The following is a 72,089-nucleotide window of genomic DNA, read 5'->3' on the forward strand; positions in this document are numbered from 1 at the left end:
TTCCATAAATAATTATTACTATTGCCATTGATGACAGTTCAAAAGTAGTCATTTTTCATGGTAGCAGATAGGAAGCCATATGGTAGACTAAGGAACTGATCAGAGGGCACTGCTGGTCACCACAGAATTTTCTGGAAAGATAGCTTTTTATTTAGGGCTTGAAAAGCTTTATAGAAGTGATATGGACCAGAGATAGCAGGGCATTTGGGCCTCAGGATCCCAATGGAACCATGGAGTTGAAATGATTTCTCACCATGGCTTGCCTCTGATTTTCTCTGCTGTCTTCTTTTTTTTTCTCTCTTGTAATGACTGGTGCTGTGTCCTACCTATTCTACACAGAGGAACACGGCCACCAACTGGACCGAAGTTTTACATGGGGCAGATTCAGCATCCTGGAAAGAGACCCATCCCTTTTCCAAAGCCCAGAGATAAGATGGATTAGCCTCAATCGGGCTGGGTGCCTATCCCTGCATCGCTCACTCGTAGCTAGAGGAGTAAGGTAATGTTGCACAAATTGACTGCTTCCTCGGAAACCGCGTGACTTGATTCTTAGAAAATGGGAAAGCAAGAGCCAAGAAGTAGGGACATTGCAGGACAAAGTAATAGATGTCCAGGGTGGCGGGTCCTCTCTGCCATCCCTTGTGGTCACTGAGAAAGAAGACAGAGGAGGCATCCCTGGACACTCAACCAGGGAAATGGGAATTGAGTACTAGCTTGACCGGAACGTTGCTTAGCTTGGAGACATGACTTCCTCTTAGCTCTCTCTGTTCCTCTTTACTTGTCCCCACTCTCCAGCATGTAGGCAAAGGAAACTTAGCCGAGAGCTCCCAGTAAAAGATGCCATCACATTTTACAAAGCCCGTAGGACCATCACTCGGAACACTTTGGTTCTTTGCCATCCTGAGAGCAAGCCCACTGGTGCTGGATGGAGGTGTCTGAAGAGGGATTGTCAAGCACCAGCTCACAGAGATGACGAGGTATATTTTAAAACCCAAACTGCTGTCAGGGAACATATGGATTTTGTTATTTCAATATTAGCAGCTTACTCCCCGTGGGTTTTGTCACATGAGTTTCAGAAGAACGGAGTGTTTTCCTGATTGACACTTGAGAAGTGCTCTTTGTGCCACAGTCACAAATATTTCCAGATCTTGCTGGGCGCGAAGATGGCTGAGCCGTTGGAGACAGTCTATCCATGTCACTTGACACAGCGTGTGAGGTCAGGCAAGGGTGAGCGCCCTTGTCTGGACACAAAGCGGGAGCATTCTCTGCTCTGTGGGGAAGCCTATCACACTCGGCCGGCTCAGGAGGGAGACTGACACATGTGGGTCATTCCACAGAGATCTTTCTCCTTCACAGAGCAAAGTGGGCCTGACACTTCCGGAAGAAAATGACACAGAAAGCACTCAGACAAAGGAGGGACACACATCACCAATGCTTTCTGGAAAGCCCTTTCTTCATGGACTCATACCTATCATTTTTTTAACCCACCTCAGCTAATCCATTTCTATTTTTTGTTCCTTAATAAAAGAAAGCAAGTCAGCTGTCATTAACTGAATTCCTCCTGTGTGCCAGGTCCAGTAGTGTGTGCTGGGGGTGGCTTGGACAGGTTTTTGAGAACCAAGTGTCCAATTCCCAGGCATTTTGCAAGACAGTTGTTAAACACAGCCATTATTAAACATTAAGTTATATTGACCGATACTTAAATAAATTATATTAAAAAGGGAAATAAATGCTCCAAACTTATCACTTTCTATTTTACTACATTTTTCTGTTATTTATGCCCCTGAGGTTGTGTCTGTTGCATCTGGGTGTTGGAAATGCTGTGCATCTATTTGCCACCCTGGTGGCTTGAAATTGGCCATGGCAGCCACAGAAATCGGCAAATGCTGCAAACCAGGACTTGATGCATTGTCTTGTTGATTGCGTAGACTTAAGAAAATGAGGGATACCTGTTAATAACACAGATTAAATTTAAAAATGTGCCACATCTATAGCTATTATATTATGAATACTATAAAAACTTAGGAAAATGTTCTTCCAATATTTGAAACCATTATCTGATTCAGCAAAGTTGCAAATGTTACCAACCACTGAGTGAAGTCCTGACAGCATTCTTATGTCACTTTTATCTTACTCATTAACACAAACAGAATATCAACCAGTATTCAAATCAGTTGCAACCATAGATTAGTTATGGATACAATAGTTCAGCAAAAATCAACGGGAACATTTTATGAGAATTAATTGACTAATGGAATTTGCAATAATGATATTGTGTACTTTGTTATTATTTGTAAATCGTGTGCTATCCATCTTTCCTATGAACAGATTTAAAGTATATTTATATGTATACACACATATTTTCGGGGGGAGCCGGTTGTAATTATTAGCTATTATTTCCGTTGCTATGAATATACTTTTCTCTCTTTATCTCACAGTCCATGACTTAGTACAGAGGCTAACCTAACCCTTCTTTGGGGTACTTAGCTGCAGCCCTTGTTCACCGTGCATCAGGGTTCTGCACAAGCTCCTCTACTTTCTGCGGCAAATACAACCGAAAGGCAGGGATTTTGAATTCTTTAGCTCTGAACCCGTAAGGCTGAGCTTAGTCCTTGGTACATCGGAGGTACCCTAAAGGTGTTGGTTGAAAGAACAGTGACAGCCTTGGGGCTGAGCTAAGGAAAAAGAAAAAAGGAGACCACATATACAGAAAGGGGACAATGGGAGATGCCTGGGTGGCTCGTTCAGTTGGGCGTCTGCCTTCGGCTCAGGTCATGATCCCAGGGTCCTGGAATCAAGTCCCACATCGGGCTCCCTGCTCAGCGGGGAGCCTGCTTCTCCCTCTCCCTCTGCCTGCTGCTCTCCCTGCTTATGTGCTCCCTCTCTCTCTCTCTCATTCTCTCTCTCTGCCAAATAAATAAATGAAATATTTGAAAAATGAGAGAGAGAGAGAGAAAAAAGGGACAATGGAAGATACAATAGACCACCTTTTAAAATTCAAGTTTCTTTAGGGTTCCTAAACTTCTGTATAAACTGCAGCAAGTTTTGATTGACCAAACCACAACTGAAAAGAACCCTGGATGAAGTGGGTTTGTTTGGGGACGATCATGTGTTGAGAGGAATAAGAGAGTCACAAGGTAATCAGCTCACTCCAAGTATTTGATGTGTGTCTTGGATAAATTCAGCTCTGGGGCTAAACCCGTCCAGACAGTTTCCTTTGTACCATTCATTGTGCACTCCCTTGAACGCGGCAGGCATGGGATTCTCCGCGAATCACATGTAAAGGGAAGTGACAATATGATTTCAAAAGCCCAGGAGAACTGAAGTCCGCCCAGCCCACGTGTCCTGCTGCGTATTTGGCTGCAAGTTTCTCCTCTAACTTTGGAAGGAATCTGGATGCCAGTGCTCCTAGTTGAGAGGTATTTTCAGTCTTTAAAACTCAGCCATTATCGACTGGCTGGCTGAATTTCCCGTTCAGAGTGCACAAGCACTCAGTTCCCCAAAATATACATCAAGCCAGGGTCAGATTTCTCTGGATCGGCCAGCCACTCCTCTAAGATGAGCAGTTGCCAACAAACTTGGAAGGAAAGAGTCTCCCTTTCTCCCTCACTACTTCCATTACATTTGTCATAACCCCCAGAAAAGATCAGCCGGGACCTGTTCAGCCTCCAGCCATAGTCCAGTGCAGAGTTGGCGGTCAACGAGAACAAGAAAAACCATTTACATTCCTCCCCTTCTTTCCCCCATGTACTCAACAGAGCCCCACAATAGGCAAATGAAAAAGTCAGGGCATGGATCCTCATCTATCTCTTACATTATTGCAGTAAACTCTCTCTTTCCTCACTCCTTGCAAGTCTATACTCAATTCAGAGGCTAGGGGAGCTCTGTTGAAAAGACACATTAGAATATGTCATTCCTTTGCTAGGAACTATCTGATGGCTCCAACTTCAATCAGAGGTACAATGGCTAAAGGCTCTATGTGATTGATGCTTATTCCACAAACTACTAGTCTCTCCCCACCCTCTCTCTTCACCAGGCACAATAATCTTCTTATTCCTTGAATCACCAGGTATATGCCCACCTCAAGACCTTTGCCCTCATTGTTCCTTCCCTCTGCCTGGAATGCTCTTCCCCTAGGTACCCACATGGTCTTCCCTCTCCTCCAAGTTTTTTTTTTTTTTTTAAAGATTTTATTTATTTATTCGACAGAGATAGAGACAGCCAGCGAGAGAGGGAACACAAGCAGGGAGAGTGGGAGAGGAAGAAGCAGGCTCATAGCGGAGGAGCCTGATGTGGGGCTTGATCCCATAACGCCGGGATCACGCCCTGAGCCGAAGGCAGACGCTTAACCGCTGTGCCACCCAGGCGCCCCCTCTCCTCCAAGTTTTTATGCAAAAGAACTACCCCGGTGGGTGTGGTATTATCCAGTACTAAAACCTGCTCCCCTCCCCCTGTAATGCTGTAATGCTGTTCCTCTTCACCATGTTCTATTTTTCCAATGGAATTTATCACTTTCTATTATACTATATAATTTACAGGTTTATTGTATTTTTTGTCTGTCACTCCTCAGTTGAAGGTAAGCTCCGAGAGGACAGGTATTTTTGTCTTCTTTGTCAATTTTGTATGCCAGTGTATTCCAATGCCTAGAACAGTGCCTTGCACATAGTAGGAGCTCAATAAATACCTGTCGAATGAATGATGCTCCATTTGAGAAATCTGAGGCCTACTCAAAGTCACAAATATTATTGAGGCAACTGGGAATAGAAGTCAGTTTCTCCCCTGCCAGAGCTCACACCACCATCTGATCCTGGCTTTTTTTTTTTTTTTTTTTCCACTGATAACTGGATTTCAGGGGAAAAGTTCCAGGGAGTTCTCTGCAGAGCTGAGTGGACAGACGCCCTTGGGATCTGCTGCATTTATTTGTTCATCAAGGTCAAGAAAGCTTTGTAAAAATTCTAAAGAATTTTTTGGGCTTAATTCATTTTATTGAAAATGTTTTTTATTTGGGTGATTTTATGTACATATGTCATACTTGCAGAATGAGCCTCAAGCAAGGATTTTTGTTGTTGTCACTAGTGGTGGTGGAGGTGGGGAGAAGGAGGTGTGGTTGAGGAGGAGGAATATAGAAACATTAGCTTAATCATATGAGCCGCTCTAATAATAAAGCCAGTGTCTCCTTTATGACAGAGAGCCCTGGAAAACCAAATAGAAAATGACTTTCCTTTAAAGAGACAGACTTCCTGAGTCATTGTCTCTGAATTCTCTCTCCACTGCTCCTCACTCAGACTGCTGACAGTTTCATTCTACTGCATCTAAAAGGGTAAGAGTCATCATCAAGACGGTGGTTTCTGTTAAGCCCACCATCACTGAACACTGTAGTAACCTGTTGTAGTTTTCTCCTTCTGCACAATAAACTACCCTAAAGCTTAGCTGGTTAAAACAGCAACCATTTACTTTGTTCACAATTCTGTGGGTTCGGAATTCAGGCAGGGATGAGCTGGCTGGTCCTTCTGCTGCACGTGATGTCAGCTGGGATCATTCATCAGGCTGCGCCCAGCATCGAGTTTGGTTTTGTGCACAACCCTAGTGCCTTTGTGCTGTTCTAAATGGCCTCTCTTTCTCTAGATGCTTGGTTCCCTTACAGTGTGGTGATCTGAAAGTTTAATCTTGGAAGTTGCACAGCAGTGACATGTCTACCGTATTTCTATGGGTCAAAACAGGTCACAGAGCTTGCCTCTATTCAAAGGGAGGGGACTCTATCTTGGGAGGAGTGGCAAAGAATTTGTGACTGTATTTAATCTGTCGCATAACCAAATACAGGCGATCTCCAACTTCAGCTGTGCTTCGTATCTCTTCTGTGCTTAATAAAAGAGGTACTTAAGGAACCTTAAATATAGGAGCACCTAGAATTGTACCTCCATTGTTTACGAATGCGCTCATTTCGGTCAACCACTCACTTTAGGAATTTCTCTGCCTCCAACTCTGTCCCTGAACAGGTATTACTGTTGGGAACTAGTCTGTGTTGCCACAGAAATTGCTCCCCAAATCCCTGATTCCCACCATCATGGATCCCTACCTCACAACCAAATCAACTCCGGCCCCATTTTTTCAGCTTCTTCTGGAAACTTGAGGTCCTGGGAAATCTTTCTAAATGCTATATTTATTGTAAATCCAAAGAAGGAGAAAATCTAGCTACTGCGGACTCTGCTTTTTGACATTGACATTGAAGTTTCTCATACAAAACTGTTGGATCTTCTCAGTCATAAATTGGGTGAGCTGCACAGCAATCCGCTGTAAGATGGAAATGGTACATCTGGAACTGTACCTAAGCAAGAATAGAGGGCATGAGTAACCTGCATTGGCAAGTAGGTGGTTCAGAACCCCCTATCACCAACCATGCTTGCACTTGTACCCCTCCATCAGCTTACCTTTATAGCCAATGAGGGATCCCATAAGACCAGTTGATGGAAGAGGAAAAACCTTAACTTGGTTTACATTTGTGTTGGTTCGGTATGTGGATAAAAGCTGAAAATGAAACTACTGTATCACAAGCACACTCAGAGTTCGCACTGAAAGGAAGGGGAAAGGGAGAAGCTTGCTGATGGGTGGAGCCGCAGGCAGTACCCCTGCTATCCGCCTTCTGTGGAAATAGCAGTAGCCCAAGATAAGAATATTTATGTACTCATGGGCCATGGTCAAAGAGTTGATGTACTGTCTAGAGGTCTAGAAAGACAAGGACTGGAAGATTTGGAACAAAAAATCCTGGGTAGAGGCAAGCAGACAAACCTCTGGGAGTGAGCATCAAATGTGAAGAGGTTTTTATGATATGTTCGTGTCCGCCATAAAGCATCCACCACAGAACGGGAATTGAACATCCAAGCAGCCAAAGTGCCCAACCAAACCAAAGCTGACGTCAACCAGACTTCATCATTAGCTCTCCCCAGAACTGGCATCATAAATTATTGAATGGACTCCTGAGTGGAGTGGCCATGGTACAGAGATAGAGGTTGCACATGGCCCTAGCTGCATGGACTCCCACTTAAAAAAAACTGAGCTATTGCCCCTCGGAATGTCCAACTTACCAGCAGCAGAGACCAATGCTGCACCCCTAATATGGCCCTTCTCCTCCAGGAGACCAGCTGATCACTGGGTAGCTATTTGTTCTCACAGCAATGGACGCCTCTTCTGGGTGTGGGTCTGCCTTTCGTGCCTGCACACCCTTATGCAGCACCATTACCAATGGCATCGTTTTCTTGACTCAGAGTCATTGATGTGCTTTCTGCACAGTCTTGTCCTCTATGCCATCAAGAGCTTTGGTGGTATAGCGTTTCTTAAAACGAATCCATACAAAACCTGAAAGCCTTTGATGCTGGGTGCTCTCTAAGCTAAATTTTCAATTAGGTAGAGTCAGCCTGCTGCGGTAAAAGCTGTGATGTGCTACCCAGATTCTCCTTCAGCCAGGAAGTTCTTATTCCGGGCTGCTGGGAATTTGGCTGGCAGATGGCCCTTCCTCGTCAGTTCTTTTTGCGGATTGCCTTATTTGAAGAGGGCCACCTCACCCAAGGTGTGCCTCCTGAAAGTTGGCCAACACAGGGATATAAAGGTCTGGCCTCTTGCCCCAAATTGGAACTACTGTAAAGGGTCGGCCAGCTTCAGAGCTCCCCATGGGTTGGGCTGCAGCCTTCATTGTGACCGTGTCATAGCTCAATTTCTTTCTCTGCCCAATTGCTTCTTCCATAGTTTTTGACCCCAGGGGCATTCCCTAATAAAACTTTTGCATGGTCATCTTCATATCAGCGTCTACTTCCTGGGGGGACTCAGCCTGCGACTCCTACTTTTGGGTTCTGTTTTGGGAGTGTTTTATTGACTGCTTCTCTCCATACAACCCTCCATACAACCATTTTATTCCTAAGGGTAATGAATGCTTCCCTATTACTTTGGGATTTTCTTCCAAGTTGCTGATACTCATTTACTCTGCAAGTTTTGAAGCTGGTACTTTTGATCTTCACAAGAAACAGACAATCGCAACTATGTCACGACTACCAACTGGCCAACTGGGAGCAAATAAAAGGGGCCATTGACTGTAACTCACATCCCCATCCTAGAGATACTAAAATATGAAGACAGTTTGCTTCTCTCAAAGTTGCCTTTCCCATTCCCCTGGCTTTCTTTTGAGTTTAAGAGGCTCAGACCTTATGACCTTACGGTTTGGAGGATGTGTAAGACAAGGCCGGCCTCTACTGCACACTCTTATCCCACTTGGTCTTTTGTGGTAGCCTCCTTTCTTGCTAGCCAAAGGACATACCTAGTCTGTTTTCTTGGCCAGACCTGTGCCCAGGGGTCCTGGGAGATTTGGGCCTTACCTCAGCTCTGGCAGATCCCCTGAGGTCTGTCTGTGACTTTGGAGCCTAAGCCTTTGGCCCTCTAATGCAGGTCCCTGCACCCCTTGCCCTGGTGAACTCTCCCACCAGCCCTCTCATCAGTGACCCACTGGGGTTCTCTCTTTGTTTCGGCCAGCTTTGTCACCATTTTCTACTCCATGGCGGTCACATATAGGACACTTGGAGAGGGTCCCTTTTTCTAGGGCTTTCTTCAGACCCTCAAACCCAAATCCTCCTTTTCCTCTTTCAGGGTTTCAACATTGGGAGGAGGCAGGACCACAACCCCACTCAGAAACACTCACCCGTATCTAACTTTCTTATCCCCTCTCCAATTGTTCTCCTTTATGCACTTATCCCTTCAAGAATAGAAATTAGGCTTCTATTATTTCTTGTGCCTTTTCAAGTCTAGGGTTGACAGTACAAATCTCTATAGTTAGCTAGTCCTCCAAAATTGGTTCTTAATATTTAAACCCTAGACGCTAGAATTCTGAGCAAAGTAACTTTCTTCCTTTCTTTCTTCTCTCCTCCTCCTGCTCTTCCTCCTCATTTTCCTCCTTGTCCTTCTTCTAAAATGTCAACAAAGCCTGGCTCTTACAATAAAAAAAAAAAAGAAGCACTTTGTCTTCTGTGAGTTAAAAACTCCATTCAGTGATTCGCTGACTGACTTGAATCAGGTTGTATTGAAATATTTTCCCAACTACAAATATATGTCACACTTTGTTCCCTGCAGAGAATCTATCCTCTGTTTGAAGCCCATGGAATATTTGTGAAGTGTGATCAGTGATCAGGCCACAAGAAAAAAATTTAACATATTCCAGGGAGAAGAAATCATTCAGGCCACAATCTTGGACTACAATGCAGAGAAACTGAATGCTAATACCGAAACTTAAAAAAGAAAGAAAGAAAAAAAAAGAACCCACATACTCCTACATAACTTTCGCATCAAAGAGAAATCAAAAGTGCAATTAAAGATTATTTAGAAAACAATGATAACAAGAACATTACATAAGCGAGAAGGCCAAGGCTCTGCAAGTAGACCCACTAGGAGCTTTAACAGCTTTTATAATTAAACAAGAAAAAAGAATAAAAATAAACCGTTCAACCAGAAGTTAAAAGAGAGCCAAGAAAATATGACTAAGAAAAGTAAGATGGAATCGATACATTAAAGCAGAGATTAGTGGTTAGAAAAGAGAAAATCATTAAGTTTGCTAGGTACAGTTGACCCTTGAATAACACAGGAGTTGGGGCACCGACCCCCGCACAGTGAAAATCCATGCACAACTTTTGACTCCCCCACAACTTAACCACTAATAGTCTACTGTTGATCAGAAGACTTTCCGATAGCATAGTCGATGAACATGTCTTTTGTGTGTTATCTTTATTTAATACTGTAGTCGTACGATAAACTGAGCCACAACAAAGAAGCTCATAAGGAAGAGAAAACGCATGTAGGGCACCAGACTGGAAGCAACCTGCGTAGGAGAACCTCCTGCAGTTCAAACCCTTGCGGTTCAAGGGTCAATTGTTAATCAAAGACATGTTTCTTTACAACACAAGAAGAAAAGAGAAACGTTTTGTGAAGCTAATCAAGAAAGAGAACAGGGAAAAATAAGCACCATAGAATGAGGAGAGGAACATAACCACAGATAAAGGAGAGATTTACAAGTTTTATTATATAGATTATGTTGGACCCTGTACTAAAAGTTGTGAAACGCGGGTAAAATGAATGATTTTCTAATAAAACACAAATGATCAAAACTTATTCAGGATGAAGAAAATACACACATGACTGTAACAGAAAAATCTTAGACATTGTTGGTGGGTGAACTAATTAGTACAGCCCTTCGGAAGGGTAACTTAGTAGAATCTACTAAATTTAGGAAAGCATCCACTCTGTGATTCAGCAATATCCCTTATAGCTGTGTCCTAAAAAATATTCTCATACAGACACGAGAATGTCTACAAGAATGTTTACTGTAGTGGGTTTTTTTTTTTTTATTACAAAAAAAGAGAAACAACCTAAATATTCATCAGTAAGGGAATGACTAAATCACAGTTACTTCCATACTAAAGAATACGAAGCAGCTACTAAAACAGAATGTGTTACTCTATATGTACTGAGACAGAAAAATCTTTGACACGTTGGGTAAAAATATACAACAAAACAAAACTTGTGGGTTCAATTATATTATAGAATGATCCCATTAATATTTAAAGATAGAGCTATGCATTTATGTATCTATACACGCGTTTATAAATTAATATAAAGAAGCTCTTTCTAGAGAAGATGACTAGAGAAAGGAGAATGGGGTCAATGGAGATAGTAATGGGGGCCAAAGAATAGAATTTTTATCTTATCTTTTTTTATTTTAAAATTGTTAAAATTTTTCTTTGTTTTTTTTAAGGGGGAGGGGCAGAGAGAGAATCTTAAGCAAGCTCCATGCCCAGCACGTAGTCTGATGCAGGGCTTGATCTCATGACCCTGAGATCATGACCTGAGCCAAAATCAGAAGTCGGAGTCTTAACGGACTGAGTCACCCAGGCACCTCAACTTTTTTGTTTCTGTATAGCTCTGTATTGTTTAACATTTTTACAGGGAGAATATGACAAAATATTGCTTGAGTAACTAAAGTAATGAAAGAATCACATACAAATAATTTATAATAATTAATCTCATTAATAGCCAAAAAAGAAAAACTACCTTCTACTTATTCCTTTAAAAAATAGTGAATAAGGAAAATTTTTAAGCAAATAGGAGGAATAATATCTTTCTTAAACAGATTGTCATCATCATACTTAACAATGAAAGGCTAAAGCATTACTTAACGAAATCAAGGAAAATAACGTGATTATTATTTAACATTTTCAAAATTGTGGTCAATCCAATTCAATAGGGAAAAAAAAAAAGAACCCAGTAATCTTAGTTAAAAAGAGAGAAAAAAAAAAGAATGTCAATGTTGCTAAGAAGTAATATGAAAGTATTACTGTATATAAGTGTGATAATATACATGACAAATCCAAGAGGCTCAAGAATATAAAATAATTTTTAAAAGATTTTATGTATTTATTTATTTATTTACAGAGCACGAGGCGGGGAGGGGCAGAGGGAGAGAGGAAAGAACCTCAAGCTGACTCCCTGCTGAGCAAGGAGCCCACTGTGGAGCTCGCTCTCAGGACCTTGAGATCATGACCTGAGCCGAAATCAAGAGTCAGATATTCAACCGACTGAACCACCCAGGTGTCCCAAGAATATAAAATAATTTTTATTGTCCAAGTGCTTCCTGCCTGCCAGGCTCTCTGTAAAGTGCCTTATATATATTATCTCATTTAATCCTTACAAGAACACTCTGAGACACATTTACTGTTGCTTCCACTTTATGGAAAAGGAAATGAAGTTCCAGAAGGTAAAGTAGGTGGTGAGTGGTGGAGCTGGGATTCTGACCTGAACCAGCTGATTCTGGAGCCTGCTTGAGATTCTGAGTATTGATTCTGGAGCCCTGCTATACCCTGTTTAAAAGCTAAAGATATTTTCTAATAAGAACTCTGCTTATATAATAAATAAATAAAAAGCAATAGCTTTTATATATAAAATCAGTGGTTTTTACATATATCAATAACCAACTTGGAAATATCAGGGAAAAATCCATTCTATTTACCATGGCAACTAGAATTATGTACTACCAAGGAGCACACTTTTTAAAAAGGCCCAACAGTAGGAAAACTTCAAAACTTTATTGAGAGACAAAGAGAAGACCTGAATCAATGGAGAGACATGCTCATTTATAGCTTTGATGTCAATATGGAAAAGATGCTGATTATTCCCAAAGCAACCCCTAAATTCAGATGATTAACATTTAACATTAATGTAAAACACATTATTAACATTTTTGTCAGAACGTCACCAAAATTTTTCTTTTAAAAAATACTGAATTCCAAAGGCTCATTATATTAAAAAATCAGAAGTCTGTCCTATGCAATGTTTCCTTCAGAAGTAAAGACTACAGTTGAAACATACACAAACACGCACACATATACATACAGCCGGGACTCTACTTTTTTAGCATAACGCGGTCAGAGTGGTGTGTGCGACAGTTTTATAATGGGTCATGAGAGCATATTATTAAATTTTCAGGGGTTTCTATAAATCTGAGAGAGAGCATAATTGGTTGATAAGCATAGCCATTATTAAAAATAAAGCATATAAACTTATAATTAAATTATTTTAAAAACAAAAATAATGCATATTTAAATATGCTCATCACTTCCTAATTATTTTAGTACATGTTGCTATCGTACGGGCTCTTGAGGTCATTCACATTTCTTGCATCTGGACGATGGACGTGTTCTATCATGGTCTGCTGTGGCCCGTCTCTTCTCAACTGTGCCATCAGGGACAGTGTGTCGTAGCTTGAAACTGACCATGGTGAGAATATTTAACCATGCAAGTCGGCAAATACCACAAATCAGGGTCTTTTCTTCCTTTCAGATTCCTGGTTGTTAAGCATTTAACTGTATACCACTGGATTAAAATTATGTTAGGCAGGAGTGTTATGTATTTCATCTGTAGGCCCAGTGAGGGCTTTTTGTTTTATATATGTGTGTATATACGATTTTTTTTTTTAAGATTTTATTTATTTATGTGACATAGAGACAGCCAGCGAGAGAGGGAACACAGCAGGGGAGAGGGAGAGGAAGAAGCAGGCTCCCAGCCGAGGAGCCCGATGTGGGACTCGATCCCGAAACGCCAGGATCACGCCCTGAGCCGAAGGCAGACGCTTAACGACTGCGCTACCCAGGCGCCCCTATACGAATTTTTTTAATTAAAAAAAAAAAAAAAAGCTCCGTACCCAGAAGTAGAAAAAATGGGGTGAGAGATACAGCTTGTCTCACAATCAATATGAGGTGAGGTAAAAAGAGTTTCCCTGTGGCAAAGTACTTAAAAGAGTTATCAAATGTAAACCTGTTATGAATCTTTCTTTTATAAATAGACAATATTTTAATCTGCTGACCTTTTCCATGACAAAAGTGGTGTCAGTAAAATGTACTTACAAGATATTTAGAAAAAAATAAATACACTTGTCTTTTGGAGGCAAAGGTTATGTTGTAACAAAGTGTGAGTGAGTAATAGCTTTCAAAATAAACTCATGCTAGAGAGCATGGGTTTACACTGAAAATGGATAGTGGAAATTTCTCCAGAGTTATGTGATTTTTGAGGCTGAAAATTATGTAAGTGGGACGCCTATAAAAGCTCATTTATCTACTTACTTTAAAAACTTGGAAACAGGATATTCTAATGTTATATACACAAATCTTTTAAAATAAACTTATCTGTTAACAGTTTGAAAAGGTAAAATCGTCCAATTATTTTGCAAGGACAACTGATTGACTTCAGGAAAAATGGAAACTGTCAGCTAAATTTCAACAAATCCATTTGCATAATTGGTGGGGGAGACAGGAAGATGACTACCACTATTTATTAGGCATGACCCAGAAAGCACTTCTTGCCTTTGGTCTCTCTGCATGTTGGTGAAGCTCCCTTTCAGTTATTTCCAAACCAAGTACTGGAATAATCTGAATTTGGAACAAGAACTTTGAATGGCTACATTACAGAGTATTAAACTGAGATTATAAAAAAAAAAACCAAGCAAGTTTTATCTTTGCCAAACCATATTTTTCTTACAGAGAGCAAAAATAGCTTGTATCCTAATAATTAAAATGAAAAAAAAATTTTTTTAAGTAGGGTCCATGCCCAACATGGAGCCCAAAGCAGGACTTGAACTCATGATCCTGAGATCAAGACCTGAGCCAAGAACAAGAGTTGGATGTTTAACTGACTAAGCCACCCAGGTGCCCCTAAAATGAAAATGTTTTTAAAAGGTGGTTTATTAGATATTTAAATTTTCCATTTATTTATTTATTTATTTATTTATTTATTTATTTATTTAGAGAGTGGGTGGGAGGGAGGGACAGAGGGAGAGAGAGAATCTTAAGCAGACCCCACACCCAGCACGGAGCCAAGGCACAACTCGATCTCACCCTGAGATCATGACCTGAGCTGAAATCAAGAGTCGGACGCCTAACCGAGGAACCACCCAGGTGTCCCTGTAGTTTGCTTTTAAAATTCCAAAGGGTGGTGCTCAGACCAGTAGCACCATGCCCTGGGTCTCTCCAGCCTGGTCTCCATTAGCTCTTTGAGTTAATGGAGTTTGGACATAAGTAGGTTTGGACATGAGTTTGGACATAAGTAGGATCCAGGGGTGACAAAGCTGTTTCGTCTTAGGTGTGTGGGGGGGTGTGGGTGGAGGGTTGGGATGGTCTGCTCTTCATGTTGCAGATTTTAAAGACTAGAATAATTCTTGACATTTTGAAGTAAGTTTATGTTAAAACAGACCTTCCAGGAGTAAACGGGGTCCTTAGTTGTTGTGAACCCCGACTCTACTTTTATAATACCAAATCGCAAACGCATATAATGCTAATAGCTAATACAACGTGTACTATGTGTCAGACATTGTCTTAAGTTTTCCCCTTGAATTAATTCATTTAATCCTCCCCACAATCCTACAGGTTAGGTCTGCTATTTCCCTCAGTTTGCAGATGAGGACACTGAGTGAGGTACAGGGAGGTTATTGGTTCAAGATCACACTGAGAATAAGCAGCAAGGTCAGGATTTGAACCCAGTCAGTTTGGTTCTAGACCTCATGCTCTTAAGCATTACACTACGCTGCTTGGGTATAAAATGTTTAAATAAATACCCATATGTTGGGAATGTGCACGCAAATATTTTTATTGATGGGGAAAATGATCAAAAAAAGTTTGGAGACCACTAGCCCAGGGGTTTTGAGCTCAAATGCTGACATGACATAAAAAGGTTTTACTAATTTGGCCCCAGTCAATCCGGCGGACCCACCTTTTGCCTTGGTCCCTTGCAACCGGAGGTCTGGATTCCACCATCTTGAACTAGATCCTGGCAGCTTCCTGAATCCCTAACACCTCCTCTCCTGTGCTGCTCCTGTTTGGCCTTGGGAGCTCAGCTCCAGCCCTGCCTTCCCTTTCTTAGCTATCTACTCTTCCCCTGACGAGGCCAGCCCAGGGATCGTTGGTGGACTCCCAGCATTTTCTGCATACGTCCCCAGGACACTTGCCCCACTATTTTGTAGTCATCTTTTCACTTGTCTACCATATGAAGGCAACGCCCTAGCTTGTTTATTTTTGCATGTCCAGCACCTAGTGCAGAGGCTGGCACATAGTAGGTGCTGTTGGCACGAGCGACCGACGACAGAGAAAGCAACCACGGCCCTGGAGCGGCTCCATGACCTGTTATTTGTGGAACGGCCACCAGAGGGGGGCAGACGAACAGGAGCCAGAGAACAGCACCCATATAGAACTCAGGCTGAGAATTTCAAGAATGCTTCCGGGGTTGGAAGGCAAGCTCAGCAGTCATACAGGCGTGCCTCTGTTTTCGGCAAGAGTAAACAAACCTTTCCAGATAAGCACAGTGACAAAGTTTGTGTTTTATGTTAACATTTTGGAAACTAGACCGTCTTTAAACTAGAAAACTTGCATTTTGGTTCCAATTCTAACATTTATTGAGCTTGTTGGGTCTCAGATAAGACCCCTGGATTTGGGGGCCTTGGTTTCTGGAAAATGGGAAACATACTCATTTTGCCTGCCTCCCAGGGCTGTTCAGAGATCCATAGATTATAAGGCACATGAACACCCTCAGAATGACAAGGCAGCGTGGAAGGTATAATTGGAATCCAGGGGCTAAATAAACCTAAGTCCAACTACCCTTTTTCAAAATTGGTTTTTGGAAATGTGGATTGAAAGCCGAGGTATCCTTCTGAGTCAATCAGCGTGGACTTGTCTAGAGAGTGTAGACACGTGAAGATTTCAAGCTGTGGATAGTTTAGCCCGTCTCATTAACTTGGCTCCCACTTGCCTATCTTGGCCATATAGCCAGCTAGCCCATCTGCATCTAGCATCTTCTATCCCTGGATAATTCACATATCTCACCCCACCCGTACATCTTTTTAAAAAGTTCTTGCAAATGTGCATAGATGTTGTTGCAATACATAAAACACAAATTCATAGAAAAACGTTTCTGAGTTTCTAGTCACATTTATCACAATGTATTTTTCTAAATCAACAAATGTTTTTAAATACATTTGGGATAGAGTTGCACCGAGTGTACGCTGAACCCGTGCAAATTTGATGAGATGGGCTCAACAAACAAACTCACAAACAGCAAAACAAAAATTAAAACCAGAACAACTTCATAACATTGGTGATGTGGCCACCGTTCCTCTCGATGAGGGGATGCCTGGGCTGGGCTTGATTGGTAGATGTGACTGCTTCCCCTCAGTGGGTCTCTGATCTTAACAAATACCTATCAAAATGAGTGTTTCTCTGAGTTTGCATGTAATTTAAAGGATTTTGAAGGAGCATTTTTACAGGGCAATAGTTTCACCCTCTATCTTATCTTTAGAACTGAACTCACCATGGAAGATATGTCATGTGGAGGTCTGTGAACTTTTTGGGCACAAAATGGGTAGCCTTTATGGAAACCACTGCTGTAGCCCAGAAAAATCTAAGACCCACCGTGGCTCCCTAGAGATTGGGGTGGACTCAGGCCTCTCACTTGAAGACCGATGTTCTTTCCACCCATGACTGTGCATGTCAGTGTCAGCTGCATTCTGAAGGACACCGGGCACCTGGGCCACGGCGAGTGGGGGCTCCTAAGCGGTGCATTTATTCAGGGACACTCTCCCAATATAGGCAGTGCACCCCCGTACACCTTTTACCCACACATGTTTGTTTTTTAGGGTTCCACTTTCCTGTGTGAATAGTATCCTCTGGAATTGTATGGCACGGCAACCCTTCCTGCTCATGACCTACGTTCTCTTTCTTGTGTAGCCCTTACGTTGGAGTCAGGATATGAGCTGGAAGAGAGTCTCAAATCAGGTTTAAGCCTTAGTCTGGGCAGTCAGAGGCACGTGGGAAAAATCTCAGAGGCTGAGCAGCCTGAAGAAGGCCACCAGGATCTGATTTCTTTCCTCCCTTCCTTCCTCGGAAATGTTAAGGCCAGATGCATCCTACGACCCAGCAGTACCTCACCCTCTGACCCACATTTTGAGCTTCCTTTCCCTCTTGGGAGAGGCCATGCTTCCTTGACTCTTCTGGCCCTTATTCCTTGAAGAGCCGATGATAGTCCCCTGACTTGGAGCACAGGTTGCTGGGAGGGCAGTTGACAGAAGCCGGCAGGCCTAGGAGTATGAGCAGACAGGCCTGTGTGGGCACAGGGACCTCTTGCTCCCTCACCCACTCACCCTCTAAAGTAAGCTCTGATCACAGGGCTACTTGGAGCTGCTTTCCTTCCCTGCAGTGGGCGAAAAGACCTCTTCGGTGAGGGGGGATATTCAATACTGAGCTTCTAGAAAACAGATTCTCCAAATTCGAAGGAGGCTATGGAAATTAGGATTATCAGGTCTCCAAAGGCTCACTGACCTTCTGGAAGGCCTGAGGAAGATGATATCAAAGATGGCAGAAGTTTCCTCTGATTCCCATGGTTGGGTGGCCAGAGCTGCTTCTTCGGGCAGAATTTAGTTAGCACCCCCGACGACTTGCCAGCGCTGAGAGCTGGTAGACACCAGACTAGTTTGTGAAAGAAGACAGTGGAATGTACTTTGGAGGTCTTTAAAAATAGGGTGACTTCTCTTCCCTCTGGAATGGTCTGGAATGACAGCCTATGAAAAAACTGGAAACATGACAACCGCAAAGCTCTTTATTTACACCAAACCCTTGATTTTAATCTGTTTTAGATTTGTTACAAATCTCCACATTCTTCGATTGCCCGCGCAATATTAAACACATATTGAAGATGCTTTGCAACAAGCCAGGACACTAGAGCTCCAATGTGGAGGAAGGAAATTAACATTTGGCAGGGAATCTCTGAGTATTAGCTTGTATGGAAAATCACATCCACCACAGAAATGGAGGTTCAAAACCCACCTCTCAAGGACTGACAGGATTTTTCCCATTAAGGAAGCTCCCACCTCCATTAATTATATAAGGGAGTTTGTAATCTCTGCACACTTTCCCCACTCTCCCTCCTCACTTCCTAATCTCCTTCTTCATCCAGTTCCCGAGGCTTCCAGAAGACTCTCTTGATGGATCCGTAGTCCTCTATTTCTGCATTTGCTGGGAAACATGGAGGCAGGAGAGTGGGATGAGAGAGGCAGCCTGGAGAGGCAGTCAGGAGAACGTTGACCCTGAGACTCCCTTCACTGCCCTCTTTCTTCTCCCAGTCACACCCTGAGATCCTTGTCTTCTATACTAAAGCAAGGACACGGGATCTCATAAGGACAAGTGTACTTAAGGGAAAATGGGATGTACCTGAGACTGGTTCTCTCCCAGAGAATTGGAAATCCTAGTCACAGATCACATACTAAGCCCTAACTCAAAAATCAAGAACATGCCAGTTTACTTCTCTAGACCTTGTTCGTGTGGCAAGGATTTCACGTATAGGTGTGTGTGTAGATGAGGCCATGCCGCTCAAGGCTTAGGCACCCCAAAAAGTGTGAAAGCCATGTAAAGAGGTTCAGCAATGCTTGGCACACTACCTTTGATAGCATCTCCATCCCCCAAAGATATTAAAAGGTCCTCTGACCACCACCCCCTGCCCAGGAAGGACATGAATGTGGTGCAGTGGACAAGTAGACATTGGGTCATGTTTAGCAACCTTTCACTTCAGCGTTTCTTGAATTGTATTTATTCTGTTTAAAAAACAATATGATTTTTTTCACGTGTCAGATATTTTCGAGGGCATTCAAAAGTTTTCGGCCTTTGATGCTCTGCCTATAAGATCCAGGGGCAAAATGCCCTGGACATTGAATGCTTGCTTAGAGGACCAGACTCAGAAAAATAGGCACGCAGCTTCGGCATATCATCTGCAAACCCAAACGTATTTATATATGTTACCTTAAAATGTATGTTTGTAGGGGTGGGAGGGCAGATGGCGAACTGTTGAGGGAAGGAAAATCCTCAAAATTTCCAGTGAGCAGAAATTTCTTGACTCGTCTTGACTGTCCTTGGGTGTGAATGGAAAGTATCCAACATTGTTAATTAAAAGGGAGCAAGATGTCCTTAGCTTCGCTTTTATTTGGGGGAATAGTTTCTCTTCTGTTTTAGGGAACTTGAATATTCATCAATGCAGATGGGTTCTATGACCCTGGCTACCTTGCTGTCGGCATAATGGGTCCCTCACAACAAAGTCTTCTACCATGAGAGGTTTCAGGCCCTTGCCTTGTTGTGCGAGGCTCTTTCGATTTGTGAGGAATGAAGGAAATGCTCGCGTGAACAAACATTCATTGAGCACCAACCGTGTCAGGCAGTGTGCCTGGCTCTGGGGACTGTAGCGGTGAATCGGACAGATCAGGTTCCTGCCTGCATGGAGTTTCCACTCAAGGGATGGTTGACAGACAGGACACAAATACAAGTGCCATGAAGAAAAGCATCCGGTGACATGATAGGGAGGGAGAAGAGAGAAAGGTGTGAGGCTACTTCAGACTGCATGGACCAGGAGGACGTCTTTGAAGAAGTGGCATCATAACCGAGCCTCGAGAGCTCCAGCGGAGGCAGCCGGGAGAAGGGCTGGGGCAGAACGTTTCAGGCATAGGGCTCAGCTGTGCAAAGCTCCTTACAGGAGAACTGTGGCAAGTTTAAGGAATACAAAGGCCAGTGGGGCTGGAGTACAGGCAGTAAAGGTGAGGGCTAAGAGATGAGGTCAGACTTAAAGAGAACTAATGTGTTCACTGTCCAACCCTACAGTTGCTCTGTGTTCCAAGCCTCTTGTTCCCCAGACCTGGAAGTCCACTTCTTTCCGCCCCATTGAGTCCATCAGAACCTCATGACTCAGCTGCTTTTTTGCCTTTGCTTCTCTCTTTCTCTGTTTCATCTTTTCAGCTTTCTGCTCCACCGTCCCTCTCTCATTTCATTTTGCATTAAAATTCCCCTTGGGGGGGCGCCTGGGTGGCACAGCGGTTGAGCGTCTGCCTTCGGCTCAGGGCGTGATCCCCGCGTTCTGGGATCAAGCCCCACATCGGGCTCCTCTGCTATAAGCCTGCTTCTTCCTCTCCCGCTCCCCTGCTTGTGTTCCCTCTCTCGCTGGCTGTCTCTATCTGTCAAATAAATAAAATCTTAAAAAAAAAATAAAATAAAATAAAATAAAATAAAATTCCCCTTGGGTGAGGATCTGAGCCTCCCAGTAGCTGTTTACTCACTGCGACTAAGAAGCCGTCCTATTGCACAGAGTTTCATGCTAGGCCTCCCCTGGGTCCTGCTTCTCCACCGTGGGCTCCTGAGTCCATCACTTGTGGCCAGGGTCCCATGGCCCAGAGCTTGGCAACTTATTTGAAGGACACTACAATGACTACTTTCCTCAGGATCAGGCTGTGTTCAGGATCAGAATTACAAAGGCTGAATAGAGCATTTTTACAGGAAGGATATTTATAACCACCTCCCAGGCAACAAGCCTATGAGGGGGCTTGTTCTTTATATAGGGCTTGGTGCTTAGCTACTCACCGATCCTTCCCCAGGGTCCACCGAGTCTGACCGTTCGCATCCAGGTCTAAGCACTTCAAAGTGGGCTGTGCACATAGCCTCTTCTTACTGGCTGTCCTCTTCTACCCTGCCGGCGATGTCACAGTTGTATCTCCCATCCCACGTGCTCTTATGCAATATTCCCTTGCCGTTTCTCCAGCAAGAGGTAGTCTCTTTCCCCTCCCCTTGAATCTGGGCTAGGCGTGCGACTGGCTTTAAGCAACGGAACACAGCAGAAGTACTCTATGTGAGAGAACAGCTGCTTCTATCTTCATTCACCTGTTGGAACATCCCTTCTTGGAGCCCAGCTGCCTCAGGGTGAGAAGTCCAATTAGCCACGTGAAAGACCCCAGTGGACGAGAATTCAGGTCTCCGGCCGACAGCCCCAGCTGAGCTCCTGGTTGACAGCACCAACTTGCAGTCCTGGGAGCAAAGCCATTGCGGACCTTGCAACCATCCCAATACCCCAGGCAACACCAGTGAGGCATATCCAACACCTGGGCAGTCCACGGAATTGTGAGAAATAAACTTCTTTGTTCTAAGTTCCTATGTCCTAGGGTGGTTTTGTACAGTAATAGTTAACCAAAACAGCTCCTCAATTTCTACAGCATTCAGAACCCTGGTGTAAAGGAGCTGTGAGGGGACAGCCAATGGGTTATATCTAATTGCACTACATTTGGTCTTAAAAGAACTTCGGCATCAGGTACAGGTGGTTAGGCCTGAGAAAATGGAAATCAAAATGGTAATTGTACTTGATAATTGCCTCTCTTTGGAGTATTACAGGAAAATTCTTTTATATCCTACTGACAAGCAGCCCAGGCCAGTCAGTCTTGCTTGGGAGCCTGCCCTGGTGGTGGTGACAGTTTAGGAAGAGACTGCAGGGACAGCCAGGAAGGGCAGGGAGACGGCAGGAGAGGGTTCAGTGTGATGGGGAAAACGGAGCCTGACATTTTGACCTAGACGTTCAGAATTTGATATTGCCGACTTTTATAGAATCAGAGAAGTTTACATGGATATTATTTTATTTTTTCAGATGCTAATTCTTCAAATGATGAAACCAGAAACCTCTTGTTCTCTTTCCTCTTCTCTCTCTCTCTCTCTCTCTCTTTTTTTTTTAAAGAAGAAACAACAAAGATATCAAACCTATTACTGAGCTCTGGTCTGAAATTCAGATATTTGGTCTTGACCCAAAGTCAATATTTTGGGAGAAGTTTGAACTAAGTCATTCATGCACTCCCGGGTTTCAAGCATGAAAAATCCTTGCAGTTTTCCACTTAAAGAAAAAATAAAAGGTCTGAAAGCTATGTACTGAAAAGCCATCAAACGTCATAGGCCATAAACGTCAAACTTGGCAGGATGAAATGACCACCAAACAAGGAAATTCAAGTCAAGTATAAATCAAGTAGCCAAAGCTTGTAACGTGTTAAAGGCACATAGACTGAAGCCTGTGCACAGCATCTGAGGGCGAACCTCTGTGCCACAACTGACCTGTCACGGAGCAGGGACCTTGGACAGGACCGCTTGCTCTGGCCTAATAATTGTAATGGTCTCATAACTGGTTTCCTTGAGTCACATCTGTATCTTTTTAAATCACACATCTGATCTGGTCAATTTCCTGTTTACAAACTTTCGGTGACTCCCCATTGCCCCCAGGATAAATCAACACTTCTCAAGACGCCTTAAGAGGTGGCGGGCGCGATCCAGTTTCCCTCTCTGGCTACAGCTCTCGCCACACCCGAACTCACACCCTTTTCCCCAGTCATGCTGAACTCCGTGGTGTTCCAAGAATGTTCACTGCTGTCCAGCATGAGCCCTTGTACATGCTGTTCCTTCTGCTAGAGCCGCACCCCGCCCCCAACTCTTATTTGTCCAACAAGCATCGGCTCAGATGTCGCCTCTTCCAGGAAGGACTAGGGGTACCTCCTCTGGATTCCTAAGGCATTTGGGAGTTTGTGATGCTGTATGATAGTCATCAGTTTACACATTTATATCCTCCGTTAAACTGTGAACTCCCTAAGGACAGTGACCATGCCGTATTTGACTTTTTAATCCCTCCAACCTACACACTGCCTGACTTTAATAGAAGCTCACTAAATCATTGTGAATCAAAATAAACAAGTAGCCTTCAACCCCATCTATATTTTTGCATCATGGGAAGGAATCAGAGAATGGTAGGGGAGCAGGACTTTCAGAGTGAGGCCTACAGAATTGAGACTCTGAGATCTAAAGAGAATTGTATGTCCAAGTCATAATTTTGCCTCGAAAGGATCCTTCCCTATAAAATAACTTCCACACCCACTGCCAGTTAACATGGCAATGTTCTTGTTTTCAGAAGTATTGCCACAAGGACTTTGTCACAGAGGTTTGGAATTTACTCATTTAATTAACAAAGATAATTTGAATTCGAACTGTGCCAGGCCTTGTGCAAATTTAAATATGAAGACAACATGACATGTTTTCTTCAAGGAGTCTGTAGGGTGGTGGGGAATTGGCAATGGGAGTTGGTTTTGATTTGATGCTATTGTTGTTGTTGAGACTTCTGCAAGTAAAAGGTTCTTTCAGGGGAAGGCTGTCCCAATCACAGGGAACTCAGCTGACCAATGTTCATTCTGCTCCAAAACAATGTTTTTATTTTTTATTTTTCCAGAAGAAATAAATGAAGGAAGCTCACCCAAGTGAGTCAATATGGATGACACTCCCCACCATGGGAACAAAACACTTTTTTAAACAAATGCCACATTAACAATCAAATAAGAAGCTGCTGGAAGCAGGCATGGAGAAGCAAGGGCGTTGGAGCTGTATGCCTCTGTCGTACCCAAGTCACAAAGATGGAACAGACTTTTCTCCCTGGAGACATGGTTTGTCCCTAGAATTCTTGAGAATCATGGCCCCAGTTTTATATGTCGGGGATGAAATGTCCTTGAGTGAGATGTTTATAAAGGAAACGGAGGATGGCGAGACCCTGGAGTGGGCCCTCTGTCCCCTAGGTCAGGCTTCAAGTTCACCTAATCATGTTTGAGGCCTGCAGTTGATGCTGGGACGGATCCTGATATGTAGATGACATCAACCAATGGACCCGTGCCCGTGGATCACAGGAATTTACAATGGATATCATGGGGCAGAATTTGACTGAGAGGTGTTGGGAGGAGAGCAGAGAAACAAGCCTGAAATTCTCCTCTGAATGCTGTCCATTTAGTCAACTGTCCAAATTGGAAATATCCACTCACTTCTGTTTTTTTCTGAACATTAAATTTCTGAGATCTAGAAATGTATTTAAAGGAGAACCTGAGAATAGTTGTTTGCTTTTTAATAATAATAATAATATTGTTAAATATTATAAATTATTGGCTCTAGTTCTTCCCCCTCTCTTTGTCTATACACCCTCTGCCATCTATATTTGCTGTGTATATTTGTACTTCCCTGACCTTGACTTGCACTTGGGCCAATGGAATGTGAATAGACATGATGGTATGAGAGATTTGAGTCTAGGTCTACGGGGGCAGCGCCGGATTCTGTTTGTTTCTCTTGTACCTCTTCCATTACCACAGGAAGAGCTTGTGCTCAGTAGTTGCTGCCTCCTAGCAACACAATACACATGGAACAGACAGAAGCCCCAAATCAATGAGGATTGAAGCCCAGCTGGATCTTCAGCTTGAAGTAGAGTCACCCAGCTGACGCCAGCCTAGATCTGCGGACCCACAGATACACAAAGGCTCAGATACACAAGCAAGAGTTAATTATTGTTGTTTAAACCACTGTTTGGTGGGGCACCTGGGTGGCTCAGTGGGTTAAGCATCTGCCTTTGGCTCAGGTCATGATCTCAGGGTCCGGGGATCAAGCCCCACATCGGACTCCCTGCTCAGTGGGGAGCCTGCTTCTCCCTCTCCCTCTGCTGCTCCCCCTGCTTGTGCTCTCTCTCTCTCTCTGTCAAATAAATTAATTAAATCTTTAAAAAGAAATAAACCACTATTTGGGTTAATTTGTTATGTAGCAATAACTGACTGATACTACTACTACTATTACTACTAATAATATTAGCTCGACTTGCCCGTAATTTGCCCAAGGTCACTCAGCGGGTACCCAGTGAAGATGGAATTCAAATTCTGGGCTCTTAATCACTTTCTTATGTAACCTTGAGAAATGAACCTGGTTACTACTCTGGTGAGTTCTTCCCAGGTGAAGAATATTACCCCGGAATGAAGACTAGATGAGAAAATACATAAGTTTCTTTTTCAGATGGTTTGCAGGGAAGAGGAGAGCAGTTGGAGACCTTCAGTTCTCAGAGAGAGGGACAAATATATTTTAAAAAATAGAAAAGTAAACAAAAGCAGAATTCAGGATTAAAGAATGGCAGGTCAGAAAAAAATAAGGATGAGTGAAAGACTGCTTAGCATTATTGCTGTTGTGTTAAGATTTGCCTCTCAGTGACTGGCTTTGTGATTTTCTCCAGGACTCAAGTTTTCTCATCTGTGAGATAAGGATAATGAAAGCAACTACTTCATAGGGCTGTTGAAAGGCTTAAGTGAGCATATGTAATGAATATATGTCAATGCTTAGAAGAGTAAGTAGTACGTAGTACGTAGATGGTAGCTTAGACGTGCTTCCCAAATGGAGCACCATAGTTAACACCTGCCAGGTGTTTCTGGTATTTCTGACTGCACCTCTGCGATGGTTTTGTATTGTGTTAACCTAGCTACCAGTACCACATTTCCCAGGATTCCTTTCCCTATATGGTCTGGGCTAGAACTGCCTTATGGAAAATTTGCCTGAGGTTTGGAAGCTGGAAGTGAAGCTGCAGCCACCGCGCTCCGAAGGCTAGTGTAGGGCGCAAGGCGCTGCAGCAGCTCATGCACTGATCCACGGGTGACTCAGCGCCTGCAACTCCGCTCCCCCCTCTGGACCTCCTCCTGCAGCTTCTCTGCGTCCCCGCCCGGCGTGTGTGCAGCTCCATGATGAAGGGGCCCAGCTTCCATGTAGTTGAAGTTGAGATGATGGGAGACAGATACGGGGTGCAGTGGGTCCTCATGGATTTCAGGTTGTCCTTATGGATTACTGTTTGTTCCCATAGGTTACAGTAATCTTGCCCTTGCTCTCCTCCACTTCATGTCCTACCTTCCTTCCATTCCAGGCCTGCCAACCTACAGCGACTTCAGGATTGACTCCCACCAAATGCGAGGTAACAGCTCTGCACAGACATCTTCACTGGCTCCCACCGTTACTCAAGGTCTAATCCCTATACCGAATCTGTGCTTTTCTGCATTACTCATCAGGGTTCTGCTTTCCCGATTGCACCTTGGGTGATACACCCCCAACCCCCAATTAATTTATGCGTTGGGAGGGAAGACATTGGCATCACTGAAAAGTCATGGTTCTTTTTAAAAGTTTTGCATTTACCCTAACTCTAGGCATTTTGGCTCTCAACTGCACCTCCCCTTCACCCACCACCTTCCCAGAACTTCTCTGTAGGAGGACTTTGAGAAAGAGTGAATGAATATTGGCTGCTGAAATCCTCGCAGGAAAAAAAAAATCAACTCCTGGCTTCAGAGCACTGATGGGTGGAGTTCACCACAGATTTGTCATCAGATTTCAAAATCAAAGCAGTAGGATTTCCCTAAAAATAAAAGAAAAAAAAAAAGAATTCTATCCACCTCAGTATTGCTATTTTCACAATTTCCCAGAACGAGTTATAAAGAGTAATACAAATGCTATGAAGATAGGTCCAAATGAAATACAGAATTCATAATAAGAGGATGTTGTTACTCAGAAACAAGGCAACCCAATATGCTTTGGGATAGTATTGCAGCAATGAAAACAAGCTCAATGTCATGTCGGATAAACAATCGTACTCACTGGAAGTTTAGGAAGTGACTCATCTTGAGGAATGGGCACTGAGTGAAGGCAGCCGTTTACCTCAGCCCTTTGGAGTTTGACACAAACAGTCTTTTTTTCTTGTGACTTTGCCTCTGGAAGATGCTATTGAAGCCGTATGCACCGGCATCTCTGCTTCTACCACATTCACCATCTACCTCTTCTGCCCCGTGATGCTTTAGTCTCTGTCCTCCACCTTTCTCTGTCCTTAGCAGTGGCCGTTCCCCAAAGCCAATGGATTTCCTGGAAGATGGAAAAGAAAATACCTCAGAAGCTTCCCCTTGCATGAGAAGAACCCATGGTTAAGGACTTTTGGTCTGAGATGCATTGGCTGAGCCCAGTGAACAACAAAGAATAGAGTAGGGTCCAGCCCTAAATGCAGTCAACCAGCAAAAGAAGAAAGGGACTGGAAGGGAGTTCAGAAACTCTGGCTGGGGGTAGATGAAAGGCCAAAAAGGCCAAAGTCGGTGTGTGTGTGTGGGTGTTCCTCAACACAGGAAGTGATGACTGGGTCAGGGCCACAGCAAGGCCGGGGAAGGAGGCATGGGGGAGAGTTTGGGCAGGAGAGGTCGAGAGGCCCCTGGTTCTGAAACTTGGACTGGAGCTGGGGCAGGTCACAAGGTGCATCACCAGGAGAGCTCTGCTGATTGCACCGTTGTCCTGTTTGCCTTCATCTGACCAGGACCGGGAGGTTCTCCTGCCATGGCCACAGAAGCATGAACACTCAGGTAGCCATAGGGTGCATTGGAGGCATGCCATCCGGGGAATCACACGTTCTTTTGCAGCAAGACATATGACCAACAGTGTTCCCAGAGGCATTATCCATAATCGTTTCCAACCTGAAATATCCAAACTACCTCAACTACAGAATGGATCAAGAAATGGTGGTATATTTATAAGCAAAGTGGAATACCCTCTTAGTTTCTTGGGGCTACCATAACAAATTACCACGAACTGGGTTGCTTAAAATTACAGACATTTATTTTCTCACGGTTTGGGAGGCTAGAAGTCCCCAATCAAGATGTCCGCAGGGTTGGCTCCTTCTGAAGGGTCTGAGGGACAACTTGTTCTACGTTTCTCCCTTGCTGGTTGCCAGCAATCCTCAGCTTGTAGCTGCATTGCGTCAGTCTCTGCCTGTCCTCACATTGTGTTCTCCTCTCTGTTTTGCTCTGTGTCTTCAAATGGCCTTCTTATTTATTAAGATTCCAATCATTGGATTTGGGGTCCACTTGAATCCAGTATTACCTCATCTTAACTGATTACATCTTCAAAAAAAACCAAACTATTTCTGAGAAAGGTCACATTCTGAGGTCTGGGGTGGACATGCATTTTTGGGAGACAGTGTTTTACCCCATACAAATACGACACAACAGTGGAAATGAGTGGGCTGCAGCTACATACAATAGGGATGAGACCCTTTAGTGGAAGAAGCTAGACACAAAAGAGGATGTCTACATTACGAAGTTCAGTGTTAAGAAGAGCTAACTGCAGTGTTTAGGGGTGCGTGCTTCAGTGATGATACTAGAAACACAAGCAAGTAACTGATTCCCAGAGTCGGGACAGTGGTTACCTTCAAGAGGGAGGGGGAATGGGGCATGAGAGCGGGGTTTTCTGGTGTGCTGGAATGTTTTATTTTTTGACATGACTGGTGATTCAAGAGTGTTCATTTTAAATATTTCATTAAGCCATTTTATTTTCTGTATGCAGGCTATTTCCACAAGAAAAGAAAGAGTGGTTAGAAATCTGTGGTTCCAGGTTCTGCCAGTCGCTGTTGGGTCTTGGGTGAGTCTCCCCACTGGACCTCAGTCTCCTCATCTACAAAATGAGGAGGTTGGACAGGATGATCTCTGAGGGCCCTCTTGGGCCTACCGTTCTGGGTTTATCACCCATTTGGTTCTCCAAGCATCTCTGTGAGGAGGGGAGGACACCCAGCTTTGTGTTTACAGAGAAGAAAACCGTTGAGAGAGGTGCTATGGCATGACAGTTAGACCTGGATTTTAGTCTCTGCTCTGCCTTTTCTCTAAGAGACAATGGACAGATTACTTCAGCTCTCTGGGCCTCAGTTTCCTCAGCCACAAAATGGGTATAATAAAAGACCCTTCTTCACAGGGTTGATGAGAAGGTAACAAAGGAGGATGTGTGTCAATTACCTGGCTCAGTGCCTGGAGTCCAGAAAGTCCCTGGTTACAGGTAGCTAGCTAACCCAGCAAAAGCCAAACAAGTCAGATCAGTTCAACAAATTGTTCTTGAGTACGTGTTGTAGCTGAGAGTTTTTAGCTCACATGAGCTCCTTCACTCCTCACTGCAGTGCTCTGAGGGTGCTTATCCTTTTGAGTTTTTACAGATGATAATGTTGGGGTTAAGAGGGAGGGAGCAAGTAATATGATCCAAGCAATTCTTTTTTCTTTTTTTTTGATGATACAGTGTTTTTTTTTAGAAACAGGGAATACAAAACATTGCACGTGGTATGATCCTAATTTGGTGGGGGAGGGGAGTGGCAAAGATTATACACACATTTACATAAAAGAATTAAAGAAATATAACACATTTTAGTAATAATCCTAACTGGTAAAATTGTAACTTTACTTTCTTCTATATAAAATTTTATATTTTCCAAATTCTCTGTGATGAACATGTTAAAAATAGCATTGGCTTTTTAAAAAATTTTATTATTTTATGTTAGTCACCATGCAGTACATCCTTAGTTTTTGATGTAAAGTTCCATGATTTATTATTTGCGTATAACACCCAGTGCACCATGCGATATGCGCCCTCCTTAATACCCATCACTGGCCTAGCCCATCCCCCCACCCCCCTCCCCTCTGATGCCCTCAGTTTGTTTCCAAGAGTCCATAGCCTCTTGTGGTTCATTCCCCCTTTTGTTTACCCCGCCTTCATTCTTCCCTTCCTTCTCCTACCGATCTCCCTGCTATTCCTTATGTTCCATAAATGATGAAACCATATGATAATTGTCTTTCTCTGCTTGACTTAATTAGCATAATCTCCTCCAGTCCTGTCCATGTTGCTGCAAATGTTGGGTAATTGTTCTTTCTGATGGCTGAGTAATATTTCATCGTATATATGGACCACATCTTCTTTATCCATTCGTCTGTTGAAGGGCATCTCGGCTCCTTCCACAATTTAGCTATTGTGGACAGTGCTGCTATGAACATTGGGGTGCATGTGGCCCTTCTTTTCACTATGTCTATACCTTTGGGGTAAATACCGAGTAGTACAATTGCTGGGTCATTGGGAAGCTCTATTTTTAGCTTTTTGAGGAATCTCCACACTGTTTTCCAAAGTGGCTGTACCAACTTGCATTCCCACCAACAGTGTAAGAGGGATCCCCTTTCTCCACATCCTCTCCAACATTTGTTGTTTCCTGCCTTGTCAGTTTTTTCCACTCTAACTGGTGTAAGGTGGTATCTCAATGTGGTTTTGATTTGAATTTCCCTGATGGCTAATGATGTTGAACATTTTTTCATGTGTCTGTTAGCCATTTGTATGTCTTCATTGGAAAAGTGTCTGTTCATATCTTCTGCCCATTTTTTTATTTGATTATTTGATTCTCGTGTATCGAGTTTGAGAAGTTGTTTATAGATCAAAAGATCCAAGCAATTCTTTAGCAAGATTCCCCCGGCAGCTGCGGGGCAGATGAGAAGGAGCAAAGAGAATGCAGGTGGGGAGACCTGTCGCTCAAGGTGGGCCCTGATGGGGAGGGAGGGCAGGGAGAGTCACAGTGGTGCCCCTCACTACTATGGTCAGGTTTCATTGTACGTTCACTGACGAAACAGGTGACCGAATGTGTTGGAAGGAGCCAGTGATGACTCAGGGACTTCCGGATCAGTCCGTCATGGGGGTGCTGGGGACAATTCAAGAGAAGAGGTAGGTCGGGGTGAGGTGAGACTGAATGTATGACATTAGTGTGACATTGCGTGGAGAGTCTGGCAGGCTCGGGTAGGCATGGAGAACTTGAAATCAAGTCCTCTGTGGCCCAGAATGGGTCCCTCTTCTCTCTCCCCTTCCTGGAACCTTTACTAATTGGAAGTGGGGGTGGCTTTGTAATCTAGAGTCAACCCTTCTACCCTTCTTTCTGTCCGGACTTGCGCTCCTCACCAGTGGCCATTGCTGGTTCTTGGACAGTGATGCTTCTGGTCTGCGGCTGCTGGAGAACCAACTTTATGAATCGGTCATCTAAATGGCAGAACCCCAAACACCGCAGTGCCTCAAATCCTACCACAAGTAATTACATCTGTTACATGAAGCATTCCTTTCCTTATGGCTTTTTAAAAATGCAAATGCCCCAGACCTCATACATGGCACAATTCTCCAACCTCCGGTAGGGTTGACATCTTAGATGTTTCCCTCTGTGACAGGCGAGCAAGAAACAATGGCCATCTGGGAGGAGAGGGTGGTGAGCAGTGAGAGGGACGAGTAAAATATGTTCAGAAAGGGCTGGCTATCTATGGGCAGAAAAGAACCATTTCATACACTTAAATTTCCTGAAAATTTTCTTACTCAACATGCATCTTCCACCACTTCTCACACACTTACTTGGCTGGAGAAAAAGGCCTTATGTACCCAACATAGTGAGACTCTTTACAAGTATTAACTCATGCAAACGTCAGAACAACCCATTTTACAGATGGGAAAACTCCATCTCAGAGGAGCCATTTGCCCATCCAACCAGTGGGAGGCAGCAGAACATGTTGGGAGAACATTCAGCTTTGGTGGGTTCAAATCCCTGCTCTCTGCTTCTTGGCTGGGTGACCTTGGGCGAGTTATCAACCTCCTACTGCTGTTTCCTCCTCATCCTCTTAGGGTGGGAGTGAAGATTAAATGGAGAGATGCATATGAAGGGATCAGTGTGAACAGTAGCTGCGCTCTCAACCATGGTAGGCAGTGGCTAGGGTTCAAAGAGAATGGGGTGCTCCAACTGAGCCCATGCTGGGATTCAAGTCTGGCTATTTGTGGAACTGGTAGGTTGTGACTTCTTAGACGCCTATCCCTGGGTCAATACCCACAAAGGTCTTGTTCTTTGGCTGAAGGAGGGAGAGGGATGAGTTTCTTTGGAAGGGGTTGGGGGAGGGGGTTTCAAGATGGACCAGAGACAGATTGTGGTGCTGTCTGCCCCCCTCCTCCATCGCAAAAACACACGGCAATGAGTTGTAGAGCCTGGGCAGGGCCCAGCCGCACCGCTCCATGTGCCCACGGAGGGACAGATGCACAAGTTAAGAGCACTTTCCTCCCTCCCCTCCTTCCCTCGCTGACCCCGCAACCTCCAAGTAGCAGCCGGTGTCCAGAGCCAAGATGCTCACATCCAGGTGACGGACTGACCCTCCCAACCCCAGCCCCACCCTGGTGTGAAAGAAAAGACCCATTGGCACAGTCAATAGCTAGCTATTCAGTGGCAAAACAACCATCCCCTTGATCAAGGAGGCTGGTGTTCTGTCAAACACTGAGAATACTTCAAGACACATTCTAGTCAATCTCGACTAGATTCTGGGCCAGCATCTGGTTTGGTTTTCTTCTTCCTGTTTATTTCGTTCTATACATGTGCTGATCCATTCCGTATGTGGATGCCCATATCTGGACAGGATATCAGACTGGATTGGCCACAGAAATCCATTTTAAATATCATCCAGCATGGCTGGAAGGAAACTGATAGGCCCCTGAATAGAAAAATTGAGGTCTAGCCCCGATGCAGACTTTGGGGCAGAAGACAGGACTCATGGGGTTGGCTGGCCCCCCAGTGGCAGTCTTCATATTTTGTAAGCATGTCATTTTTATTTAGATGTCCAGAAATGTCTAAAGCACTCTTTCAGGACCGCATTCAAATATTTGGGGAGGTCTGTGGGAAGATGTTTTTGTGTACGCTCTTGGGGTACACCTGTAGGGGGTGCTGATGATTCCCCTGATGAACCGGCCCCTCGCTCCTTTGCCTGCAAACAGCTGTGCCCAGCCCTGGCAAGGGTGTATTTTTCCATCCTCCTTGGTGTGAAATTCTAGGGTTTGTTTTGTGTCTCTTTGGACCTTGGTGAAACAACATGCAAGGGGGAGATTAATGGAAAAACTCTACTTCCAGCTGCCAGGAAAATATTTTTCCCTTTGCAGCACGAAAACAAAGAGGAGTGTCAGCTGAGTGGTCTGGAGAGAAGAAGAAGCTAATGTTCCTTGTGTCTGTGTAGGTCCCTGCTCTGCCCTTCTTACTCGTCCCTCTCCTGGCCAGAACTTGATTTTTTTTCTCTAAGGGCTTCTCATCTGACCACCCTAAAATAGATCCAATGTGTCTGCAAGTGACCTCTGTCCAGTATTCATGCTGCACAGGCTCTGGGCAGGTGGCTTTCCTGACACAGGTCCCCTTGATCTGTAGGACAAGCCCCACAACTAACCCCACTTCACAGATTAAGAAACCGTGGCTCAGAGCCTTAATTAGCTCCCTCCACATATACAGCAACTAACTGCTGGAGCTAGAATCCAGATCCAGGCCTACTTGCGGTGGATTCCTTCTATAGGGCTGCACGCATCAGATCCTAGTAACTAACTGCTGGAGCCAGAATCCAGATCCAGGCCTACTTGCGGTGGATTCCTTCTATAGGGCTGCACGCATCAGATCCTAGTACGGTGACTGGCACCCACGATGCTCAGATGTCTGAGAGAATGAAGGAAGGAGAGAACCGATGAACAAAGGCCTCCTCAGGCTCAGGTGCCCTGGGCAGACCTCATCTTACTACCTCCACGTCCCACGAGGCCTCTCCTCAGAATGCCTCCGTTTCCTCACAGAAGAACTGACGTGAAAATGTTTTTTCCTAACTACAAATTTGGTTGGTGATCTGTGGCAGGCCTGTGAGGGAACGAGGAGGGCCTATACGCCGGGACCGTGGAACACTTGGCTGAGTGACCTCATCCCTGATACCTGCCGTCTCTGAACCCGGGCGGAAGGCTGGAGTAAACCCTTCACCTTGGCATTTTTTTCCAAAGATTTAATAAGATGTGGTTTGTGAAGCTGCTGGCCCATGGCAGTTTTATTAACTATTTCATTTTTTATTTATTTTAAAGACTTAAATTCAGGGAGTCTCAGGCCCGTGGGAGGAGAAGATACGCAGCGTAAAGACATTTTGCTTGGTTGTTTATTTGTCTGGCAGTTGGCCCACAACATTCATTTGATTCTCGAAATGGATTCATGATCCAAAAATGTTTAAGAACCAAAACGCAGTCCCATTTGATTTTTGACCTGTGGTTAGAAACTGCTGAGCTAACACTATATTGTGTTCCCATGTTTCTGGAATCATGTTATTCAAATAAACAGAGCAGGAGGACTCGTTGCCGTTATGTACTGTATGGTGACTAACATAATATAATCAAAAAATATTTTTAAAAAAAGAAGAAAACATTAAAAAAAGAAGTTCACAATTCAAATGTGAACCAGCTTGTCAGGGGACGCACTGACGGCATCAGGCTGTGTGACAGGAGAGGCTGCAATGGCCGAGTCGGGTACGCCTGTGGATAAATATCGGGAACGATCTGGAGGGAGTATAGGAAAAAACTGTTAAATATTCACTAGCTATGTAAAAGTGGTCAATATTTATTTTTTATTCTCTTTCAACTTTTCTTTCAAGAGCATATCTAACAGCCTAGTGTTTAGTGGGCACCCACTGTGTGCCAGGTGGTAGGTCATTCGTTCCAAACGGCTGACCCTATTTAATTCTTACGACCACACCATGGAGTAGATACAAGTACGTAGGAGAGGTTAGATAACTAGTCCAAGGTTACACAGCTAGTAAGTGGCAACTCTCACAATCATGAGCTGTGCCGGGACTTGTCTTTGAAAATGCCCTCATTCCTTCGGCATCTTTCCAGTCCACAGTAGTGAGGACATCACTTGGGTTGCATTGGGCTAAAAGGAACAGAAATCCCCAGGTTGGCCTATATATCTTAAATGCCAGGGGAGTTTTATTCTGTCATGTAACAAGACACTGGAGGGTTAGCGGGCTCCAGGCTGGCGCCATGTCTCTGTGAGTCTTTCAGTCTTGCCCACCTCCCTGTGAACCACAGGGGTGAGCGAGATGGCTGAGGAAGTTTTTGGTTGTTGGATCCAGACTTAGCCATGTCCAGAGGAATAGCTGGGTATGGTCTCTTCTTGGGTCTTGTTTTCAGGAACACAGGGATATGTCTCAGAAGGGCCCAGAAAATTTCCCCTCATGTCTCTTCGGCTGAGACACAGACACATGCCCAATCTTAAACCAGTAACTGCCAAGGGGGATGGGATAGCCATGATGAGCTTACTGCCCACGTAGGGGTGGAAATGGATGTTGGGGAGTCATCTCTATGAAGTAAGATTTTTTTTAAAAAAGATTTTATTTATTTATTTGACCGAGAGAGAGACAGCCAGCGAGAGAGGGAACACAGGCAGGGGGAGTGGGAGAGGAGAGGAGAGGAGCCTGATGTGGGGCCCGATCCCAAAACGCCGGGATCACACCCTGAGCTGAAGGCAGACGCTTAACGACTGAGCCACCCAGGCGCCCCTGAAGTAAGATTTTCGAATCAGAAAATTTTGAGTGTGCTCTTTCGTCTTTCCTGAATCGTGCCTCAGTTTCTTCAGATATATGACAGATTTACCTCACAGCCTGTTCTAAGGACTGAGTGAGATGGTATTTGTTACCTCAAGATACCAAGATACCCAGGAAATGGATAGTTTGGGAGGACAACTAAAGGAGATGCCCTATTCTACCCTTGCACCTGGGCATGTGATCCAGGATACAGATTTTTTTTTTTTTAATCTGAATCTTCAACAGGCAGAAAAAAAACCTTGAAAATGGTTGTAACTGATTCATCCCGGAAGAGGCAGACTGAAGAGATCAGACTTCAGTTCCTTCTCCAGAGCCTCCCGGGGCTGCTGTGGGAATTGTCCTCTTTCAGTTCCGTGGGCTTCCCAATGCCCTTTGGTCTTAGGTTGGGGTCCCTAAAAACAGAGCCTCAGCTGGGGCCTCTTGGCATATGGATTATTGATGCCCTCAGGAGAAATCTGGAAGGAAGTGAAGGAAGCAGGATGGGGCAGGAAAGAGCTAAAATGCTTTCTCAGCAGGAGTCTAGCCTCAGGTGTGAATTGCACTCCAGAGAAAATCCTGCCCTTTTTGACCCCCTTATCAGTCAGTCATTTGCCCTGGGCTGCTGGGAGATGGAGGGTAATCTCCCAGGTGAGGAGATTCCTGTTGGCAGAGGCCGATTGTCTGGAGAAGGGGACAGCTATGCACTGTTCGTAACCAACATTCACAGTGGCTGGTGGATGAGTGTGCCAAAGATACCGAGGGTCTGAGTGGAGCCCTGACAGCATCTGTTACATTTCTCAATGCCTCTCTTCTGCTTCAGCTAGCCAGTTAGTTCTGGTTGCCTGTGATCAAAATGCGCTGAGTGAGGAGTTCTGTGAAGAGCCTGATAGCTATTACTACGCTACTGGTACTATCATTATTATCATTACTAGATTCTCCCTCCGAATCTACTCAGAAGATAGAGGGCTTCTAAAGAGTAAGGAATGAGGAGGACCCTGCTATAAATCTGATGTCATCAGTTCAGTATCAGACTCTTTTTAAAAGAAAAATTACCGAGAAAGTATGAAACCTTAGAGTTGGTTTGTTGACATTCCCCTGGAAGACGGAAGTGAGGAGAGGAGCTAAGGACACTGAGGCCCAAGACAATGTCTCTCGAGCCCCTTCCCACGACTAATATAATTAAATGGTAGAACCTACTCTTTTAAGAGGAGAGTTGATCTGTTTGGATTCTCAGTTACCCTGGACCCCATGTCCAAAGGACAGGAATTGGAATTTAAATATGATTTTATTGGATGCCTCTGGTACGTCATCTAGTCAGCAAACACGTTATTTGCAATTTCCAAAGGTTTCCTAACCAGACATTGCTTTTTTCCCTGTCTGCATGAGCCTACCCTTTTCTTTCATTTAAAAACACCCCACCTGCCAGGCTCTCTGCTAAGCAAATTTGAATGACTGTGGTTCCGCCTTTGATGAGCCCACAGACTGGAAAAAGAAACGCAAACATAAATGTGCGTATCTCAGAGAAGAACGCGGCCCATGTACGACCCAAGAGGGATACAGACAAAAAGCCTACAGCGTTTCAGGAGAACTTCAGAGGACGCCCAGCGAGGGGCTCAGTGAAGGCCCCAAGCAGTGACTATAGGGTCCTGTGCCTCAACAAATGGGTGGTCAGAGAGGCGTCTTTCGTGGTGGAGAGAACAGCATGAGCAAAGCCATCAAGGCAGGAAGTCACGAGCGTGTCTGGGGAGCATTGAGGAGCGTGGCTCAGCAAGTGGCCGTCTGAATACAGATGCGAGGGGCCTGTTCACCTAGTGCTGGTCTAGCCGAGAGAAATCCATGGCCTACTGTCTCCGTGAGGGAGGACAAGCGAAGTTCTGAGCAAAGGGCAGGCAGAGAAGGACGAAGGTGTGTAAGATCTCAGGGCAGTGGGAGGGCGGAAGGGCCTCCAGGGTCTTTCCTGACAAGGTAATGAATTTGGTCTGTGCAACAAGTGGGGCACTTTTCTCCAGAGAAAAACCCCACTGCAAAGTGGAGAGCTGGGGAAGGAGCTGTGTTTTGGAGACAAGGCGCACAATCTGGTGTCCCGGGCTGTCCATGCGGGATCATACCCCCAGGCCCGAGGTCTAGGATAGGTGTGTAGCCACAGAACAGGATTGTAATCTGTGAAGCTCCTGAGGACTCTGTGGCCCTGAGACCCAACGGAGCAGTTCCTCCCTCAGCCAACCCAGCCGACCAGCCCCATCTTACCTTGTATGTCTAATGGAATACCCCACAGGCCTTTCTGTTTCCTGATGCTCAAATGGCATATTGACTCTCTGAGAGCTCGGGCAAGCTACTTAGTCTCTCTCCACTCTCACTTGAAACACAGAAGGAATAACGAGATTTGCTTCATGGAAGCTCGAGGATGAAGTGAGCTAACACCTAGAAGGGGCTTAGCATGGTACGTGGTCATCTATCTATTTATGGATCAACTTCAAATTCAGGTGGGGCAGCTGGGAGCCAGATTGTCAGGAACAGGCAGTCAGAGGGATGAGCTGTCCTGAGAGCCACAGGAAGAAGCCAGCTCCACACCTGGCACCGGAGGGCCGAGCACCCCCCCCCCCCACAAGAGGCACTTCATCGGCACCGTGGACCTCACACAGCAACTCCCATCTTGAATCCAGGCATGGGATTAATTTGTGCACAGGGCAGGGAGAAAAGGTCGGTGTCTTGTCCTTTCCCCACCCTTTCACATCCAGTGGCTCTTTGACCACGCAAGAAAATGGAGTGGCTTTCTTGAAAGATTTTCTGGCAGAAAAAAAAAATCTTTTTTTCGAGGCCACACGATACAAGGGTAGATGTGGCAGCATGTGAAGTGGAAGGCCTGGGTACCGAAGGGTCCGGGTTTCCAGCTGAGCTCCTCCGGGCTGCGGGCGCCAGCAGCGAGGGTACGCGGGCGCTGTCCGAGGAGGTCTGTCCACGTGTGCAGCGACGGAGAGCCGTGCACTGACCTGACTAATGGAGGGCGAGAGGAGGCAAGAAGGGGGTGCCCAGTGATGCCGTGAGACGAGCATCTTATGGACTACGGTTGACAGGATCGCTCGCAGCCTCCGAGCCCATCATCGCAGAAATGCACGAGCCTCGCTTTCCTGGGGGCTGGACGCTGACCTACTTCTCATGGTCCATTCTCCTCCTGAGATATTTTCCCACTCTTGAGCTGACATATTCTTTTCCAGAGCCCTCCAGGTAATGGGGCACAGGGCACAAAAGGTCACCAAAGAAAAGGCATCTTTACTCTCTGCACGTCGTCACTCCCTGCTACTCTAAAGAATTGGCATTTGAATTCCATCCTCTCAAAGGAGATGCACGGAACCAGGGAGGCCAGACCTCCAGGTATGCAAAATCCTGCTTTGCCCCATTTGTTCCAGCATCGTTATTAACAGTGTCTCCTCCCCTTTTCACTCATCACAGCTGTCCTAGTTTGGGCTCTAAGTTACACGAGCTCCTGTCTTAGCTCAGTTTCCCTCAGAGCAGGCACTGAGACCAGGGTTCAAGTATGAGTCATTTACTTGGGAAATGCAGGGACCATGCTGCTTAGGGACTAGAGGTAGGAGGGGGAAAAGGAGCACAGCTGATAAAGAGCGCCCGGTGAAGCCAGCCACCACAGTGGGCACCTGGAGCTTAATCTTGGTGGAAACTCTGAGAAATGGTGCAGAATCCAAGCCTGAGAATTGGCCCATCCCCAGGGCAAGGCAAGAGAGGTGGGGTGTTTATATACCAACTCAGCACATCCAAGGGCTGCTTCTGGGGGCTGGTCATTCCCTGCCACTTCTGGCTTGCCTCACGGGCAAAGTAGCCTTCCATGGTTCTGGGGGAAAGATGCCTCAGGCAGACTCTACGCGGGAAAGTCCGCAGGAGCCCCCTGGAAGGTGAAAGGAATGGGGGTGGGCACGGACAGCACACATGACCTTACCCGTAACTTCGCTCCATCGTTGGCTGGCACTCTGCCATATCCAACTTCCTTCACCAATAACTTCCTGCTCCTCCGAATCAAACAGACTTCTCTCTCACCAACCTCCTTATGGCCTCACTGGTTCTTTTTCACTACCGTTCAACCTCTTCCTCTTTAAACTCTTCGCTCACCTGGCTTTGCCATCCTCCTTTCTCTTAATTCTCTGATGCTTTTATTATATTGACTAATTGTGAGAATTTATCCAAGACTCTTTCTCTTCTTTCCCTCGAGAATTTTCTACATCTATGACTCCCGTTGTTACCTCCATGCAGATAGCTCCCAAATTAATAATATTCTCTTAAATTCACGAACCGCTTTAATCCGTACAAAAGCCCTTTATCTTTGGAGTCTTTTTGACTCTGAGTGCAGCACTCTTTTCACTAGAGTTGCAGCAGCTTTAATTTCTCCCTGGAGACCCACTTCCGTAGCCTGTTGCCTGTTCAGTGTCTCCATGGACACCTTCTGCTCTAGTCTCAAATTCCCTGTGCTCAGAGCTTGGTATCTTACTCTTTATGCCGATCCTCATCCCTAGAGACCCTGGCTTCTTCAATGTCCCCAAAGAAGTCTTGCATCTTCCCATTTTCCCTGTAGACTCCTTTAGTAACTTCTCCCTAAGAGAGGGTGGCTTTCCCTCCTCTCTCCACCTATCGCTGTAGGCAAGACTATGTGTGCCAGTGACCTGAGATCCACTTGGCCACCGTTGGAGAAGAGAGTGGTTAGCTCAATGCGACCAGAACCTGCAGGGAAGGCAGGGGTCCACTGAGGCAGAGGAAGTTGGAACCACATTCCCAATGCCACCAGTACTCTCTTGCCCCATCTCTCATCTCAGCTGTCTTTTTGCAGCCCAATTTCCTCCACAAAACAGGCCTCATGGCCACCAGCAGGCTCACTCAAGAAGGACTGCTTCCTTCTCTTAGTTCCAGTTCTTTGTTTTCCCCCTTAGAATTCTAATTGGCTAGAACAAGTCTCATGCCCACTAATGGCCAAGGTGTAGGATGCTATCACTGGCAGCCTCATCCAGAGTCAATCTCAAATGACTGGAACAGGGGAGGGAGCAATCCTCCTGAAGAAAGAGGGTATGTTTTCAGAAGAATAAGGGAGGGGTGCTGAGGAGATAAGACAGTTTTTCTTACATAATTTTACTCTTTTCTGAAATCCCAATTCCTCCATCCACCCACCAACACCAGGTAGGTGTTCTAGCCCTGTGTACTCTGTCCCTCTCCTGGATGGCTGTCACACTTCTTGGCCATGCTGCTCATTTGTCATTTAGCACCTTTTGTCTTACCCTGTCTTTTCTGTTCTTAAGAGGAATTGCTAACTTTAACATTTTATCTATTTTTTAACTCTTCACCTATTTAAATTATTTTCTGCCTAGCTGGGTTGTCGTTGGATTGTAGGATTGTGTCTTAGTTTACTTTTTACCCTGTAAGATACCCAAGCATGAGGTGTTACCCAAACTGGGCTCAAAAGCAGTTTGTTTGAGGTGGTTCCCAGTGGGCTGTCATCCATGCTGAACCCATATCCACCTGGGAGGTCCGATGGAGAGCAGGTCCTATGCTGAGAGTCAGGGGGCCTGGCTTCTGATTCTTACATGAACCATGAGATGCTGGCCAAATCAGAGCTCACTTTATTTCATGGATTTTCCATCTGTGAAATGACGACAATAAAACGTGCCCTAACTCTAAGGATTGTTGTGAGAACACAGTGGGAGCAATAAATAGGAAAGTGCTCTATAGAAATGCAAATTTTGTTTGTTCACCCTGATAATTCAAAGAGAAAACTCCGATGATACTGATAAGGTATTGTTTTCAGGGATAATTCCTGCTACCAAGTTTGCATTTACACAATTGTTGCCTCCCCTCCTCCACTTCATCTGTTGGAAACATGAGCCAGTGGTTAAGCCAACCATTTAATTAACTTGTACAAGCTTTGTGGAACTCGAAAGAAAATCTAATAGTAAGGTTTGGTTTCCAAAACTTCTAACGGGAAAACTTACTTCTTTGGACCCCTTTGGCATCAAAGTTCCAAACTGGCAAATTATGACTTTACTGTTAGGTGGGGTTTTTTGTTCATTTCTTTTGTTTTTGCTCCTTTTGATAAGTGTTTAAATAAGTACATTCTGTACAAGTATTGATGTAATGGTCTTTTTTTTTTTTTCTTAAACATCAACCTTGTCTTTCTTCTATCACTAAAATGCCCAGATTTTAATTCTCTTCTCTTAATCAAGCTGCAGATAACCAGTCAGATTTGCTGACATGCTAGGTAAGTACCAGATACAGTGGAGGGCACTGTGGCTCAACAGGGCCCAGTCCTTGCCCTCAAAGGAGCATCAGTCAAATGGGAAAGACAGATAGTAAACAACTCTTTATAATTATCTGCAATTAGGCGTGTCTCCATTCTCTAAAACTATGTATGAGTCAGGGTGGGTTAGCTTCTGTAATAAACAGCCCCAATTTTCAGTGTCTTCACCTGTAGAAGTTTATTTTTCACTCACATGAAGTCTGATGTGTATGTTCCTAGTTAAGTGGCTCTCTTCCAAGTGGTGACACAGGGATCCAGCCTCACTCTAGCCTGTGAAGTCATCATCTTCAGCCTTCGGCCTCCAAGGTCACCATGAAAGTGGATGATTGTGTCGGCAAGGCACACTAAACACGTTGGTCACATTGGTCCATCTAGTCACATGGTCCACCTTCGATGCTGGGCAGCTGCTTCCCAGCCATAACTGCACTATGCCAGAGGAATGCATAGCTTTGGTAGACAGCTAGCTGCTCCTGCCATATGTAAGTGCTATTTTTACAGTAGACAAAATTGAGGGGTTAAGGTACTTAACCAAGATCACACTGCCTGTATGTGGAGAAACCAGATCTGAACCCAATTTTGTTTGATCCAAAGCACACATTCCCACCACTCTGTTAAACTAACTTCCTTGACATGATGGTGACAGGCTCTAGGCCATTGGACCCATGGCTCTTGCCTTGGGCCAGTGTGGAAATCTGGTCTTGCCACTGCCCCACTTTGTGGCCTGATTTTCCTGATGGCCCTTGGCGGTCATTGGAGGCCTGGCTAGTCTGCCATAACTCTCTCCTTCCCCAGATGCATTCATGGCACAGGGTGAAGTTTCCGTCTTTGTGAGACAAAAGATACATAGCATTAGAGCTTTCACAACTGCTGTTTGAAGTGAATAACAGCCAATTTGCATATATAACTTAAGGCATCTTTGGTTATAATACAGTTGCATTATTTCGTGGTTCCATTTCCCACAGGCTAGTAAATGGTTAGTGTTTAAGAACAGACAGGGCTCTAGGAGTTTGCATGTAGAAAATTACTTTGAGTTTGAGTAAAGGAATCAATTCATTTTGTGAGCAAGGACATATACACTAGGTTGTAATCACAAGCAACAGGACACATGTGTGTAGCGAACTCTCCCTCCACCTTTGACGTTTAGATGGACCAAAGCAGAGAGCTGAGTTCACATTCACTTGGCCTGATGCAGATGTATGTGAGAAATGTCAGCTGGTCCCACAAGACCCTGGTTACACTGAGCTCCAGTTGCTATGGCTGTATAACAAATTGCCCTCAAACTTAGAAGCTTAAATAACCATTTATTATGCTCACAGATTCATGGGGTGGGAATCTGAATGGGGCACTGCAAGGTTGGCTTCAATTTGTTTCCCAATTTCTGGGGCCCCAGTTGGAAGACTCAATGGCTGAGGATTAGGATCATGCAAATACTTGTTCACTTGCAAGTCTGGAGGTTGATGGTAACTCTTGGCTGGGGATTCTCAGTTCCTTTTCCCGTGGGCCTCGCCGCTGAGTCTCTCTATGTGGGCCATTTTGGGCTTCCTCACAGCATGGTGGCTGGTTCCCTGAGGAGATCATCCTGAGAGAGAGCGTGCTAAACAGAAATTGTGTTGTCTTTTTTCACCTTTCCTTAGAAGTCATGTACATTTCTTCTGCCACATGTCGCTCATGGAGGCAGTCCTGTCGAGTTCAAGGGGGATGTGGGGGTGGGGGAGACTCTGCCTCTTGATGGGGAGTGGCAAAGTGCTAGGAGAATGAATGGGACTGGAAACATTGCCCTGGCCATTTTTGGAAAAGCTGATCTGCCATACCTTGTTTTTATTCTGATCCTGAAACCTGACCTAAACATTAGTTATCACATATTTGGTGCCCGTGTGTCAGGTACTTGTATTCATCAAATCTAAGCCTCACTCCATCTCTGCAGAGTAGATCATGTTATCGTTTTTACAGATCAAGAAACTGAGGCCTCAAGAAGTCAACTAATGTATCAAAGACACAGAGCTAGCTAATGGTACAGTTAAATTGCAAAACCAATCCTGGCAGACTCCAAATCCCATACTCTTTCCCACAGATCCTATATGATTCCCGATAGGGATGAGTCACTCCTTTAATAAAAGGAAAGTTTGGCAGGGAAAGGCCAGAGTGGTGGAGACAGGGTAAAGGGAAGTTCAGACACTTTGGATTAATGGCAATTTCCATGAAGGTGTTTGTTCCAATAGTTTCCACCTTCCAGAATCCACACATCCTCAGAGCCTGTCAAGTCAAGCCGATGTAATTTAACCCTTCCTCATTCCCAAACAGCTGCGATACATCTACTGTGATTCTCCAGCCTGTGCAAAATATGACACAAAGGCCAGAAGATGGGATAATGTTAATGGACAGCGAAATCCCCCCTCCTTCAGGTGGGCTGAGGAGAACCCTGGAAGACTTTGTTCCAAACCAAGATATTTTTGAGACTGTGTGCTGGAAATACTTGTATCTTCATCTGGGGGATGATTACATGGGTGTGTGTATTTGTAAAAAAATCATTGGCCTGCTCTCTCAAAAGGTGTGTATTTTACTGATATAAGCTATACCTTAGCCGCGATATCAGTATGGTTATAAATCATGATAATTATGCCAGGATAATAGGCATAAATGAGGTCCGACTTGAGCCAATCAGGACGTCTGGTCATCCTCATCGTTACCAGTTCCCAAGATGGCCTCTCCAGGGTTGAGCAAGCTGGGAGCATGCTCAGAAGTGATTGATTTTCAGTCAAGATCCTGTAAAGTTTCATCTTTGGATCCTCTGTCATAGTGAATGCACACACTCTCACAATTTGCACTCACACACACATTCATAAACAATTTATATTCATACACGTGGACACACACACACTTTTCCTCACATGCATACACAACTTATATTTACACACTCATGCACCTAACACACACCCATGTTCACACTCATATAACTTTTAAGCACGTACACACTCATGCTCATACTCACACACTCATATTCATGTAAGTGACACTTATACAAAAATACACTCCCGTTTACACTTGCTCAATACCCATACTCATTCCCACTTACACTCTCTCATTTACACTCAGTTACACTTATGCTCATACACGCTTATGCATTCATATTCCCACGCACACACAGGCTTACACTCCTGTGGCTGACACTCACACATGCATTTACGCCCCCCACACACAGTTAGAGACACACACACATCTCAGATCTCTGAGGAGGACTTAGCTGGAATTAGAACGGAACCCGTTAGAATTTTTTTCCCTTAATTTTACTGCATGGCTATTTAGGGATCCTCTCATGGCTGCATTACTTCTCATGTGCTTATTTGTGTTTTTCTTCAAAAGATCCCCTGGGCTTTTTGTTGCAAAATAAAAAATTTTGAAATCATAGCACACATCTGCATACTGCACATAAAATTTGCGTAAACACAACAGAGATTCTTGCTAAGGCTGATAATATTAAAAACAAACAAACAAAATAATCATCAACCCACAACTACAGTGTTCATCATTTGATTCCCTTTCAGGGCCTTTACATCATATGTTTTAGACCGGGGCTCTAAAGTTGGTGATTTTGATGTAAGGGACGGAGAATCTCAGAAACTAAAAACTCCTCAAGCTTCAGCCTAACCTGCCTGGTCCAGGCAGCTGGAGGCCTTAGAGACATGGGTCTATCTGGGAACTTTTGTGTCACTAAACGAGCTCCCAGTGGCAGCTGCCCTGGTGGTGTTTGGGGTTGAATTCAGGGTTCCAGTCTGAATTCCCGGGTCCCAACTGAGTTGGGCAGTGTGTGGCTGGAGCGCTGCCCAGGGCGCCTGCACAGATGTGGGTGTGAAATAGTTAAATAACAAACCATGAACACAAAAATTTCAGACAGCTGTAGCTGGGGGTGGGGGCGTGGACAGTGCGCCACTCAACAACACCGGGCTGGTGATGACTCAGGACAGGCCTTTCCAGGCTGTTTACATCACTTGCCACCCAATAAGCAGGGCGGGCTTAAAATCTCCTTCTCCTCAAGGGCACCTGGGGGGATCAATCGCTTAAGCATCTGCCTTTGGCTCAGGTCATGATCTCAGGGTCCTAGGATCGAGTCCCATGTTGGGTTCCCTGCTCAGTGGGGAGTCTGCTTCTCCCTCTCCCTCTGCCCCTACCCTGCTTGTCTTCTGTCTCTCTCAAATAAATAAATAAAATCTTAGAAAAAAATCTCTTCCTCCTCTTGCAAGGCCGACAGAGAGGACCCAGAGGGGAGAGGCAGAGTGCCCAGCCACTCTGGCAGCACAAGGCATTCCTAGGAAACCAGGAGCAGGCATTTCACACCCACTGGGGAAAGGAGGGCAGATTCCCTTAATGTCCCATAGCAAAGGCAGCAGTAAAGCTACGAAGACAGCTGGAAGTTCAGGCTGGAACCACGAGCAACTGAAGTTGGAGAGAGTGGGAATCTCAGTGTAAAAGCCAAAACATCCGGGGCATTTTTATTCAAGAAAGTGTCCTTCCGACTGCCTAAAATCTGGGAATGTGGAAGGCATGATGCACCAAGGGGGACCAGTGAGGATTGCAGAATCAGGTGATAAAAGGAGAGGAAAGATTGGATGAGGACACAGATGTTCTTGTCCGCTCCCCAGTGAGGACTCCTTCGATTCGCCGTTAGGAGAGGTTGGCAATTCATACCACAACCACATAGTATATCAGTTGCCTCAGATTTACATTTTTCTTTCCCCAAACTCTCTTTTTGTCTTTCTTTATATCATTTGAGGTAGGATGAATATGTCACATTGGGCCCTAAAGAGAAACCCTTGTGCCTCCTCCACTCATTGGGAATGCCAGGAAGCCCAGACTCCGTGTCTAACCACCTTCGAAGCTCGCCTTCACTGGGACCATTTGCCTGCTTGCTGATCTCATCTTGCCATTTCCTTTGGTGACAGATTGTTCTAGGCGGGTGGAATTGGAGCTGTTTTTGGAGTCTATTTGCCTCATGAGGTGGTTGGGTTAAGACTGATAGATTCAGCCATCCTTTAAGAAGGAAAAATATTCTTTTTTTCTCTGTTGAAAGGGCTCCTCAAGCCTTAAAGGGTCTGAGCTCCCGAAGGCCAGCTGTGTTTTTCCACACACACATATTGCTTATTACCAGGGTATAAGTAGATCCTAAGAGCCATGGCCTCAAAAAGACAAAAACTACCATTTCCTTTTCTGTCTCCCCTTTTAGGGTCAAAGTCAGTTTATGAGTTCTCTCTCTCAACTATATTTTTGGGTTTTGAGCCACTGGGCCTAGGCCAAGAGCCCTTTTTCTAAACGTTAAGATCTGAATTTCGTGGGACAGAGTGCTAGTGAAGGTGGGGATGGGTCGTGCCATGGAGGTGGGGATATTGATGGTGTTGTTCGCGATGAAATTGATGTTGAGAGTAATGGTGGTCATGGGGGGGTGTTGTTGATGATGGTGGTAATACTGATGGCTAGCGTGCGTGAAGGTAGTGCCAATGGTGATGATGGTGATGAAATGTGTAATGGAGGTGGGGATGGGAGTGGAGGTGGGGTGGGGGGAGGCATGCTGGTGACGGTAGAAGGTAGTGCAATAGTGGTAGAGGTGGAGTGGTGATGGTGGCAAAGAGGGAGACAGGTGCAGGTTGGTGGTGTGGTGGCAGTGATGGTGGCTCTGATGGCAGAGATGTTTGAGGTGGTGGTGAACATGGTTGGTGGTGTGATGATGGTGGGAGAAGTGAGAACATTGGTGTCAGTGAGGGTTGGTGCTGATGTTGGCCATGGTTGATCATGAGTCACGATTAATCCTTTCTCTCCACCTCCTGGGATTCTTGTAATAACCGTGCAAATTTTCTTCAGACCTTTGCATGTCAAAAGAGGAACAATCATATAAAAGGTGTTTTTCCCATGACAGAGGTGTCCCTGACTTACCTCCTCATAGCGAGGAGTAGCCACGAAGATTTGTGCAACTGTGACTTGACAGCTTCTTTTGCTGAAGAAGAGGGGAGAAAACCCTGGTAGGCTGCCCCACTAGCAATTCGTAGCTAACCGTGACTTTTCATTAACTTGATTTTTAGTTACTACAATAAACGACACATAGTCTCCCTCCCATCTCCTGGATTCAGACACCCCTCATCAGACCTGTACTTGTCCTGTTGAAGTCCCTAGTAAGTGGACCTCTTCAGATATCAAAGACAAGGGGCCTGAGCGGGATGAGCCTAATGGGTAAGGATGCCATAAAGAGTCGGGGGCCCTGGGTGGCAAACAGTGCCTCCCCCAAATCCCTCCACACCCTTTGGTTGAACCTGCATACAGGCCACCTTTCCTGTTGTGACTCCCGTTCACTGGTCGCCTCTATGTGTCAGGCACCGTATGAGATGCTACAGAGAAGTTATCTCAGTGTAATTCTTAACAATAATGGCGTAAGGATGGCAATTTTAGCCCCATTATAAAAATGAGGACACGGAGGCTCAGAGAGGAACGGTAACTCATCTGAGGTCACACAGCTAAGTAGTGGGTCCCTACGCATACTGCCATGCCGTACCTCATTCTTCAGTTCAGTCAAACACAGAACAAAACACAAAACAAGGATGTTTTCAACTCGGTCAGGGTGTTTGGGACAATAACGTATTTTTTCTGCCCCAAAGCCCAGCATACCAGCAGGCTCCCCTTGTAAAAGGCAGAAAGATAAGGAGCTACCACTGTTAATGCGAGTTTTCAGTGTCCAGTTAAACCTAACAATGAATTTCTGACCATATGTGTGTGTGTGTGTGTGTATTTCTGTGACTGGAAATCAAGTCATTTAGGAATTGTCCCCAGTGAAAAGATCTTATTCTTTTGGACCCAGGAGTGTCTCTTCAGAACAATATAGAGGAAAGGCTGGTTTGGAAGGAGTCTATGTTTTTCTGTTAATTCCTATTTTTATTTATTTATTTATTTATTTATTTATTTATTTATTTATTTATTTTTTAATAATAATTTTGTATTATGTTAATTCCTATTTTTAAAACAAATATTTAAAGAGTTTTCTGCTAGCAACGTGTATGGTTAAAAGAGCTTCCATCTGATAGCAAAGCCACAGGTTTTCCTGGGGAGCTGAGGAACAGAGGCGTCTGCCAAGACTGGTGCTTTGAAGCAAGGTCACCTTGAAGCAGGGCTGATGGGTAGAAAGAGACAGACACAGGAGGGTTTTAGGAAGCTGGGAAGCATGGGGCTGCTTCTCTCACTCCCAGCTCGGCAGCCATTCAGATTTGGGTCATGCTTCAGGAGAGGGCAACAGGGAAGGCCAGGGAGGGAGGGAGGGAGGGAAGTTGGAAGAGAAACAGTGGGTGAGGGGAAGCAATAAAAGAAAATCGCTCTTGCAGATGCAGCCATGGGATCTCAGGCAGTGCTGACTGACTCCTCTGAGCCCTGCCGTCCAGGCCACCAGGCTGACAGAAACTACAGCCAGACACTGAGGAGTTGCGGCCACACCACTCACTTCTTGGTACTATGAACAGGTCGTAGCTATTATTTCTTTTTGGCAAATGCCCGGGTTATCTGTGACAATCCTGTGGGGCTACACTGAAGCCTGCATCCGGGCATTTTGTGGTGCAGGGCTTGAAGTGTTTGAGGAGGGGAGAAATGGGGGTGAGGGCACCAGCTCTGGGGGTAAGGCCTCGGAGGCCAATGGGTCACCAGGGACCGGAGCCTTGAAGCTTTCTGCAGGGTTTCCTTGGCTCTCTGGCCTGGATTGGGTCTCTCTTTGTTCCTTTCCGAGGAGAGGAAGGAGACAGAAGGGACAGAGGTACAGGGGCCTGCTCAGGAAAGTGGTGAGGGCCTTGGGAGGAGTGGGCAGGTCCTGAGGGGCCCAGGAGGGGGCAAAGGGTAGGGCTGTTTCCTTAGCAACCACTCTGTGGTAGCAACGGAGAGAACAGTCTCCCTGACTATTTCCCTGAAGAGCTTGATAAGCCTTAGCCAGGGCGTCGGGGGAAAGCTGGGCTAATGATTTTGTTTCGCCAAAGATTTCACGCATTGGGCTCCCCTGGAAGTGGGAAGGAAGGGGAGGGTTGGACCTGGTTTGATAATATAGGAGAGGAAGATATGGAGCACATTTCACCAACCAGCAGAAAAAGAGGAAGGCTTGCCTCCTTAGGTCATTCTATTGCCACGTTTTCATATTTTACTACATTCAGAAAAGTATTCAACCCTGTGGAATCTTCGTCCATACCTCAGTCCTGGAATTATTCCTTCATTTATGGATTCATTCAATAATTATTGATGGAGTACCTCTTCTGTGCTGGGAACCTACTAGCTGCTAGGGGTACTGTCAATCATCAACCCCAACATGTATTGGGCACTTTATTATCCCCATTCTACAGACAGGGAAACTGAGGAATGGAGAGTTGTAATGGAAGATTAGAACAGTGAATGTGGTCAATCTGGTCCTTGCCTTTGGGAGCTTTTATTCCAGTAGGGGAGATGGATATCAAATAATTACACAATTATTTGGTTATAATTGTGGTAAATGTAATAAAGGAGATAGGAGTTTGTCACAGTCTGGGGAAAAGAAAGGAAAAGAGACTGGGCATGGCTTTCTTTATTTTTGAGATTTATTTATTTATTTACTTATTTATTTATTTATTTTTCACTCAAATATAATTTGTTATATTTCTTTTAGGATTTTCCTTTATGCATTTGAAAAATCATACAAAATATTAATATTACCACATTGTTCTACAACCCATTTAACAATATGATATGTAAGTCATTTAACAATACAGATATTGGTCATTTAACAATATGATGTGTCTTTTTTTTTTTTAAGTTTTTAGTATGTTATGTTATTCACCATAGAGTACATCATTAGTTTTTGATGTAAAGTTCCATGATTCATTGTTTGCGTATAACACCCAGTGCTCCATGCAATACGTGCCCTCCTTAATACCCATCACTGGCCTATCCCAATCCCCCCCTCCCCCCTCTGAAGCCCTTGTTTGTTTCCCAGAGTCCATAGTCCTTCGTGGTTCATTCCCCCTCCTGTTTACTGGGGCATGGCTTTGAAGAACCTAGAGACAGGGTCAGGACTAGAATGAAGCAAGAAAGTCACTGAGGGCTGGAAATTAAAGGTCACACTCACAGGTACCCCGGTGCCTCTCTTGGTCCGTGTTAGTCCTGGCCTTGCCTACAGGTAAGGTGTGGGAGATAAGGGATGCTCTTTTGAGAGATACTTGGGGTGAGCATATGGCTTTGACGTTGTCCACAGAGTTAGGGAGAAGGCATAACTTCAAGGGTGACAAGTTTGAGAAGGCGAGAGGGAGGTGTTGGCTTTAGAGGGGAGCAGGGATATTTTTTCCGTTGCATCAGGAGGGAAAGCAGAAGTTTGGGGAACTGATGTAGGTAAATTGACAGATTTGGTAATAGGAACATGGGAGAGTTTCTGACTGATTTCTATTTGTTCAGTAAAATATCAGATAAGATACTCAGCTGGAAGTAAAGCCAGAGGAGGGGATGTGGGCAGTTTGAGGACAGAAAAGAAAGTCCATGAGGGTCGTATTCAAGGGTGGTGGGGTGTGTGTTGGCAGTTGTAGGAGGCTGTCCAGCGAAGGCCCACGTAAGACTGCAGTCACTGTGAATTTAATGTGAGACCCATTGACACAGTTGTGCGCTCGCTTCAGCAGGTGCTGCTACTCAGATGGGGGTCTGGAGTGGGGGGAACGGGTGAAGTCAACCTGAGCTGGGAATTAACCAGGTAAACACATGGCAGGGAGAGAGGGGCAGGGACTCGGGGGAGGTTGCCAGGCAGTGAGTGGAAAGATGGATCACAAAATGTAATTTAGAGAAATAGGAGGGTAGACTTTTGAGGGGGTAATGGATAAAGAGATGGTCACTTCTGGACTGAGAGTGTCCATGGAGAAGTAGGGTTGGGGGGTTGGAATGGGTTGTCTGAGTAAGTGAGCAGGAAGGTTTCTGGGGTGGTGCTTTTATCAGTGGTGATAAGGTCAGAATGACTATGGGCAAACGTGGCTGGGGGCGGGGCACTGGAGGAAAAGATTAATGCAGGTGAAGAAGCCAAAGACTAGGAATGACGAGCTGGTGGATGAGTCATCGCCATATGTATTTGAAATTGTGGCTACAGAGCCAGAATGGAGAGGAAGATAGGGGGCCAGGTGCTGGAAACTTCCATGATTAAGTGATGATCCCTTAGGGATTGTTAGAACACAGGACCAGAGAAAGGTTGGGCTGGTCTAGTTGGGAAGCATGAGCTTCAGAGGAGCTGGGGTTTTGCAGGTAGAAGAACGGAAAATGGCTTGGAGTGGTAGTGGAGCAAGGAGGGTGATTGTGAAGGAACAAAACAGCCTCCACTCGGTTCAGCTCAGAGGGAGGTGGTGTCTTCAGGGCAGACCTAGTTTCCAGAGTTAGGACAAGAAGCAAAAAGGAGGGCTCAGAGAAGATGGCAAAACTCTAGAAGCTTTTGGCAATGGCAGAATGTGAGACCTGTAGGGCCCAGTGGAGGGTTTGAGGGCAGAGCAGTATAGAAGATTGGGGCGAGCCAGAGCATGGCCACAGTGGTGTGGGGAGGGTGGTCTGGGGGCAATAGCTGATCTGGGGGACAGACATCTGATGGTCTATAAAATGGAGACAAACATTGTGGAGGTCGGAAAACAAGAATGCTAATAGCTATGTCAGTAATAATTTATGTATTTAAAAAAGTGATTTCCATGTATAATCCTCTGATTGCAAATGATGGTAGAAAATGTTGTACGTTGAACTCACCTTGGGTTAGGGTTTTCCTGAAATTTCTCAGCCGTGACCTTTCTGTGGATTTCACCAAATGACAGCTCCTTGGTCTCTGTCCCTCTGAGATCACACCGTCAGGATGAGCATAAGGAGTGAGGAGGGAGTACTGAATTTGCAGCTCTTTGTTCAAGTTACCTCATCCAAGGCATGACTCTTTTCCAAATCCACCAGAGATGTCAGCCTGGCTCTTTAGGCCACGTTGCTAACCAGAAGTAGTGTTCCAAGGAATGGAAATTCCAGGAGAATGAGCTGGTGGAAATGATCTGGTTGGAGTAGTCACAGCCATGCTCCACCATTCTCCTCCTTCTGCCTAAGGTCATTTTTCCAAAACACATTTTTTTTTTTAACAGGAAGGAGAGGAAACTATGGCAGAAGTTTACATTCAGGTTCCCAAGCAAATTTTTATGATTTTATGATTCTTCCCCCTTGTCTCTACAATTGATACATTTATCTCAGGGCCAGGGATTCTTTACTTTTGGGATTTCTGTCCTGCAGTAAAGGATCTATGTTGGAAGCGCGAGGGTAAGAGATCTTTCAGAAACCAAGGTGAGTTTTTCCGGGGCAGCAGCTGGTATGCAAAGGCAGGCAGCTGTGTGGGACTATGAGCCACTGCCAACTGACTAGTGTAAGGATCGTGCACAGGAAGGAAAAGGAATGAAGTTGTAGAAACCCCAAATGCAATAAATATACAAGAATCCCACACACTGGGCCCAGAAGGAGCACCCAGGCTCAGCCTAACACCCGCAGAGCCTTCCCGCAACAGCTCTTTGCTGCGTATCCATGGGAAAGAGAGAGAGAATGCAGAGATGAGTGTCGTATGCAGGATCCTTGATTGAGTGTCTCGGAGGGACGTTTGCAGAGTCCACCGGGTGCTACAGTGTCATTAATCAGAGTGATCCCAGTGAGTGATTATGCCTGGTACTCATGAGCACATATGCGCGTGTGTGTGTGTGCATGTGCGCGTGCGTGTGGGCACACACACACATACACACACACATACACTCCTGTCAAAACACTCGAGGCAAATCCTGCCAAATCTGGGACTCATTTAGCCGGAGCTCTTGGTCTAATGCTAGCTTGGTTTTGTGAGGACAACGTGAACAGGGAGCTGGAATAAACTCAAACACTTCCAGGTCTGATCATCTGTAATTTTAACAGCAAAGGCCGAGTTTGCACACTTGCAGTTTGGTGTGTGTGGAAGGAGGAGAGAGCGTACGAGAGGGAGGAACCAGTTTGAATAAATCTCCCACTTGCCTTTACCAGCTGAAGGCTTACAGAGGTCTTCCATCCAGCTGGTCCTTTTGATCCTCACGACATCCCCGCAAGGTAGTTAATGCCATGTCCTCTTTCTGGAGGAAGAAGCCGAGGTGCCAAGGGTTTAAATCTCTGCAGATCCGACGGAAGGCCTGAGGTCTTCAGGGTCATTCACTTTCTCTCTCTTCACCCTTAATAATGAAAAAGCCAAGTGCAATCAATTCTTTAAAGGCAGTAACCAAACCTCGTATCTGGGAAAAATTCCGTGGAAGAGTGTTGCACAAATCAATAAATCATACCTGATCTCTTTACACACATGCCATCACCAGCTCTTTGGTTGCTAAAGAGCATGTAGTCAACCAGCTGTGGACCTAAGCCGAGGGCTCAGTGGGCCCGACAAGATACTTTATTTTCCGGAACACGCAAAGAAAGGGTTAATTGCTAAATACCCGAAAACATTTAAGCCAGCTACAGCTACTAAATCAGCCATAAAATGAAGTGGCTGTTTTTGCCCACTGTGCCCTGACCTCCACCCTTCAGATGAACTTGTGTGCCTTTCCCCAGAGCTGCCAGTCCGTTTGGAATTATCCACAGTTCCTGGGGGAGGACGTGGCGTGTCCGTGCCGTTGCTACAGCACATGCACCACGAAGGGCATATCTCCAGTGCCCTCGGCTGTCCATTTGGCTTCCTGAGACAGTTCAACCCTTTAGCTGCACAGACATTGCCCTGGGCCATCCTGGGAACTGACCCATCTTGGATGAAGACGAGTCTTGCTGTGGGTTGGAAGTAATTTAAATTAAAAGCTGCCCTGTGGGGGAAACCCTATGAGTCCGTCCAGAAAGAAAGTCATCTTTTAAATCTGTGACCTCTTTCTCAGTGACTGGCTTTCCCCTTCTCTTGCTTGTTCTTCGTTCCATCCTAGCCTTGGGAGTGGCCCATGACCGCATCTGCATTCCAGCCCTAAGACGGGGGAAGGGAGGGGAGTCACAGGGAAGGCTAGGCAGGTGGTCCCAGACAGCCGGGGTGGGGTTCAGGGGAGCTGGAGTGGAGACGGAGACCTGGGGCTGCAGCCCATCACCTCGATGGGGGAAGCCCAGCAGAGGCAAGGGAAAGGGGTGCGTCTGAGTGGGGCTCAGATGTGTGGCTCAGGCCAGGGATGGGGACCTCCAGCAGGACTCTGCTGGAGCTCTCCAGGTGCTCACTGGGAAGCCGCACGGCCCCGCAGCCATGAGAAGGCCGCCATAGACAAAATGGGCAAGACTGTGTTCCAGTAAAACGTTCATCGCAAAACCAGACGGCTAGCCTACAGGCCATGGTTTGTTGACCCCTGTTCCAGAAGAACATGTACAATGAGAGACGTAGCAGCTGTTTTTGAACAACACAACCTGCTGCAGTCCGCCCTCNGAGGGAAAGAGAATTTCTTCATATCATATTCATGCCATGAGTATTGGAAAATTCCTCTGAGTAGGTCAGAGATCAGGCTGGCTCACAGGACCTTGGGAATGTTGAATGACATTTTGACATGTTAGCATGCCAAGGAGACATCGCGAGTCCAACCGAAAGCTTATTCAAGCCCAGGAAACTCTTCATTCATTCCTTGCTCCCTTCCCGTAGCCGTGGCAGCACGCATTCTGGGCCATTATCAGGCGACACAGAGGAGCCTATGCTACCTTTGCTCCCAGTTTGGTGATCTTCATCTTTGGGGGGCCCCCAGGAGTCTGCTCTTCCTCTCTGGGGCTCCTGGCATCCTCTGGTCTTCAGCGGCCATCCAAGAGTCCTGGATCTGGAGCTTGCCACCAATGTCTTCACCAAGAGGATTGCTTGCATCCTCCCCCGAGGGCAGAACCAGACAAATACCAAAGACACGGGAAGGGAAAGGAGAAATATTTGAAGACTAAGCAGCAATGTGGGCCCTCACCAACTCGTCAGGGAATACCAGGTCTCGGATCAGCTTGTCTAACCTACACGTGCGAGGGAGCAGAGAGCCGCCCACACAGGAGCCTCCGGGACCCCGTGGCAGCCCTGGCTGGGTTGCCTGAGCTCCCAGGTACCACCCAGTGCTCCCCCTGGGGGCTTCTGGAGCTCAACACCCAGCTCCGATCCATTGCCTCAGTTATGCCAAGAAAGGAAATGTCTTAGTTTCCTCTCCAGCCATCTGTCTCAAATGCTGCTTTAATTCTGCTTTCTAAATTCTCCTTCTCCCACCCTTCCTCCCTCTTTTATCCCCGCACTTACACGCGAACGCATTCCCTCCTTTCGCACATCTCTCACGACAAGCATCAGAGGCCTGAAGCCTGCAACTAAACCCTCACTAATGTGCAGGAGCTGATGATTTTCTAAAGAGCCCCGGTGTGAGATGGCTTTACTGCTGAGCCCAGACCACAAACAGCAGCGGCAGCTCCCTATCAACTTGGGAGTGTGTCTACTTCCCTGTGGCTTTTCTGAGTCTTTCCCCCTCCTACAGAATTTTCTGTGACATACCGACTTCTTTATTTGACGACATACGTTTTTCTCCTACATGTGATTATACTGGCAAATATATGCAGAGTGGAAAAGACTATGCAGCTCCTTCCCATCAGAGTCTGCGTGTGACTGGGTCCAGGAAGAACGAAGACGAAACTGAGGTTCCCTTTCACGTGGGCTCTTGGCACAGGGGCTTATACGTACTGGGATCTGGATCTTGGACACAGACCTACCACAAGCCAAACACCTATGGGCTATGCCTCTCATAGTAAACCCCACCCTGTGCCCTCTCTGGGGGCCCCCTTCCCCTCAATAGATTCCACCCACAGATGGCAATGACTTATTGAAGCATTTTGGCTCAGGCCTGACGAACAGGCGCTGATGCTGGGCTGGCAGGAGAAGTAGCCTCTCTTACAGCAGGATGGGCAGGACCCGGTGTGATGTAGGAGAAGGTCAGACCGGTGACTCGTCCTCCACGCCACTCCATGCTCTCCAGGGACGTGGTTGCCCAGCACGGCCAGAGGCGCACACCTTTTGGGGGAGCCAAATGCTTAATTTCTGGGGGATATCTGGCAGTAACTAATCACAACGATACTCTGCCACACTGGCTCAAGGAAGGTCCCAGAGGCTGCTTGCTGCTCAGGCCTCAACCCTTTAGATGATGTGTTAGTCTGAGTTCTCCAGAGAAACAGATACCCATATCAACATCAATATCTATATATCTACCAAATCGAATCTCTCTGTGTGTCTTTCTCTCTCTCTGTATCTGTGTATCTATCTATCTATCATCTATCTATCTATCTATCTATCATCTATCTATCTATCTATCTATCTTCCAACATAGAAGGAACTGGCTCACGTGACTACAGAGGCTGAGTGGTCCCAAGAGCTGCAGTCAGCAGGCTGGAGACCCAGGAGAGCCGGTCGTGTCAGTTCCAGCCCGAATCTGAGTCCAAAGGCAGGAAGAGACCAATGTCCCAGCTTGAAACAGTCAGTCAGAGAGAAGTCCCTCTTGCCTAGACTTTTTGTTCTGTTCAGGTCTTCAACTGCTTGGATGAGGGCCACCCACATTAGGGAGGGCAATCTGCTATACTCAGTCCACTGATCCAAATGTTAATCTCATATAGAAACAACCCTCATAAACGCACTCAGGATAATGTCTACCCAAATATCTGGGCACCCCGTGGCCCAATAAAAGTGACACAAAATTAACCATCGCAGCTGTTGCATTAAGGGAGTATCTTAGGGGAGAGCTGAGATTTCCTGGATGGTGGTGGGCACTGAGGAGCTGGAGATAGCGATGACTTAACAACTAGTTGGGAAGGATTTCAATATTTTAACAGATGCTTTGGCTGTATTGTTGTGTTTCAGTGAATAACAGCTCTGCCTGAACATGCTGTATGTATCAGTCCAGGTTAATGGTTACTGATTTTCCTGCCCACTATGTAGCAACTCCCAGAACATCTTGGAAGCTCTAATACAAGTCTTCGGCTTAGTTAATAAGACGCATCCATAGCCAAGCTGAGAGAGGCAAAAGGCAAAGATGGCAGAGAATTGATCTGGCCAGCCGTGGCGGGAGTCACCCATTTCCCTGGACACGGCGGTGGGGTCTGGTAGTAGCGGAGGTGGCAGCTGTGTTGAATGTCTACCATGTGGCAGGTGTGTTTCTAACTATGCTCACATCTGTTATGTCCTTGGGCCCTGCAGTCAGACTGACATCTGAATCCTATTTGTTTGACCTTGGGCAAGCTCCTTAGTGTCTACGAGCTTCAGTTCTCTGCTCTGAAAAACAGACATCATGATAATACCCACCTCATGGAGAGTCACAGGCAGAAATAAGGATTTTGGCTAGAAAGTAGTTGAGTCTGGGCCCTTCTGGGAGACCATCAAACTATCCCTCTGGACTTGCCAGAGCTCCAATCTGATACTGATTATGTCATCGGAGTCCAGGAATAGGGGGCTTGGGAGAGTGGACAGCAATTTGTGAATACTAAAAAAGTATTATCTTTGATAATGAAGTATTATTCTGGAATTTGTTGCAATGTCCTTTGAATTTGGCTAGTATATCTCTCCTTTTCTTCTATTCACCTTCTTTTTTCCTCCCACTTTCTCTCTCTTTCCCTGTCTCTTGTTCTTTTTGTGTCCCCTCATGTATGTCCCCCATTCATATGCACACGTGCACACACACACACACACGCACACACACACACCAGCTGCTAATTGTCATCTGCACCTTCTGTTTTCAGTACACCTAGAAGATGAAGACGAGAGGAAACCACAGAAGCGCTTTGTATAGAGGTCATTCCATTTACAAATGCTGAAGATTACTTTGTAGTTTTTTCCAAGAGTACTCTGAGAAACGAAAGGCATGAGATATGATTATTTTGATTATTGTTAGCCATTCTAATCATGGCTCATGTCACTTTTGCGCACTCTGACATTCTGCTAGTGTCTCTATACATCGCCGACACCACCCTGGGCCCCCAAATTAAAGCCAGTCTTTAATGAGAATTCAGGAGGGGAGACAAAGGATGGAATTTCGGGTCACGGAGCAGTGCAGATGTATGTGGAAGGTAGGCAGCTATTTATGTCCCCTGCTCCTGTTTACCCTCTGAGGGCCTTTTTTGGGCCTTTTTGGAGTATAACAGACATTGGTGCATTCTACCTTGGCAAACTTTGCAAGGAGTTAGGTGAGTCTGGAGAATTCTATGCAATGGAGGGGAGCCCCAGGCAGCCATAGAAACAATGACTAACAAGATCTGAAAACGTTAATGACCTTGGAAAGTCTGCCCTGCAGGGACAGATGGAGAAACTGAGGTTCAAAAAGATTAAGTTTTTCCAGCCAAGGCCATCCAGGAAGCTAATAAGGGATGAAAACTCAAACCTAGGTCTTCTGATTCCAAATATTCTTACAATACTTCAAGTGTATTACCTGAGATTAGCCCGAATGTACTATCCCAAGTGGTGACAGTACATTTTTTTCAGCCACACAAAAGGAATTTGAGGAAGGGAATTCACCCCATCTCCAGCAGCTGAGGCCCTCTGATTTCTCTGTAGAGAACATAGAAACACCAAGGTGTCAGAGAGTAAGGGGCACAGGCCTGAGGTAAGAGACCTGAGCCTCCAGCACAGGGCTGCGTGGTCACCCATCAGACCTATCCTCCCAGGCTGGATGAAACAGCCCTCGGAGTCCTCATTCTCCTCTTGTTCTGATTCTAAATTTGCCAATCTTAGGACAAATTTAGCTTCTCAAGGACAAGAGTATTGGGAAAGTGGAAACCCTTGTTATGGGATAGAAGCTATCCAGTCGCTGACCTGGCGAGCTCCTCCTTGCTGGAAATGCGTACGTTTGATTTACATCACTGTCTTTCTGCATCTGGTTAAGTCAGTAGCACCGACACAGTTGGGCTTCTAAAATTCAGCAAGACTGAAGACCACTCAGGGACCAGTGGCAAGATGGCTAAGCCTGGCACATCCTGGGGGCCTCCTGGTGGTCAGCAGGCGGGCCTGCAGGCAGCCTGGCTTTACCACCCTTTTATGATAGTGTTTATAATTCCAACAATGCGGAAGCATTAGAAATGGTCAGGACTAAGCAAACTGTGGTAGAGATGACCTGAGTTCACAGGTGACCCCCCGAGAGGAGCAGATGAAGGAGGTCTATGTAGACAGGAAATTTGACTGTTAGGACAACTGTGAAGCTGCATGAAAAGTATCTGACATGGTGCTAAATAGAAAAAAATCAGAGCCTGAAAGGATAATGACACATAATTAAACAACGCTAAAAATGCATATAGGCAAGGCGTCCCTGGGTGACTCAGTCAACTGAGCTTCCAACTCTTGACCTCAGCCCAGGTCTTGATTTCAGGGTCGTGAGTTCAGGACCTGCATTGGGCTCCCCATTGGGCATGGAGTATGTAGGCATCAGGATCAAGATCGGAAGCATGGAGGTATAAAAACAAAAAGTGGATTATTATATGCTGAGTGAAAAATGTTTGAAATATGTCTAATGTTTTATTAGTCTGTTTTTACTGTGATAATGCTGCATGACAAATGACCCCACAACTTCTAGTGCCTTATAACAATAGATACTTGTTTCGTGCCAATTGGTTTGCAGGTGACTGTGGGCCAGATGTGGATCAGCTTGTCTAGGCTGGACTCAAGATTTTAGGTTAGGTTCTGCTTAGTTTCATTTTGAAACTCTGACTAAGTCACCATGGTGACCCAGGGCGTGACATCCTAATGGCAGAGATCAAATGATCAAGAGGAGCATGTGAAAACATGTAAGGTCTCTTAAGATATTGTCTTGGAATTGGAAACCATCACTTTTGCCCACATTCTCTTTGCTGAAACAAGTCATAGGACCAAACCCCAAACAAGTGGGACGAAGAGGTGTATTCTACTCAGTGAAGCTGTTGAATTATGTCCACCAAAATTCCTATGTAGACCTCTTAACCCTCAGTACCTCGTAATGTGACCTGGTTTGGAAATAGGGTCTTTACAGAGGTAATGGAGTTCAAATGGGGTCATTAAGATAGGCCCTAATCTAAAATGACAGGTGTCCTCATAAAAAGGGGAAATTTGGACAGAGAGACACAGACTGAGAGAGGACAATGTGGAGACAGAGAAGATGGTCATGTGCAAATTGAGAAGATCTGCTTTTCATGGTCCTCAGGAGGAAGCAACCCTGCTAATACCTTGATCTTGGGCTTCTAGCTTCCAAAAATGTGAGAAAATAAATTTCTGTTGTTTAAGAATTTTATTAATTTTATTTTTTCAAAGATTTATTCATTTATTTTAGAGAGAGAGTTGGTGTGCGTGCACATGTGCAGACACAAGTGTGGGGAAGGGCAAAGGGAGAGAATCTTCAGGCTCCCTACTGAGCGTGACGCTCCATGCGGGGCCCGATCCCACCACCCATGAGATCATAACCTGAGCTGAAACCAAGGGTTGGTCACTTAACTGACTGAGCCACCCAGAATTTTTTTAAATTTTAAATTAAAAAAAAAATTCTGTTGTTTACCTTAGCAGATGAATACAGAAGCCACGGCAGGGGAAGAAAGGGAAAGAAGAATTAAGGACACATAATGCAATTTGTGACAATGGTTATTCCAATAACCATTTAAAAATGTAAAATGTAACATAGTAAAGAGCACATTGAAAGTCCTTCTCTCATTATCAATAAGTCTATAAGTAATAACACAGCAACAATGAAATACTCAATATATAAGCATTACCACATGCCAGGAATTATCCTAAGCTTCATAAATATATAAACTTATTTAATCCTAAAAACAAAATAATATCTCTGAGGTAAAAACTACTATTATATTTAACTTAAAATAAGGGAACTGAGGCCCGAAGAGGTTAAGCCGCTTGCCTGAGCTCACATAGCATAGTGGTAGAGCTTGACAAGAGCCCAAGAGAGTTCTATCTCCAGAGCCTGAGCTCCTCACCACTTTGCTATATGCCCTCCTTCACACTCAAAACTATTTTTCCCCTTTGGTACTACCCAGTACATTTGAATGATCGGTCCCTTTCAGGCAGGCAAATTTTATTTCTTAACACAGCACACACTCTTACATGATTTAGCCCGTGCATGCTTCGTTGGCCTTCTTTCCTTTACTCCAGCCATACTGACCTTTTTTTGGTTCCTGAACATACCAAGCCGGTCTCTGCCTTTAAGCCTTTGCACTTGCTGTTCTTTCTGCCTGGAATATCTCCCTCAGCTCTTTGCCTGGATGTACCTCCTTGTTGCTTAGATCTGAGCTTGGATGTGACATTCCTGCCATCCCACGAAAGCAGCTCGCTCCCACCTTAGCCGCTCTTGCTCTCACCACGTTGTTTCATGTTTATTCACAGCTCTTATCAACAGCTGACACTGTCTTTAAGATTTTTATCTGTTTACTTCTTCATTGCCTATCTCCCTCTCTCTAGAATATAAACCCAAGACAGGAGGCACTTTGTTTTTCTTGTTCATGACATATTCTTAGTAGATAGAGAGGTTCATGGCACAGAAATAGGTGCTCACTATATGTTTGTTGTAAATGAATAAAGTTCTCACTCGGCCATGACAGTAAATGGACTCGCCAGAAGCACTCGGTCTCAGCACTCTCATCTTCTAGACAGTACAGGAGATCTGGAGACATATAACCCACATAGATGCAGAATGATGCTTCAGCCAAATTTTATTTCCAAGCAAACACAGTCTTTAAGTCTTAGTCATTGTGGTTAGAGGCAAGTGAAGTCATCCATTCCATCCAAAAAGAAAGGTTAGAGGGAAAATGGTCATACAAGATGCATGAAGAACAGATACCAAGAGTTGAGTTTCCATAGCTTTGGCTTTGCAATAATTACTGTATTGGATGAAGTTGGGTCAATCTGAGCCTGTCTAGAGAAGGTGCTGCCTCATTTGTCTGGGTCTGGCTTAGGTTTGGGCAGCTGAGCCATCTGGAAAGCGTTAGAGCTCAGCACCAAGGGTCTGATCTCTCCTTGGCTGCAATCACCTCATTGCTCTGCCACCTCTTTTTCACGGGCTGGATGTCTGTCCTCTTGATGTTGTATGGGAGGAATTGGACTCTGGGTTGGTTTCTATTTTCTCATGAAGCCATCTAGCGGACTGAGGTGGGGGTGTAAGTCACCAAGCTTCTGAGAACATAGCTTTAACCACAGTCCCAAGTGTCTGAGCTGATCATAAGACATCTCAGACTGTGAGTCCTGACACTGTGTTGGCTGATGGTCCTGCCACCAGCATCCCCATCTCACACCCCAGGCCGATGAAAGATGCTGCTTTTCCTCTGAGGAGACAGTGCATTAGGTGGGCGAGCTGACACTAGAATGTTTGTAGTTAGATCCTGACTCAGTTTTGGAGCAATTTGTTAGATGAGAAAGTCACTAGTGATTTAGTCACTAGTGATTTAGTCACTAGTGGTTCACATTATCTTTTCTCAAAGAACTCAAGACTCTTAGCAGAATTTGATAAATGTTGATCTTGATGAGATGGTAGAGATTAATAATTTGAAAGTTAACTTTCTGCAGAGAATAGATTCATCTACTTTTGAAGATGATCAGGATGTGGGGGAGAGAAGGGAAGTGTTCTGGATCCCAAATCTGTCGTTATGGAGGGCTGCCTCCCAGGAGAAGGGGTTTGGGAATCAATGACTCGTCCTCCAGGCTGAAGATGGCTTAAGTCCAAAAAAGGAGAATTTAAATAAGGATCAAGTTTATGATTCTCTGAGGAAGTCTATTGACATCAGCAGACATTCATCTCCCTGTTTCTATGCTCATTAAAAACTTTTAGGTTAAATTTTTATGTGCTTAAAATTTTTTATTGAAATACACACACACACACACACACACACACACACACACACACACACAGAAAAGCATATATATCTCAAGTGTATGGCTTGATACATTCTTTTTCAAATGAAACACACCTATGTAACCAGCCCCAGATCAAGAAACAGAATTATTGCCTGCATTTGAGAAGACCTTCTCACTCTCCTTTCCACTCACCCCCTCACAGGACAACATTTCTCCTGATCTCTAGCACCTAGATGAATTAAGGGCCACCATAAAGTAGATGTTGAGTGAGTGCTTCAAAGTCATCCCAAGATAAATGTGTTCTGCCTTCTCCTAATTTTACTGCTACTTCTTGTATTTATTATTACTTCTTTTTTTTTAAAGATTTTATTTATTTATTTATTTATTTATTTATTTATTTATTTATTTAAGAGAGAGGGACAGCCAGCGAGAGAGGGAACACAAGCAGGGGGAGTGGGAGAGGAAGAAGCAGGCTCCCAGCAGAAGAGCCTGACATGAGGCTCAATCCCAGAACTCCGGGATCACTCCCTGAACCGAAGGCAGAGGCTTAACAACTGAGCCACTCAGGCGCCCCTATTATTACTTCTATTAGACATATGATCTAGATAATAAATAATATAACACAACTGGACTCTCCCCGCTGCTCAGGTTCTGCTGAATTAACAGATCTATTCCTTTCTGCGACTACTAATAATGGTTAAGACTGCCACAGTGTTACCACATGCCAAGCATTGTTCTGATTACTTTACATAAATCGACTTATTTCATCTTCATGACAGCCTGACGTCATGTTTTTATTATCATCCCCATTTTATAGGCATGAACTTCAAATGTACCCTTCTTGTTGTTGCCAATCACACAGTATTTCCTAGTCTACTTAACTTCATACAACGATTTCACATCTTTTTCTTCTCAAACCTCCAATTCCTCCTCCTCCATTCTCTTTCTTAGCTGATGACCTCGTTCTTTGCAATAAAGAATAGTTTCTATGAACTCCCACCAGCCACCATCTGCTTTCCCACCCAATACTACAGATGGATTATCTGTACTCCTCTAGAAAGAAAGAACTTGTTTTGATAGGAATTCCCAGTCATTTTCTTATACTCAAAGGCCCCAACCATTTTTCTCTTCTCTTCTATATCATTAATTTTCACTATCTTAAAGATCATTCCTATTTATACAAATATGCTGTTATTTTCCCATCAAAAACATTTTTTTCAATTATATCTTCTTTGCTTCCCTTTGTAGCAAAATTGAAAAGATTTTTCTAAACTCACAACTATTCTCTCTTAAACCACTCCAAACAAGATTTTGCCCCTACACTAAATGAAAACTGTGCTTATCAAGGACAGCAATGACTGTGTTGCTAGATCTAATTCTTACATTTTAGTCGTCTTTCTTGACCCATCAATAGCAGTGGGCACAACTGATAATTCCCTCCTCCTTGGTGCCCTTCCTAAGCTTGGATTCTAGGCTGCCCCACTCTTCTGCTTTACTTTGCATCTCTTTGTTTGCTTCTTTTCACGCTCCTCTGCCAGCTCTGCCACTTCTCTCCGACCTTTTAACTAGTACTAGAGTCCTTAGGGATCCATCTTTGATCTTTCCTCGGTCTACATTCACTCTCTTGATGACCCTCATCCAGTCTCATGGCTCTAAACACCACCTCTATGCCAGTGACTCACAAATTTATATACCCAGACCAGACCTCTCTCCTAAACTCCAGAGACCTACACACAAATGCCTTCTCCACATCCACACTTGGATGTCCAATAGACATCTTAGACTTAACATGTATGAAACTGACTGTCTAAAGCTATGGTGGCAACACGTGGTCACCGTTGTCGGGTGACTGAGAGGAGCTAGCATGGAGACAATGCTGCCGACACATTGGGAATGACAGAGTAGAAGGTGAAAGACTCAGTGCCCTTGAAAACATTGTTGCACCATTGTGTGTGAGATTATAAATTATTTTTTGAGTTGGATTTTCGGTTACTTGTGGTCAAAATCAGCCTGATTAATTACATAGCCCAAACTGGAGGGCAATTAATGGACATCTCAATATTTGTTTTTCCTGATGGTCTTCCTTAGTCTGTTCCCCATCAAGAGATTAGAGACAATGCAGATACTTTAATGACAGGAACATTTTTTTAAAAAAGATTTTATTTATTTATTTGACAGAGATACAGCCAGCAAGAGGGGGAACACAAGCAGGGGGAGTGGGAGAGGAAGAAGCAGGCTCATAGCAAAGGAGCCTGATGTGGGGCTCGATCCCATAACGCCAGGATCACGCCCTGAGCCGAAGGCAGACGCTTAACCGCTGTGCCACCCAGGCGCCCCTAATGACAGGAACATTTAAACAAATTACCTATAGGAGGCAACCTGAGATTTTCTAGGGATACTTCTTTCTTTTTGAGAGAAGATCGTCTTTCCTTATTTCGTTCTCTAACAAAACGTTGCCAGCTAATGTGATGAGTTCATTTCAAAGTCTATGGCTAGTGTGTTGGGTTTGTAATGAGGCTGGTGCAATCCCAGAGTGGGAGCTTCACGTAGGACTAAGGATTTATTCTAAACTCCATTTTCAAATATTCCCAGCCCCTGGTGAGTGGGGCAAGTTCTAGGTATCAAAGGTAGGGGTTGAGCTCTAAGAATGGGGGATGGTGATATAATTCAGGAAGATAGTATAGCCACTCGATTTAGAAAAAGGACCTTGCTAAGGGACTAAAATATGAAAAACAGTCCAAGAAAGACAGCAGTGATGGTATAATTTTTCTGGAAGCAGTTTGACAACGTCTATCAAAGTCCTAAACAATCTTCATATCTTTTAACTCAGTAATTTTATTTTATTGGAATCTAGAACAAGTAAATAATCCTGATGAAGAGTCATGACATCATATCCATCCCCAATTTTCTTTGGGTCCACTCCTCTTGGGTGCTCAGCAGGAAGTGTTCTCAGCTAATTTGATAGCACTTATCCCAAGAGTCGCTGAAGACAAAAGATGAGAGGGCCTTAGAAAGTCAATAAAAAGAATATGTACATTTCTCATTCAGTCTACATCCTGTTGTCTTGGGAAAAAAATATTGCTTGCTGTGGTAAAGTATGCTTTCCTTCAGGTAAATCAGAGGAGGCTGGCTGGAGCTCTCATCACTGGAAAGGCTGAATAGGATTGTGGGAATTCTATTCCACAAGGTCACAAGACCAGAACTTTCCAAATCACACTTAGAGCCTGTGACTCCTGAGCATAGCAAACCTCTATTAACATCTGGCCAAATACGAGGCTCTAGGGCTTCAAAGACACAAGAAGAGACTGGGGGCTAGGGGGTGGAGTGTCGGGTGGACGTGAAGGACGCTTTTGTTCTCTAAGCAGGCTCCTCAGGTACACCACTTTATGACTCCAGGGGCCTTGAGTTGTCCCCTGTGCCCCTTCTTCACAGCTTAACTGGGAAATTTATGTGTCCATATAGGTTCCTACATCAATCTCTCAGCTCTCAGTTTCCTGGGAATGTCCGGGAAGTTCTTACCACTTATTGCAGGTATGGACAAAACATTAAATCTTCTCACAACCTTAAGGAGATTTGGAGTTTCAGGATCTCTTCTCAATGTCACTTTCTGTCTCCTGTTTGGGATTCCCACTGGTAGAATAACATAACATTAGAGGTTCTGGATTGACTGAAGTGACTACTGAACTTAAAAAGAGGCAAGTGGAAACATCTGGGAAGTCCAGAAAATTTAGTACAAGCAACAAGAAAAAGACTCTTAACTCTCGTTAAGAAAGAGGAACTCCTAATATATCAGAATAGGCATCTTTCCCCACTAGTTCCCAGAAGAGGTAAGTGGAAGACACTGGACATCTGTGCATTGGACAGAGCTTCCAAACCAGCCCACTCACCCTCCTTGGCAGCATTCTCTAGACTCCCCCATGTGGTAACGCAGTAGACATGAGGGTCACCACAAAGGTATGCTAGTCCCTCTCAAGGATCTTGGGTTTCTGCTGGGAATTGGACAGTTACTAAGTGATAGGACACCTTCTTTCCCTGCCATGGCCAGCTTCTCCATCCACCACAGAACCCACAACTTGATATACATACAACATCCCCAGGATTTTCTCCCTAGGAAGTTCCACCCCACACATTTAACTCACATATGTTCTCCGCAGGATTATCAGTGAGTCCCAAAAAACAGGATTTGAAGAAAATATGTGGAGTTGGAGTAAATTGCCCCCGGAATTTGGAGACAAAATCAGGAAAAGAGAAAACTCCCAGATAGGAACAAGTACAAATTAATGTGGAGGAAAGTGGCCTTTTTAGAAGACTTCAGAAAGATGTCAGGTGCAGCCTCTTCATTTATAGACTTTTAGGGTTTGGAAGGAATGGTATGTGACAGTGCCTGAGCAGTACTGGGCACATTGTAGGTATTTGACAAGTGCTAGCATTTTTTCAGTCGCTTCTAGTCCCAGATGCATCTGAGGTGTAAATCATTTTGGACCTCTCTGCTAGAATCTTCTTTTCTTATAGTGAACATAAATATATTTCTCTGTACTTTCCTTTTATTATCTTATATCTATTCCTGGAGACTTAACAGAATACATTTTATCTCTTTTCACCATGACATACTTTAAAACATTTGAAGGCAGTCGTTTTGTTTCCCAAATATTCTCTTTAATGTTTAAGTTCCCAAGTCCTCAACCATTCTGCTTAGGACCTACTTTTGAGGCCTGTTCACTCCCTCTGAATACCCCTGTGTTTGTCTTTGTCTTTCCTGAAAGATGACCATGAAGTGGACACTATACTCTGGAAGAATGTCAGAAAAGCACAGAAAAAACAGGACTATCACATTTTCTCAGTTACTTGTATAAGTCAGCATAAAATTTGTTTCACTGTCTAGTTTATTTCAGAAACTATGTCACTATGACAACTCATGCTACCTTACTATCCTTGAAAATCTTCAAAGATTTTTAGCCATTTTCCCCATCTATAAGTGGGAGATTGCTAATTGTTCACCAAAAGCTGTTTTCCTTTTCTTTCATTGTTGTTGGATACCTGGCTACGTGGGTGGAAATTATATTTTGCAATCTCCTTTGTAGTTAGGGGTGATCATGTAACTAGACTCTTGCCAGTTGAATGTTAAGTGAAATTGATGCTCCCAACTTCCAAGTCTTGGCCTTTAAATATTACCTATGTGCTTCTCCATGCATTTTTCCTCTTTCCAAAGATGATACCTGAACAGGTCTGTAATCAGGTTCCAAACATGCAGATCAGGATCATACTCTAAGGTTTGGTAGAACCACAACATTAAGGAGACTGAGGCCCTCAATGATCAGTGGAGCTGAAAATTGGCCAAACAGGACCTTTAACATTGAGGTTTGTATCAGTCAGCTACTGGCATAATAATGTTGTGTAATAAACAACCTCAAAAATACCAGTGGTTTACAATAAAAGTAAAGGAGACAGGATCTTGAAATAAAAACATGACAACCTAAACTCATTTCTTTGATAGGGTCTGTAGATAAGAGGCAATTGCAGAGAAAACGATGGGGCTAGATGTACCCCAATCGCAGTGAATTTCTGGAACTGCAAAATCATAGGCTGGATATTGGATGATGCATCCTTACCTAACCACTGACAACTGGGGAGACTCAGCCTGCACAGCCACCCTGCTCTCTTGGGGGTAGATTGATATATCGGTGGCCTCCAAAGAACCTCACCTTGGCGTTTGCATGCTTGCGTACTCCCCTCCCACACTCTCTCTGCACTTGACCACAGGACTTGGTTTGGTCATTGAGACATTAGCAAAGTAATGCCAACAGAGGCTTGATAGTTGAATTCATGTTGGCGCTTGTCCTCTTGAAATGCTCCTTGGAGGTCAACTGCCGTGATATTGAGAAGTTTGGGCTGAACTACTGAATGATGAGAGGTTCTGGAGGACGAGAGACCATCTTGGATGGTCCCAGATCCAGTCGAACTCACAGCCAAAAATAGTTCATGAGTGCTACCTTAGCTACACCATGTGGAACAGAAGAGCCACCTCGCTGATAACAGTCTGTCCACAGAATCACGAAGAATTAGAAATCGCTGCTGTTTTAAGTCACTGTTTTGGGGATGGTTTATAAAGCTACCAAGGCTACAAAACTCATCTGGAAACCCAGATGTCTGGCCTAGGACCCTTGGAGAAAATTTTCTGGCACTGGGAATGTAGCCAAAGGGCCCCAGAAATGGAATCTGGAAATGTCTCTGTTCTCCTGAAAATTAAAAATATTTTACTCACAAATCCTGAAAAGAAAATAAATCCTTAAACCTTGAGGTATAAGAATGTTCCACCAATTAGCCAGATAAGACCAAGTTCTCACTCAGCGCCCCACATTCCTTTCTCACGTATCTAGTTTCCTCCTCAATAAATACATCAGTTTAAGGGAAGGCCATAGATTTTTTGGTCCTCCTGAGAGACCAAGAGAGAAATTCCCTTCAAACGCCTCCTGTCTTATTGGCCAATCTCTTGTGAGGTGGCTCAGTGTGTGATGGGTTTATGTCCTTCAAGACTGAAGGGGAAATTGTCCTGGATAATGCTGGAGAAAGTTACCCAAAGAGCTAAAAGGTAATCTTCTGAGGTCATTGCAAGCAGTACTGGGTATTACATTTCAGGAATATTTTCGGTTTGCACTCGGCTGAAGATATATGGCTCTCTAGTATCCCCAGTTGCTTATGGATTCCATGACACTAAGTCAGGATGTGTGGTTCCAGGGGTTGTTACACACACCAAGAGGTTTATATTCCAAAGCACCAAGACTGGCATTTACAATCACTTCTTTTTAAACATATGTACTGAGCAAGCTCTGAACTTTGCCCAGAAGTAAGTTTTCATTTCTTCACTGAACAAATGTCTTTACTGGGGAGCTACCCTGTCTGAATATTCAGCAGGCATCAAGTACGGTGGCCCAGTAGATGCCTTGTTTGAGGCTAGGCAGCACACATTCTCCCCTTTGGAATAGCCAACCAATTTTTTTTCCCAGAATAGAGATTACTTCTCTCTTTTGGATCCAGTCCAATGAGGCTTCTTTCCCTCCCCAGCCAAGGGTGAGCCAACGATCTAAGTCAGGCCAATTAAATGTTCTCACTCTGGATTTTAAATCAAAACAGATTATTAAAGAGACTGAAAACAAGTTGGCATTCAGGGATCTCACACCCCAATCAGGCTGTTTTTACCAGAACTTACTTCCTGCCATTTTAACTTCCTACTTTTTAGAGCTGCCTTGTTCCTGCTTGTTTCCAAGCCTTGCTCTTTGGCCTGATTACTAACTCCAGATGTCCTTCCAATGAATTTCCCTTTTCTTACATTAGCCAGACTGATTTCTGTTGCTTTCATCCAAAATACCCTGACAGATACAAAAATGAACGAAACAGACATAATCACAGCTTTCAGAGCCTATCCGTTGGGTCAGGAAGACATACACTAAACAAATGAAAAATACGTTTTACAAAGACTTGTGAAATAAATGAAAGAGAATACTAGAATAATCTAATTGAGATTGCGGGGCCGCTGAAGGCTGCTGTGAGATGGAAAGGGTGAGCGAGCAGGCATGAAGAAGAGAGCACAGGGAAAGGGCTTTCCTGGCTAAGGACAGGAAACAAACAAAGCCCATCTTTCCAGCCTCGGCTCCTATACTTCCCAAGAACCCCTGCCCCCATTCCTTCTCAGAATGCAAAAGACTTCTCTCTGCCTCAGGGCCTTTGTTTGTTCCCTGTCCTCGGCCAGGAAAGCCCTCTTTCCCTGTGCTCTCTCTCCGTGCCTTCTCACCCTTTCCATCTCACAGCAGCCTTCAGCGGCTCTGCAATCTCAACTAGGTTATTCTAGTATTCTCTTTCATTTATTTCACAAGTCTTTGTAATACGTATTTTTCGTTCTATTTTTCGTTTGTTTAGTGTATGTCTTCCTGAACCAATTGATGTTGGAGAGGTTGTGGAGAAAGGGGAAGCCTCTTACACTGCTGGTGGGAATGCAAGTTGGTGCAGCCACTTTAGAAAACAGCGTGGAGATTCCTCAAAAAGTTAAAAATGGAGCAACTCTGTGAGCCAGCAATTGCACTACTGGGCATTTACCCCAAAGATACAGATGTAGTGAAAGAAGGGGCACAAGCACCCCAATGTTCATAGCAGCATTGTCCACAATAGCCAAACTGTGGAAGGAGCCGAGATGCCCTTCAACAGATGACTGGATTAAGAAGTTGTGGTCCATATATACAATGGAATATTACTCAGCCATCAGAAAGGATGATTATACAACATTTGCATCAACATGGATAGAACTGGAGGGGATTATGCTAAGTGAAATAAGTCAAGCAGAGAAAGACAATTATCATATGGTTTCACTTATTTATGGAGCATAAGGAATAGCAAGGAGGACATTAGGAGAAGGAAGGGAAAAATGAAGGAGGTGAAAACAGAGGGGAGACGAACCATGAAAGACTATGGACTCCAGAAAACAAACTGAGGGTTTCAGAGGGGAGGTGGGTGGGGGATGGGCTAGCCTGGTGATGGGTAGTAAGGAGGGCACATATTGCATGGTGCACTGGGTGTTATACGCAATGAATCATGGAACA

At 44.7% G+C, this 72,089-nt stretch overlaps 2 long non-coding RNA genes across 2 annotated transcripts; one reads left to right on the forward strand and one right to left on the reverse strand.

Moving 5' to 3' along the window:
* Positions 1–18,156: 18,156 nt before the first annotated feature.
* LOC103679439 lies at positions 18,157–21,025 on the reverse strand. The gene is made up of 3 exons (XR_572941.2): positions 20,961–21,025; positions 20,660–20,828; positions 18,157–19,467 (listed from the first exon to the last, which is right to left on the reverse strand). It is a non-coding gene; the product is annotated as an uncharacterized LOC103679439 (long non-coding RNA).
* A 7,570-nt stretch (positions 21,026–28,595) lies between these two features.
* LOC121104222 lies at positions 28,596–34,163 on the forward strand. The gene is made up of 3 exons (XR_005836514.1): positions 28,596–28,628; positions 30,641–30,731; positions 33,362–34,163. It is a non-coding gene; the product is annotated as an uncharacterized LOC121104222 (long non-coding RNA).
* The last annotated feature ends 37,926 nt before the right edge of the window (positions 34,164–72,089 follow it).

This window comes from Ursus maritimus, unplaced genomic scaffold, assembly GCF_017311325.1.
Source record: "Ursus maritimus isolate PB19 unplaced genomic scaffold, ASM1731132v1 scaffold_20, whole genome shotgun sequence".
Classification (NCBI taxonomy): domain Eukaryota; kingdom Metazoa; phylum Chordata; class Mammalia; order Carnivora; family Ursidae; genus Ursus; species Ursus maritimus.